Source organism: Lampetra planeri, chromosome 27, assembly GCF_965212315.1.
Source record: "Lampetra planeri chromosome 27, kcLamPlan1.2.h2, whole genome shotgun sequence".
Classification (NCBI taxonomy): domain Eukaryota; kingdom Metazoa; phylum Chordata; class Hyperoartia; order Petromyzontiformes; family Petromyzontidae; genus Lampetra; species Lampetra planeri.
The window spans coordinates 7,129,131-7,201,219 of NC_136133.1; the positions used below are offsets into that span (position 1 = coordinate 7,129,131).

Here is a 72,089-nt window from a genome sequence, read left to right on the forward strand (position 1 = left end):
ACTAGTGGTCCACTGCTCCGACGACTCGGGCGACGACGACATGCTGGCTGCTGCTGTTTCGCACGAGAGTCCGGGACGGCGGCTGCGCGACCAGCGTGGCAACTACATGGGCCGTCCGCGTGCAAGGGCCGGGTCGTCCGACCGCCGGCCGACGTCGGCGGCTTGCTTCAAGTGCGGCAGACGGGGCCATTTCGCCCGTGACTGCCGCTGTCGGCCTCTACTGTCGCCTCCTCCGACGAGGGGACCTCCATCTCCTCCACCTGCCGCGGAGCCGCAACAACCTCGGGCGAGTCGGCACACATCGGACACCCGGCAGGTCCTGTCACATCACCCATCCATTCGCACTCATTCTCACACTCCTCAGGAAAAATTTACTTCCCCCGCTACAGTTACGCGCTCTGCTACGCAGTGGAAAAAATTGGCTCGCAGGGTGGTAGCTGCGGCTTCGGGCTCGTCGACGGTACGGGGTACCATCGACGGCGTTGATGTGCGCATCTTGGTGGACACGGGCGCGTCGGCCACCATCATTTCTGATGTTATTTTCCATCTGTTGTCCATCCCTGCGTCGCAGATACGTAGGGTTAATGATGCGTGTGTCGCCGCGAATGGGGGAAGCATGGGTATCTGTGGCCAGGTGGATGTGAGCATCGCTATCGGAAATATTACCGCCGCAGGACCTGTGTTAATCTCTCGCTCGCTAGCTGTTCCATGCTTACTCGGTACTGATTTCCTGCGTCGGATGCCGCTGAAAATACGAGTCGACCAGGACTGTTTAGAAATGCCGGGGGGTCGTCGTATGGCGTTCCTGCCTTCCTTGTTGGACAGCGCGCCTACAGGTAACGCAGTCACTGCCGTTGTTGCTGCTACGGTAGAAGTACCGCCGGGAGCACAGATGTTGATACCGTTGCGTTACCGTAAACCCCTTCGAATGGGGAAGGGTGCAGAAGGCGTGCTGCTATCCCCATCTAATTCGGCATCTAAATCATTTTCTTTAGCGGCGGCGCAAACGATCGTGCAACCGGGTCAAGCACCTTTTATACAGGTGTTAAATGGGGGACCTGACCGCGTTATTGTTCCAGAGGGGTCGGTGTTGGCTCACGCCACTACCGACTTCGCCTCGACGATGAGTCGAAGGCAAAAACGGCATTCCGCACGCCGCAAGGTCTCTTTGAATTTAATCGGTTGCCTATGGGCTTGAATGCGGCACCGGCGACGTTTCAGCGGCTCATGGAATTGGTGCTGACTGGACTGCAGTGGGAAACGTGCCTCATATATCTTGACGATATAATTGTTTTCAGCCGCACGTTCGAAGAACACCTCCAACGTCTAGAGGCGGTTTTTCAAAGAATGCGTACGGCTGACCTTAAATTTAAACCTAAAAAATGCCACCTTCTGCAACACTCTGTCCGCTACTTGGGTCATATCGTCAGTTCGGACGGCGTATCCACTGACCCTCTGAAAACGAAATGTGTACGAGAGTGGCCCACACCCACTTCGGTGGGAGATGTTCGGCGGTTTATTGGCTTCGCTTCCTATTATTCCTATTATCGCCGCTAAAATTTTGCGACGTTGGCAAAGCCATTACATGTTCTGACTGGCAAAAATCAAAGGTTTCAATGGGGAGCGGAAGAGGAAAAATCTTTTATGGCACTTCGGAACCACCTCGCCACGGTGCCAACGCTGGATTACCCAGATTTCTCACAGCCGTTCATCCTCGATACGGACGCTAGTGATATCGGCATTGGGGCCGTTTTGTCGCAACGTAAGGACGGGGTAGAGCGAGTAGTGGCGTACGGCAGCCGGGTTTTGTCCCCTGCGGAAACACGCTATTGTGTGACAAGACGGGAACTTTTGGCAATTGTTCACTTTGTCCGTTTGTACCGGCCGTACCTGTATGGACGGAAATTCCTAGTTCGCTCAGATCATGCGGCTTTACAATACTCCTTGAAATTAGATCAACCGTCAGGCCAATTGGCCAGGTGGCTGGAATCGTTACAAGAATTTTCCTTTGATATTACATACAGAAAGGGGGCCCGTCATGCGAACGCTGACGCGCTCTCAAGGCTGCCGCTCCTTCCTCCGTGCGCTTGCCTGACGGGCACGCACCGCTGTGCGGCACCGGCCGCTTCGCCTTGTCCGGTTATGGGGGCGATAGCGGATGAGGATGCAGGGGCGGAAGCGAAGGAGGACGACCAGCAAGGGTCGGTGGACACGGATGATATCTTACGGTTACCGCACGCGGTTTGGCTACGTGAGCAGGAGGCTGATGCCTCGCTGTCTCCACTACGGAAATTGATAGGGAAACAAAAATCTCGATTGGCGGGTTGGAAATGGCAGATGTTCCGAGGCAAGTCGGGATTGTTAATGTGTACTGACGGCTTGTCTGATCGACCACGCTTGGTGGTGCCTACTTCACTTCGCTACGACCTGCTTCGTGCTTTGCACGCTGATAAATTGATGCACCTCGGCGTCCAAAAGACTTTGGCCGCACTGCAGAAGGATTTCTTTTGGGCCGGTATGACAACAGACGTCAATGACTTTATTCGCTCATGCCAGGACTGTGCAAAGAGGAAGCCGCCTCGGAACCCCTATGTACCACCGTTACGTTCCATTGAGGTGTCCCGCATTAACGAATTGGTCGCTCTCGATATTCTGGGCCCGTTTCCCCCGTCGGCGAGGGGCAATAAATACCTTCTCGTCGGGGTGGAATATTTTTCTCGATGGCCGATGGCCTGGCCCCTACCCGACCAGACGGCAGCATCCATTACCGACGCTTTCTTGAACGGGTATGTCATGGACAAGGGGGCACCTGAAAGGCTGCTCACAGATCAGGGGCGGAATTTCTCTTCCAAATTGCTTAAGGAAGTTTGTGACGCGTTGGGTACGAAGAAAATTCGCACTTCTCCTTACCACCCACAAACAGATGGTATGGTGGAACGATTTAACCGCACCCTCTCGGCTATGCTTTGTCACACGGTCAGTGAAAAGCAAACCGATTGGGACCTGCACATACCAGGCGTCTTAGCAGCTTACCGCATGGTTCCACACACATCCACGGGATACTCACCATTCTTTTTGATGTATGGCCGTGAAAATGTTCCACCCATCGACGTGCAATTGGGTGAGCCAAGCAAACGACCGTCCCGTTCCTTGCCTGACCACGTGCGTGACTCGCTTGAACGAGTGACGGAGGCGCGAGAGGCTGCCCGGTGTGCGACAGCCCGTGCTCAGGCAAGGAACGAACGTTATGCGCGTCGATCGCATACGCACATGTCTTGGTCAGTGGGGGACCGGGCATGGCTCCACTGCCCCCAGGTACCGGCGGGCACATCCCCCAAACTGCACAGGCCGTGGCGGGGGCCTGTAACACTAATAGATGTTCGGAACTTGCAGAGTATCCGTGTTCAGTATGAAAATCGGCGGTGGTATGTCCACTCCTCACGGCTTAAACCCTATGTTGACGCGCGTGTCGGCCCTTAATCCCCATTAGTTGACCTGCCAGGTTCCGTCGAGCCGACCACGCCGCTTGCCACACCCATTGATCCCAAGGGGGACTGTGTTGTGCCTCCTACAGATGAACAGGTTCTGAGGGCTGAGGTGGCCCCAGCCGCCCCCCCTCCAAGGAGACCTGACCTGGACGTGACCAAGCATCCACAACCTACTTCTTCTTCAAGCCTACCACCTCCTGTCCATCCGGAAGCAAGGGGATCAGGCGCTGGGAGCGGAGGGGGTCCCGCGTCACGTACGCGGTCGAAATCTCTCCCGTTTCGTTAACGTTTGATCGTTCGTTTAATTCCCTGTTGTTACTGCGCTGCAGGGGCGCCCTAATGTATGTCGTGATTTTGTTGTATGGGTGACTTTTTAAATGTTGTAGGCGCAGGGACGCCGGTTCACCCTCATATCGTTAAACGCACCTTGGTGCCCTAATAATATGTTTCGGAATTGGTTTATCACCCTTTCCCAGCCGAGACGGCTATTTTTTTCACCGGGGGGGGGGGTGATGTAATAACAGCTATCGTGGGTTCACGTGGGGGATTGGCTTGCCGGTCCTGCTTGTAGCCAATAAGGGTCGAGATAGGGAGTGTGGGGCCGGCGTGATCACGGCATGTCATCAGGAGTGATTGGCCCAGCCATTTGGGGCCCCAGCCAAGGGGGATCCGGGTAAGAGGCGTGGTCCCGGGATTGACAGGGAACCATCGAGAACGGTCGAGATTGCCCATGGAGGATTGGCTGGGAGGACCACGTGACGAAGGGATTAAGAGGGAGAGAGAGGAAGGATCGGGGGGGAGACTGGGAACTGAACGGGGGCGAGAGCCACGCGCGTACGGGGCTCCGGGTGCCACGTGCGCGGTGGGAGCTGGTGGGAGTCCGCTGCCACTACGTTGTCTGCCAGCAACGGAGCGTGTGGGAGCAAGTGTACCGTGAAGTGAAAATAAAGAGGACCGATTCCGAATCCGTCTCCGGAGAATTATTACATATTGATAAATTTGATACTAAGTGGGTGAGTGCCTATGGTTAATGGTTTCTGCGCAGTGAAGTACTCGCGTCTTTCACCATGGGGCTGTTTGACAAACTGACCCAGCTCACTCATCTGGCTCTGGCCACCAACCACCTGAAGAGCGTACTCTGGAGCACGTTTTACAAACGGTGCCAGTGTAATAAAGGACTCTCTCTCAGATGTCGATCTCCGTTGTCCTTTATTGGGTTCGTAGAATCTCGATACCACGGCGTCTCGCTCAGGCCTGCGTCCCGCTCGACGACCTCTCCACAGCCCTCGGCTGCTCCGATATGCAGTCTCCCTGCTGCTCCAATATCCAGTCTCCCTGCTGCTCCAATATGCAGTCTCCCTGCTGCTCCGTCAGGCCATCCTTGCAGCCACACCGCTGCTCCACTATCTAGCGTCACTGCTGCCCCGTACACAGCTAGCCTCTCACAGCCCCGGTTAGCTCTCTCCGTCTGACACCGATGGCTGACGGTGTCGACGTCTCCCACCGCGTGGCGACCGCGCCACTCTCTCCCTCTTGCCCAGCGTGGCCTCCTCGTGTTTCACTCCGTCTCAACTCCCCCTTCCCCTTTCGGTTCTCTCCCTAAATCCTCTCACCCACGTGACCCTAACTCCACCCACTCCCCACGTGACCCAGACTCCGCCCCCCCTCAATGCTTGCTCGCATTACACCAGCACTGCCAGGAACGGTCTCTGCTTTGTCGCCGCGCACCAGGTTAGAAACGACGCTCGGTACGAGTGGCGTTCAATTTGTAAAGCTACCGCGTTATTGACATTCACAGTCATCGTCTTCATCATCGTCATGGTGCCCTCTTGTGCTCCGAGTTAGCCTGCAGTGTCACTGAGCAGTGAGGTGAGCGTCTGCCTTCGTGCATCAGTGAATATTACATTGAGAGATTTGAGTGAATATTTATAAGTGACATTGAGCGTTTATAGAAGCTCACGCGTGCTATGCGGGCTTGGTTCGTGCAGCAGCAACAATAAAAGAACAACGCAACAAAATCAAAACAACATCCAAACAACGTAACACAGCAAAAAACAACTACCTGACAAAACAATCACACAACACCACAGCAGAACAAGAGCAACCACGCAAAACAACAACTACCCAAACAGCACCAACAACTCAAACGTTTACTCAAACAGGACTTGGCCACACATCCCATTGTAGTAGCATCCGACTGAAGACAGAATCTGGGGAATCCCATGGACAGGCGATTGCCGGAATTAATTCTACTGATCGAAACACCCCAGCGGGGAGAGCTGTGAGTTGATCGCAGATCAGCAGCCTCCGCCTCTTGCTGCAGAGCAGCCTCTACAAGAGAGCGTCACTCTTCACACGGCAATGGAGTTCAACACGGGTCCCTTGCTCGCGTTTGCGGCGTCGTGTTCACCTCACATCTCAGCACCTCGCTCCATGCCGTGCTCGCTGTCTGTGCGGTGCAGTACAACGACCCTCACGGTGTTCAGAGCTCGCCTCGCATTCCCTCTGGAACATTTTTACTCGATCAGTAGTGTAGCGATTAGCGCGCTGCCATACGAACCGGTTCTGGGCATCCCCTAGGTCGACTCAGCCTAAAATGAGTACCTGGTATGATGTGTAAATACCGTCGCTAGGGAGACAAAGGAGACCGGGCTTTGTGTTTGCCACCCACCCCCTCGTGTGCCGTGCCGGCCTTCATAGGTGCTCGCTAACAGCACTTGCCGCAACAGTCTGGTAAGGTTATACGGGAATCTTTGTCTTTGTTGTCAAGTGTGGTTGTTATTTTTGTGTTTGTTGCCGCACTAACAAAAACCCGCACGGCACATGCTAGTTTCTGTAAACGATCAATACCAGCTCTAATTATTTTCAACATTCACTCATTTAATCTTCACGAATGTTCAGTTACACTGCAGACTAACCTGAAGCACTAGAGGACACCATAACGACGGTGATAATGACGATGACCGTGGATTTCAATAACGCGGTAGCTTTATAAACTGAACGCTACTCGTGTCGAGCGTCATCTCTACCCCGATTCCCAGCGACAAAGCAGAGTCCGTGCCTGGCAGTGCTGGCTCTGTTTGTCAAATGCGTCCCTGGGAACGCCCTTCAGCTGGTTGCTGCGCAGCGAGTTCCTCACCGCGCAGCAACCTCAGACACTCGCTCTCTGCTGTTTAGGAAGACTCTAGCAGAGTGAATATTAAAACGACTCCAAAGAGCATTGTTTAAATTTATTTCACAACATCAAGCTTGTGAGAAGATTAGTGTTGTTCAAAAAAAAATTTCAAATTCATTATTCAACGTGCCATGTCTATCCACTGCTCGATGAATCGACCATGTTTCACCACTCTGGTGGGAGGGGGAGAGTGGGACCCCACACCAATTATAATTATTGAACAACTAAGAGTGGACTACTTTTCTCGCATTAGTTGAATAGACTAAGAAAATTATTCAATGAAATACTGTACACAGGGCTGGAAATCAAGTGAAAATCCACAAATAACGCGAGGCATTCGTTAAGCGCACTGCCTTAGAGGGAAAATAAAGCTATTAAACATAGCGGGCACGTGCATATACGAGACATGAAGAAGGGCCATCGCCTGAAATGTCACCCATTATATATTTCCCGTTAGGGCAGCGTGTGTGTGTGTGTTGAGTTTGTTTGTTATCTGTGCTTGTGGGCCACTGCTTGCCAAGGTGGGATCCACAAATAATTTGTAAAGTTACACTAGGCGTCGTCGCGTCGACTTAGGCTGACTTCAGGAACACAATCAGACCGAATGAATACAGCGCCTGACCTAGCTGGTGAGTCTACGGGAGCTTTTCCTCGGTGATAACAAATTTACGGAGTTGCCCGCAGGCGTAGGGAAGTTGCCGACACTGACTCACTTAGGTCTGGACCTAAACCAGTTGAAGAGCATTGCCTGGAGACTGGGTCGCTCTTCTCATCGTGTGCTGTTCACACGTGGCTAGAGACGAACTCGGGAAAAGCGCTCAGCGTGCTCAATGCCCCGGATCAGTTGACAATGTCACCATCGAGGAGTAACAGATTAAGGTGCAGCTCTCCCAGGTTCACGCCACTGATATCGGAAGGGCCTCCACTGGAGGGAGCTTTAGAGAGCTCCTCTGGAGGTTCTTTACGCGATTCTTCCACGATGGGCTGGTGCAGGTCAGCTGGTTAATTCTGTAAAGTTTTGGATGCGGGTTGGGACATTAACTCACTACCTGCCTCCCCAACTGCCTGAAAATGTGTGGTCACGTGGAGCGCGTGAAAGTGAAATAGCATGGACAGAGTCGAGCAACGCCGTGCACTTCCTAGTGGCACAGTTGGTTGGACAGTAGTTCAACATACATACATACATTGTAAACTAACATTGCACTTGCTGAGTCTCCAAGCCAAGTTGTTGAAGTTTCTCTGGGTCGTCTCCGCACGTGAATCATAGCGTTGTTCGCAAATGATGCTGGGTAATGTTGAGCTAAGAATTGTGAATCTAACACACTGTGGTGGGCGGGAGTGCTGGTGCAGTGGGTAGCGCATTCGATTATAAGTTGGGTGACATCATCCCAAACCCACCAGACGACACAAACCCACAGTTACCAACGTGGTGAAGTATAGCTAACAGAACCCCCATGTCGCTACCACATATGACCAGCACTTCGTGGGAAGGCTTTTATCTTGCAGTGGATTGACAAGTGGCTAAATTATCATTCATTATTATGAGCAGGAAAGCGCGGAACTTCTGCGGCAACAGCTTGGCGGATATGTACAGAGACTGACGATTTCACACACTAGGTGATTTCAAGCGGAAATATGTATTTTTCATACTCTTTGGCTCTTTCGGTAAGTCACATCGGTAGAAAATAATAAAATTAAACAAAAAATTTCATTTCATAATTTTTCTACCTACGTGACTTTACCGAAAGATCCAACGAGTATGGAATCCTGCAGTCACGAAATCTTCAAATCACGTATTTTTCATATATACAGTATGCTGAAAATAACTGAACACGTTCCTTCGGAGTGGGCAGGTAGGAACTTGGTTGGACAGCGCATTCGTGCACGACAGACAAATATGCACGACAGACAGACAAATATTCCCTGGTGGGCAGTGTGGAACTTGTTGTTCCTACCTGTATAAAAGATAACTTTACTTGAGGTCGCCAGGCAGCCAGCCAGGTAGCCAGCCCCCTTAACTATCGGCCCCTCCCCCTTGCTTAGGCCCCTCCCCTTACCCCCCCTCCCTTAGGCCCCTCCGCTGACCCCCCCTCCCTTAGGCCCCTCCCCTGACCACCCCCCCCCTCAGGCCCCTCTCCTGACTTCCCCCTTCCTTACGCCCCTCCCCTGACCCTCCTCCCTTAGGCACCTCCCCTCTCCGTACCCGGCAGTAGGTCTCCACCAATCAAAGAGCTGTTTATATTGTATATATATTTATGCACGACAGACAGACAAATAATCCCTGGTGGGCAGTGTGGAACATATTGTTCCTACCTGTATAATTGTAATAATCCTTCTTGAGACGGCTTCGGAATCAGTCCTTTTTATTTCCACTTCCACAATTACACTTTACTCACACACTCTCTATTGCTGGCAGACAACGGAGAGAGGGCAGACTTCACACCAAGTCCCCACCACGCACGTGGCACCCAGAGCCCCCGTACGCGCGTGACCCTGCTCTTGTCGTTCCCAAGTCTGCTCTCGATCGTTCTCTCTCTCTCTTAATCCCTTCGTCACGTGGTACCCCCCAGCCAATCCTCCATAGACAGCATTGACCGTTCCCGATGGTTCCCTGTCAATCCCGGGACCACGCCTCTGATCCGGCTCCCCATTAGCTGGGGCCCCGAATGGCCAGGCCAATCACCCCTGCTGACATGCCGAGATCACGCCGAGGCCATGCTCCCTGGCTCATCCCTTATTGGCTACAAAGCAGGACCGGCAAGCCAATCCCCACGTGAACCCTCTATGGCTGTTATTACATAATCATTAACGATTGTATCTCTATTACACTACATTTTGTCGATAGAAGTATAAACAAGAACAAAACAACATACCCAATTATTTTGCAGTAAATACTAGGAAAAAGAGTTAGAGAGACAAACACGCAACCAGGACTGATACAAGAGGATAAAACTAAACTCCAGGAAACACGCCGAGAAGGCTGCATGCTCTCCACACTGCGACTGTGCTGAATGGACGTGCGATCTTTCGTTTTGTTTGTCGGATAGAACAGGAGAAAGATCCGCTCCAGACTTGTTTACTTCTTTTTCTGTAAGTCCCGGTGCGTTACAGACAGACACACGAACAAGCGGATTGTTAGTAATATTATGGATACAGAACCATTGCCATTTGTTGAAATGTGGAAAACATTAACCGGTTTTGACTTCGTTGGGTCTCATCAGTAAGTTGCATGTCTGTACGCGAACAAGAGTGTTTGCTTGGATGAGAGAATGTATGACAGCCTGGGGAATCTCATGGAGCTTTCATTTCAAAATAACCAGCTGCAGGCTCTACCCGCTGGGCTGTTTGACCGCCTGGTGAATCTGAAGAAGCTGCGACTGGACTATAACCAACTGCAGGCGATACCGCCCACTCTGTTTGACCGATTGACTGAACTGACACATCTGGAGCTGGACACTAACCAACTGAAGTCCCTGCCGCCAGGGATCTTTGACAAACTGGGGAAGCTGACGTATCTGGAGCTGGAAAATAACCAGCTGACGACCGTTCCCGCTGGGGTGTTTGGCTGCCTAGTGAAATTGCAGAAGCGGTATTTGCAGGGGAACTAGCTGAGTGAGAACCGTTCCGGACAGATACGATTTTCAGGGAATAGACCAGCGAGAGTAATAAGTAGCATGATACTTCAGAGTCGCCAAGTCAATGTGAATAACACTAATTTAACTCATCCAGAAAAGTCTTACCCAGTCTCAGGACTGTGCTAAGGATGGTCCCACATTGGGGCGTGTGGTAACTCCATTGTGAATGCGTGTTTGACACGTTGGTGGAAACCCTGGAGAAAACCCACCGCGCATACCACGCAGGGAATGACACTCAGCAGTCCGTGCAATCAGGTTCACGAGCCCTCTGGTTGTACTGCTACCACGTGGCCATCTCCAATGTTGTTAACTTAGTTCTGACTGTATATCAGCTCATGGAGAGAGTCATTTCCTGAGACGGTAAGTGGATGGTGCGTGTTGTCACCGCACTATCCATGTCCATTATGCACTTCGTCGTGTCAACCAAAGAAAGGCAAAGAGAAGGATTCACGTGGCGCAGGTGGTGTTGCTGGCGAAAGTCGCTTCATGTTCATGTCAGGAAAGGCCCCTTTGTCCATTTGTATCCCACGTTCAGCCATGTCAGTCATCTGCCTATGGAGGCAGCTAGAATTCTTGGTTTCCTTCTTCACACCAAAGGATTATTTAACTCTGAACAACCATTCCTACTGCTATGCAAAGCACGCATTCGGCCGCCGTTGAACCGTGGTGTCAAATAAACAGTAGAGCACCCAGTGACTACCTCTCGATAGAATGCAACGTAAAGCAGTCAGGTTGACTGATAATATAATACAACACTCACTTATCCAATCACTCCCTAACCTGCAGCCAGTCACCTCCTTATCACTCTTCTGTCGCCACTACCATCATTACTGCACTTCTGCAGCAGTCTGGAATGCTCTTCCGAAATTTGAAAGCACATGGAGCTATGCACTTTGAAATATAAATTGAAAACTGGTTTCGTTAAACTGATTTTTGCGTTTAGCTTGTTGTCCTTCCCCCGCACCTCCGAGTCCCACAGTTAGTTACGTACGGTGCAAAAAAAAGTTCAGCATACATACTTTTTTTAAGAACTCCACTCATTCGTTCCTCCCCCATGTTCAGTACTTAGTCTGTTAGATGGACTATTACGTCGCATCCGTACGTTGTCGATCACACACAGAGCTACTTGTGCACAGCAGCGGGTATACGCAGATGACAACAATAACAAACATTATGACTTAAATAAACAACATAGGTGATGAAATCAACTGCGTCCATTTCGTTACCCCCCCCCACCCCCTTAGTGATTCTTTAACAATACAGTTTGTTGTACATTTGTTGTCACTCAAACATTCCAACTTAAAGTTGCGCTTTTTGATGTGACGTCACATTTCTCAAACCCCCCTCGTCACACATCGTCACAAATGTCTGACCCCCATCCCCCCCCCCCCCTCGGTGCATTTACGGACGGCCCCTAAGCGCTATATGTATAGCCCCGAGGTCCCCTACAGGGGCCCCTCTTACATTCTCAGCGTGGCCGGGCTCCGTCCCCAGCCACACAAACGATAACGTGACATTCTTTTTTTTAGGACATTGTTTTGAGGATTATTCGTGTCTTCAAAAGTATAGGTTTGACAATGATAATGGAGGTAATTTTACCTGACCGATGTTTATAATTGTAAACAGATTGTTTTACTTCAAAATAACAGACGTGCATAAACGTTTTTTCTTTGTATAAGATCTTTGTGAACCTGAATAAAGTTTGATTGAGTTTATACATCTCTGTGAAAGCGAATCGGGGTGAATGTAAAATGTCTCTATGAGAGGCATCAAAGCGAATCGATCACGTGGTAATTAATAACGCTGTTATCTTTGAAATTTAATTAAGTGGGTTTATCTGACATTTCTCTCTTTTGTAATAAAAGACTTGACCACGATCTCTGGCTCAGTGTCCTTTATTTGGTCCGTACTGCATTCCCACACGGCTGTCTCTCTTATTCTCTCAGTGCTGGTTCCGATGTCACTCCAGTCACCATCAGCAGCCCCGCTGCTGTTCTTTGTCGCTCTTGCAGCCCCACAGCAGCTCCGCTGCTGTTACTCACTCTCAGCCCCCTTGGCTGTAATCGCTGCTGCTCTTCTCGCTCTTGCTTACTCCGCAGCGCTCTGACAGACTCGTGCTGTCTCTCTCTCTCTTCGTCGCTCCTGCGACTCTCTGCAGCCACACCGCTGCCTCTAACACACAGCCTTCCTGGCTGTACTCTTCTCTCTCTTCGTCGCTCCTGCGACTCTCTGCAGCCACACCGCTGCCTCTAACACACAGCCTTCCTGGCTGTACTCTGGGGTCGGCTCCCGCTCGCCGGCGGTGCCCCCCTCCTCTCATTCGCCCTCGTGGCCTCACCCTTTTCCATTCACAACCGGACTGCCTTCTCTTTCCGGTTTACCCACTTAAGGACCCCAACCTTTCACCCACGTCACCTGGCTCCGCCTCCTTGTGACGTCACATCCGGAAGGTCGCTTTCGCCCGCATTACACCACCCTCCCCCATAGAAAAAACCCAGCCGACCTCGGCTGAACAATACCAAAGCGTAATGCGGTGAACCGACCTTCCCCCTTAAAGGACACTAAGCATGTAATATAACAACAAGAACAACAACAGCACAAAGCACAACAACGCACATCCGCATGTCGTACACGACAGCCACCCGGCCCCAGGGTAGTGGAGATGATGTAATTCCGGGCCGCTTAAGAAAACCCCAATAATTACCCAAATAACCGCGATGGACGCCCCAGTATTTACATTTTAACAACAATATTATTTACACGTGAAAACAACAACAACAAAAACATTTCTGCTCTTATCCAGCAGCAGTCCTCCCTTGAGGACCAGCACAGACCTCAGATGTACACAGCATGTACCCACAGTCACTCTCAACAACCCAACAACCCCTAATCGCACACCCTCGCGTGGAGAGAGCCACGCTCCCCAGCGGTAACGTTTAATTTGCCGTAACCCTCACCGTGGTCGTCAACCCACGGCAACATCCATTTACCATACTCTCAGCTAGTGCCATTTCGGGGATGAGCAGCACTCGGCCATGCTCCTCCCTTACTATCCCATCAGCGATGGACACACACCAGCCTTGCCAAAAATAATGACGTTGCAACGTCAACAAAGTCTTCAGCACCCCTAAATGCAATAGTGTGTCATAATGGAGAGTTCTCATCAACTCGAATCGCGAGGACGTTGGTAGCACCACACGGCAGCTTTCCTGGAACCCTTCTCGCCACATAAGCAGACCATCTCAGAGAGCGGTTCGCGGCCCCACAGCCGTACTCGGACTCCCATTGTCCCTCATAGACCGCTTCCGCATGGACAACCACAACTCATCCATCATTTGTTCCCGAATCCAGACAGACCGCGGCAGATTCAAAACCCCGTCAGTCGGTCCCGGTTCCATCGGAGTATCCGACTTCTCGACGGCCAACGTAAGCGGCTGAGGGGGGTTTAGAATCGGCGAACACCTATGCGTCCCCGACGCACATTTACAAGGGGCGCGCCCTGGTAATCCGGAAAGTGCGTCAGCGTTCGCATGGCGCGCTCCCTTCCGATGTTGAATTTGGAAGGAAAATGCCTGTAGCGTGTCCAACCAACGTGCCCACTGTCCCGATGGCTGGTCCATTTTAAGTGCATATTGCAAGGCCGCATGATCCGTACGCACAATAAAAGAACGACCGTAAAGGTACGGTCGAAATTGCCGTAGGAAAAACCAACCGCCAAAAGTTGTCTACGAGTGACACAGTAGCGTGTTTCCGCAGGCGACAAGACTCGGCTACCATACGCCACGACGCGCTCTACGCCCCCTTTAGACTGTGATAATACCGCCCCATTACCTGTGTCACTCGCGTCCGTATCAAGAATGAAAGGGCGATCAAAATCGGGATAATCCAATGTCGGAGCCGTAGCCAATAGATCACGCAGACTCCGAAAGGCCGCCTCTTCCGGCTGTCCCCAACAAATTTCCGTCCTTTACCCGTAAGGAGATGCAAGGGCCTCGCAATCGTCGCAAAACCCGGCACAAATCTTCGGTAATACGAGGCAAATCCCAAAACCCGCCGAACATCCCCCACGGTGGCCGGAGTCGGCCAATCCCGGACGCACGCCGTCTTTTCCGGATCCGTGGACGCCCCCTCAGCACTCACAATGTGCCCCAGATAACGGACGGACCGTTGCAGTAGGTGGCATTTCTTTGGTTTAAATTTTAAATTCGCAGAGCGCATCCTCGTGAACACTGTCTCCAGCCGTGTTAAATGTTCCTCAAATGTGCGGCTGAAGACAATGATATCGTCCAAATATATAAGACACGTCTGCCACTGCAACCCCGTCAAACGAGCTCCATCAATCTTTGAAATGCGCTTCATAGCCAAGGGAAGATCAATCCCTCGGCAAGGCCAGATATCAACGACCCCCCCACGGGGTAATGTTCTCTTATAGAGACAATAACGCCCTAACCCAAAACCCGTGAGCCCCCGGCACACCAGGTTCAGTCTGCCACCGCACAACTGAACCATGACTCCCCGAGCCATATGAGCACACGGCCCATTAGTTTAAGACATACCACGGAGGTTTCGCCTCCGGGCTGTCAGGTCAGCCATCAGCCATAGGCCGACGTGACCACCCCTCATGCATCACCCAATCAACAATGGCAGGCATAACAGATGGAATATTTGCCCCACCGAGGTTTTTCCCGCGCGCTCAAAATGGCGGCCCCCTTCGCCCAGCGCGTTCGCGCAATATCTCGCGCGCACTCAAAATGGCGGCCCTTTCCGCAAAGCGCATCGACGCCATACCCCGCGTGTGCGCAAAATGGCGGCCCAACGTGCGAACACGTGGCCAGTTTTCTCCATTCGTGCACCCCAGCTTCCCTTTGCTGGGGGTCACAAATTGCTTCCCCCGTCTTATTGTAACAATCCCAACAACGATAGACGCACAGCCCCAGCTTGCTGCGCGCAGCAGTCATATCGGGGAATTTTTAACCAATATTTTACCAACCACATTGGTTACACAACCCAACTCGCAAAGCAACTCGTGGCTGCATGCGACCAACCGAATACGCGCCGCAACTTGGCGCCAATTTACGGTCCCATTAGCATTAACCCTTGAGACACCCACAACGGCGTCATCACGCACCCTCAAAGCGCGCTCTCTCTCTCACAAAGTGCCGTTACCCATAATATACACAAAATCGCGTGTACATAACATCCATACGACCAAATAATAGGGTCCCCCTCGAATTTGTTACCAATTTCCAAACAGGTACGCACAACTAATAACATCCCAACCCCAATAGTCAATCAATGCATCGCACCCCATAACCGTACAGAACGGTGTAACAGCACATACAGTCAGCATATCGCGATCACACGCGCACATTTAAGCACAATAGCAAGCCGATCTGCAGGTAACCAACACACCATTAATCCAGTCGTAACATTGCAGCAACAACACAAATATTCTCTCTCTTGCAACAACCACATCGCACATAGCACCTCGCAGCACAATACACCAAAAAAATATATATATATTTTCCAATTAAGCCCATCGCACAAGGTAACCCACGAGATGATACAGCGCAAGATACCCGACGCTCCCGAGTTAATAATTAACTTCGCCATCAATATAACAACTCCACACCGCAGCGCACACACACAATTTAACATTCAGCAAGCACAGCATACTCTCCGTCCATTCTCAACACACGTACACACTTTAATTGACACCGAGCAACAAGCAGATAGCGCGTTCATCGTTATTACACAGACATACCCACAGTCCGAACCGCGCTCCGCACAATCGAGTCATGAGATAAACAAAATCGGCCCCACCCGGCCCTCGAAAGATGGGTGAGGTGTGTGTAAAGGCCGGGTGCGTATCGTTACGACCCGCCTGGGGCTGCAGCAAGAAGAGGACGGCAGGGCGGCAACTTGAGTCGTCTCGCAGAACTCGTTCGGCGACTTGACTGCTCCGTTGTCACGCACCCGAGCCAGGACGGGAGAGCTCCCGCCCCAGCAGCTGTAGCGTCGTCGTCCTCTCCTCGCAGCTCCCCCTCGCAAAACAGCAGCTCACAGCAGGCTGCTCTCCCCGCGGCACCTCCAGATGGCAGCGCAAGGCTGCCTCTCCGCCGCGATGTTGAAGATGGCGGCGTCTCCCCGCCGCGGTGAAGACAAAATGGCGGCTTCCCGCCGTTTCTCCCCTGCCACGCCCAAGATGGCGTCTTCGTGCCGCGTGGCAGATGGCGCTGGCAGCGCAGGCAAGGCGTCGGCCTGCAGACCACCATCGGCTCTCCCCACTGCCGTCGTCGGCGTGGTGAGCTCACACGGTTTCGCCAGCACGATTTTCCAGGTCTCCAGCTGCGCCATCTGTCTCAATCGTAAGTCGGATGATGTAGCAGATGATGGCACAGGAATATTCTTTCTTCCGAGCCGTCTTGACAAGCCGTTTCACTTCTGACACCAGTGTAATAAAAGATTGACCACGATCTCTGGCTCAGTGTCCTTTATTTGGTCCGTACTGCATTCCCACACGGCTGTCTCTCTTATTCTCTCAGTGCTGGTTCCGATGTCACTCCAGTCACCATCAGCAGCCCCGCTGCTGTTTTTTGTCGCTCTTGCAGCCCCACAGCAGCTCCGCTGCTGTTACTCACTCTCAGCCCCCTTGGCTGTAATCGCTGCTGCTCTTCTCGCTCTTGCTTACTCCGCAGCGCTCTGACAGACTCGTGCTGTCTCTCTCTCTCTTCGTCGCTCCTGCGACTCTCTGCAGCCACACCGCTGCCTCTAACACACAGCCTTCCTGGCTGTACTCTTCTCTCTCTTCGTCGCTCCTGCGACTCTCTGCAGCCACACCGCTGCCTCTAACACACAGCCTTCCTGGCTGTACTCTGGGGTCGGCTCCCGCTCGCCGGCGGTGCCCCCCTCCTCTCATTCGCCCTCGTGGCCTCACCCTTTTCCATTCACAACCGGACTGCCTTCTCTTTCCGGTTTACCCACTTAAGGACCCCAACCTTTCACCCACGTCACCTGGCTCCGCCTCCTTGTGACGTCACATCCGGAAGGTCGCTTTCGCCCGCATTACACTTTGATAGTAATTGAGGTATCTTAAAATCATAGATGTCTTTGCATGTAAATGAAATAATTTTAACTGGCAGATCTCGACGGAATTTAACTGGAATCATGTGAACTGTTAATTTTCATATGAAGTAAGTCTAAGTTGTTTAGATCAGAAGTCTTTATGATAGAGAATGCAGGTTATGTCATTCCCCATGTCTGCATGAGAGAGAATGGCTCTAGTTTAAAACTTTACGTAAATGGATTTCGCTTTTATTAACAACATATTTCCATGAGAGTGGTGAGAGATCGCTTTGGGCAAATAGCATGGAGGTCACTACTAAACTGAAGTCTCTAGAAGTGTTCTTTGTTTTTTTTCGGTAAAGTCACGTATAAAGATAAAATAATAAATTAAATAATAGCATACGACGTTTCGATTGCAACACAAGCAATCGTCATCAGGTATAGTGAAATAGCGACATAAAATCTAACCAGAAAACTATAGACAGACATATAAGCAGACAGATATCACCAAGATACATAGATCGAGCAACACAGGTACAGAGAGGGGTGATCGTCTCTGTGGGGTGGCCTTAAATGGACAGAGGGGGGCGGAGGCAGAGAGAGGGAGGGGGTTAGAGAAAAAAATTACATGTCAATGAGTACGAAGGCTTAGAGGGAGAAAGAACACACTAAATTAAATAACCTAGCAAAGTATCGAAATGTTATGTAAAACGACACAGAGAGTCGATCAACACACAATTAACGCATAGCCTGGTCGATTACGTATTTCAAAGATTGCTAAGTTAGATCTTAAGTGTGAAAATTCCAAAGAAAGACAAAAAAATAAAAACAAGAGGAACGGAGACACACAGACAGAGCAGAACCTAAGAACGACAAAAAACGAGTGTAGACAGAAAAAAATTACACTAAATATACAAGCATAGAGAGAACAAAAAACCCAGAGAGAGAGAAAAAGGTAAACTTGGAACTTCCCCGTAGAAGTGGTTCAATCTTAATTTTGGAGCTTTCGTGACTGCAGGAATTATTCTTTGTTTTTTTCGGTAAAGTCACGTATAAAGATAAAATAATGAATTAAATAATAGCATACGACGTTTCGATTGCAACACAAGCAATCATCATCAGGTATAGTGAAATAGCGACATAAAATCTAACCAGAAAACTATAGACAGACATATAAGCAGACAGATATCACCAAGATACATAGATCGAGCAACACAGATACAGAGAGGGGTGATCGTCTCTGTGGGGTCGCCTTAAATAGACAGAGGGGGGCGGAGGCAGAGAGAGGGAGGGGGTTAGAGAAAAAAATTACATGTCAATGAGTACGAAGGCTTAGAGGGAGAAAGAACACACTAAATTAAATAACCTAGCAAAGTATCGAAATGTTATGTAAAACGACACAGAGAGTCGGTCAACTCACAATTAACGCATAGCCTGGTCGATTACGTATTTCAAAGATTGCTAAGTTAGATCTTAAGTGTGAAAATTCCAAAGAAAGACAAAAAATAAAAACAAGAGGAACGGAGACACACAGACAGAGCAGAACCTAAGAATGACAAAAAACGAGTGTAGACAGAAAAAATTACACTAAATATACAGGCATAGAGAGAACAAAAAACCCAGAGAGAGAGAAAAAGGTAAACTTGGAACTTCCCCGTAGAAGTGGTTCAATCTTAATTTTGGAGCTTTCGTGACTGCAGGAATAATTCTTTGTTTTTTTCGGTAAAGTCACGTATAAAGATAAAATAATAAATTAAATAATAGCATACGACATTTCGATTGCAACACAAGCAATCATTATCAGGTATAGTGAAATAGCGACATAAAATCTAACCAGAAAACTATAGACAGACATATAAGCAGACAGATATCACCAAGATACATAGAGAGAGCAACCCAGGTACAGAGAGGGGTGATCGTCTCTCTAGAAGTGAAGAGGCCACTTTGAACTGACAGGTCACTCGCATTATCATAATCCATGAGTACCCGTTTGGGTCTTCTTGGTTCTTTCGGTAAAGTCACGTAGAAGGGAAAATAATAAAATAATAAAAATTAAACATGATAAAATAATTCTCACGACGCTTTCAGACGCTGTCTTCGCGACAGACCTGTTCTTCACCTGAGGATGGCTGCTTCCGTTGTGGCCGAAACGTCGTGAGAATTATTGTATTATGTGTTTATTTTTATTATTTTATTATGTCCCTTCTACGTGACATTACCGAAAGAACCAAGAAGTTGAATCCCTGCAGTCACGAAAGTTTAAATCGAAATTTACCCGTTTGGGTGTTTGACAGTCTAATATAAATAAATACATGTGAATCAACGTCAATTTAACGAACACATCTGTATTCAAGTCGAGGCACTTATATTAACGTCAAATGCGGATGAAAATTAAAGGAAGTTGCTTTAAGCTAATATATCTATGGAAGTGAAATGGAAGTCGCTATGATTGTGGAGGGAGATTAGTACAACATAAAGATGACTATGACAGTAAATAGAGATCGCTGAAACTAAAACGTCGTCTATGAAAGTGATTGAAGGTCGCATTAAATAATCTCGTTTTAAATTATGTCGCTTTCATTAACATATCTGTATATCTACATTAGTACCCGCTGGGGTGTTTGACAGTCTGACCCAAGTAACTATTCTGGCTCTGAGTGGCAACCGACTGCACACCCTTCCGGAGGGACTGTTTAACGGTCTGGTGAATCTGCATAGCTTGTATCTGAATCAGAACCAACTGAAGAGCATTTCCAGGAGCGCAACTGGCGGTGGAGTTGGAGCCACATGGGCGAGAATCAGGCGACGGATATGGAGAGCATCAACCATCGTCTCCATGAAATAACCAGAGACCCAATGGGCCGGATAGACAGAAGGCATCATCAGCCGCAGTCGAGTTTTAATGAATCACTCGCATGCTCAGGGCATCATCTGCAACCCCAACACGCAGAGCCTGTATTTGTAGAGCAATTGCATTTCAGAGCTCAAGCTCGGGGTGATTGACATTCGGATAGGGGAGACGCGAGTCTCTGGGGCTCCGTTAAATCCACTGGAATATTGTCACAAGAGTCCTCCACCGAAGCGCAGATCAATGATTCCAGCTCGCTCCACGACATCGCATCCCACACCCCCTTTTTAACATCGCAACACCACAATCTACGCACGGTTTCTTGAGCCATAGCCTGGATGGTGAACTGTTCATCTTACAAGTTTCAACGTAAAATATTACCAGTTAGTAACATGACGTGAACAACATAGCTAAAGCACAATTATACAGGTAGGAACAATGTTCCACACTGCCCACCAGGGATTTATTGTCTGTCTGTCTGACTGTCTGTCTGTCGTGCATAAATAAATATATAACATAAACAGTTCTTTGATTGGTGGAGACCTTAGAGCTTTCGTGACTGCAGGGATTCATCTTCTTGGTTCTGTTTAGTAGCTGCAGCTACATACTATTAACATTCCTTTCCTTTGTTAATGCTACCCCCCTCCCCCCCCCCTTTGATGCTGCTAATCCTGCATAATGCACGGGCATAGTATTGATTTGGAACCCCCCCCACCGCCCACCTCCTACGCATTTTCCATATGCTGAATTCCTCTTGATATGCAAATTATTTTGTCTAGGCGCTCTTCTTCCCACCTCCCCACCTCTAACCCAGCTTAAATATACGCTCCAAGCTTGGAGGTGCTTCATTCTTCGCCTGAGGACGGCTGCTTGCGTTGTGGCCGAAACGTCGTGAGAATTCTTTTATTATGTTTTATTTTTATTATTTTATTACTTCCCTTCTACGTGACTTTACCGAAATAACCAAGTAGATGGTGGAGACCTACTGCCGGGTACGGAGAGGGGAGGTGCCTAAGGGAGGAGGGTCAGGGGAGGGGCCTAAGGAAGGCGGGAGTCAGGAGAGGGGCCTGAGGGGGGGGGGGGGTCAGCGGAGCGGCCTGAGGGAGGGGGGGTCAGGAGAGGGGCCTAAGGGGGGGGGTCAGGGGAGGGGCCTAAGGATATGGGGGGGGGGGTGCTCAGGAGAGGGGCCTAAGGGAAGGGGGGTCAGGGGAGGGGCCTACGGATATGGAGGGGGTGGTCAGGGGAGGGGCCTAAGGTAAGGGGGGTCAGGGGAGGGGCCTAAGGGAGGGGGGGGGGGTAAGGGGAGGGGCCGATAGTTAAGGGGGCTGGCTACCTGGCTGGCTGCCAGCGTGGTGGAGATGTAGCTCAGTGGGAGAGCGCACGCTTTGCATGTGTGAGGCCCTGGGTTCAATCCCCGGCATCTCCATGTCGGAAGCTTTTATTTAAATATTTTTTCTAACAAAGTTTGAATTCCAAAATCAATTGGCTGTGTCAATGTCCCTGTAATAGGGGTGCACATGAACTCTCGTAAATATTACCCTATATGAACGATACCTTCGGAAGAATTTGTGTTGATTTCAGGAACTTGCTATTTCTATTTACTGGCGATGCACACAGTGATCAAATGGTTTACTTAAACATTTGTAGATGAAAGCAAGTGCTTAAAAGTATCCAGAACACTTTTATTTCCGAATTAAAGATTTCCAAGAATAAATGAATTAGGACAGCATTATAGTATCCATCCACATGTATTCTTGTTATTTCTTTTGTTTCAAAGAAATACATTTTGCTTGGACTCTGTGCAGACTCGATGTGTCCAGGGCCCAGGGCCAACAGGAGAGTGAGTGGGGTGACGAGGGAGAGGAAGAAGCTGATGACGAAGTTTCACCCCGTACCGAGGTGGAACTGCGCCCAGGTAGAACCAGAATGGAGATGTAGCTTAGTGGTCGAGTGCACGCTTCGCATGTGTGAGGCCCTGGGGTCAATCCCCGGCATCTCCATGTTGGATCTGGAATCCATGTTGGAAGTTTTTTATTTATTTATATTTCCAGCAAAGGTTGATTTTCAAAATCAATTGGCTGTGTCCATGTCCCTGTAATCGGGGTGCACATGAACTCTCGTAAACACATTCCTGCGGAGGGAGCTGGTAGGAACGTTGGGTTGCTCGGTCAATGGCCAGGGTCAACGGCGGCGTGGTGTATTCCGCAAATATGTCCGACTGTGAGGGCGGGCACAAGCCGGCGTGAGTAGGTTAAACGTTGAGTTTTATAAGGGCACCACGGGGTGACCAGCCCTTCCCCACCCTCCCCCACCCTCCCCCACCCAGCCCCTCCCCACCCTCCCCTCTCCACCCAGCCACACCCCTCCCATTTTTTGATTCGCGACGGACGGACGGACACAATAATCCCCTGTGGGCTGGTGGAACCAGGTGCTTCCTACCAGTATAACCCTATATGAACGTTACCTGAGGGTGAATTTGTGTTGATTTCAGGAACTTGTTATTTTTCGATTTAAAGCTTTCGTGACTGCAGGGATTCATCTTCTTGGTTCTTTCGGTAAAGTCATGTAGAATGGAAATAATAAAATGAAACAATAAAATAATTCTCACGACGTTTCGGCCACAACGCAAACAGCCGTCCTCAGGTGAAGACCAGGTCTGTCGGGGAGACAGCGTCAGACTTCCAAATTTGAGCAGTGCGTGGAGGAAGCCGAGAGAAAAGTGTTGTGACCTTCCGAGTGGTGGTCGAACGGAGTGGGTGAGAAGAAAATCAGTCTGGAGTCCTCATCGCTGAACGATAACTCAACGAGTGGAATTATACAAGTAGGAACAACAGTTTCACACTGCCCACCAGCGATTATTTGTCTGTCGTGCATCGCCCCTTCCGAACATGTACGTTCAGGGATTGGTTGAAGTGCATCACGTGACCGCGAGCTTTCTGTCGTGCACGAATGTGCTGTCCAACCAAGTTCCTACCTGCCCACTCCGAAGGAACGTGTTTAATGATCCAATAGATTTACTAGTAAGGGAACTATAGACGCAAATACGACATTAACTAAAATACAAATAGAAATTGATTAGTATTAGCGGCGTATATAAAGTGCGTTTCAAAGAAGTACTTTCATAAGTAATGGGGTAACATATTTTGAGGGAAATCTTTAGTAAGAGGTAACTCGCATAAATGTTGGACCACACGCGATGTGGCTCGCGTGCAAGGGAAGGCCGTTGTGAGCCGCCTCTTAACCGTCGCCCGTCCCTCGCAGTGTTCGTGCCCAGGGGCAGAAGTTAACTGTTGGAACAAAGGCCTCGCGTATGTGCCTGTGGGAATCCCCACCACCACGCGAGATCTGTATTTGAACGACAATCAGATCACGAAGCTCGAGCCCGGGGTGTTTGACAGTCTGACGGCACTGGTGGAGACACGAGACACTAGAGGCTCCTGCTCTTGCCACTGTGATGGTGAATCATCGCGTACAATCACACAGACATTTTTTGTATTTACACAAAAGATAACTTAATATTATTTTTCAGACATCGTTTACGTGGATATTAGTGCCTTGATAAAAGTAAAACTCTGACTATTTAAATGGAGATTATTTTACCTTAAACATGTTTATGATTGAAAACAGATTTCGCTTCAAATAACAAGAAAGTGTTTTCTTTGGATACTAGATCTTTGTGAAGAGGAAAGGAGTTTGCTTGAGTTGATACATCTCTGTGAAAGCGAATCGAGGTGAATGTAACAACAACAACCACCGTTCACCACGAAGTGGCGGTGACATCACCACTACGCTTGTGCCAGGCTATGTGCACCTTGAGGCCACGTGAAGTGTCGAACGCCCGCTGGCAGGTCACGGGGTAGACCCAGATGCCACAGGTCTACTGACTGAGACGACTGGCTGATGCACCACCTGTGCCCCCTACCGTGCCAACTTGCTGTGCTTTAGCCACCAGGTGCTCCGCTCGTTGTTGTAAGCGTCACTCTTCCGCCCTCCGTTGTTGTTGGAGGGCGACTGCCTCTAACTGCCCAGTAGCGTCCTTCATGAGCCTCCTCCACAGAGGCCGATCTTGACACCGCTGTTACCAGTCATTGGTAAGTCCACTCAGCTCCACATCCTCCTGTACCACATCACTCCAGCTCTTCTCTAGCCCGTGCCGTTCCCATTTAGCCCCCTCGATCCGGCCGAACAAAAGCTGTTTAGGCGTGCGGTGGCTGGGCATGCGGGCTACATGACCCAGCCAACGCAGGCTTGCCTGCCGTAGGAGCTCACAGATGAGACTTTGTCCACATCTTTCAAGGATCTGTGAGCTCCTCACACAATCCAGCCTGGTTAAACCCATGATGGATCGTAGGCAGGCCAGCGTAAATGTTTCTAACCAGCGAAGAAGTTCCATTAGGGTGGTCCACGTATCGCAAGCATAGAGAAGGGAGGTAATAACTGTGGCCAAGAAGACCTGAAGCTTCGTGCGGAACAATAGACCAGGTAGCTTCCACACAGCATTACGCAACTGATCAAAATATAATGCCGCTCGACTGATTCGGAGTGAGACCCATGCTGTTAAACCAGAGCCGGTCATGAGCACACTGCCATGGTATGGGAAACTCTCCACTCTCTCCACAACTGCCCTTTCACGAATTGGCAGTTGTGGGGGTGGAGTGTCCGATGGTACAAAATACCCAGGCATGTGCTTAGTTTTGGTGGGGTTGATGGTAAGGCCCCACCTCTTGGTGGCAAGCTCCAGGTTCTGCAGCAGCACCTCCAACTCCTCCTCTGATTGAGCAGCAATTACCAGATCATCGCAATACATAACCAACGAGTATGGATCCCTGCAGTCACGAAACTTAAAATCTAGATTGATACATAGCATGGTTGAGCAATAGGGAGCCATCCCTTGACCGCTCTCTCTCCCACTTCAGCAAAAAACAAAATCTCGCTGTGGTTTTCTCACTTGATGATGATTGCTTGTGTTGCAATCGAAACCTGGTGATTTATTTTATTTTATAACCACGTGACTTGACCGAAAGAACCAAAGAATATCGATTCCTGCAGTCACGAAAGCTTGAAAACCTACAATGATTCCCGCTTTAACTTTAACTGATTATGTTTTAGTGTGTTTATGTCAGGTCTCAAAATTAATATCTCACCGCAAGTATACAGTTCTTATAATTAAGATTATTACGCATGAACATAGGAAGGTACCACTCAGACTCTTCTGTGTTTAGCAACTTTAACATTTTAAAAACATAACACTCTAATATGCGAACTGTTATGCTAGGAATGTCAACACAGTGCTCCTGGAGATGTCGTCCTCATTGATCCGTACATTTAACCCTCAATGGTTAAGTTTGTTAAACTAGGCTAATTCCTCAGAGTAAGGCAAGCATACATGGCGATAGAAAATTCCTTAAAAATTAAAGTGTAATACAGAAACATGTGCCTAAGGTAAAAGTAGACCTCAATTAATGCATTGGTAAGATTGTGCAATTAACAAAATGTCTTGGAACAGTGGTGTGCCTGCTTGTCTAACAAATGCTTATCAATTGGCTAAGGGCTTCAATAACTTTGCGGGCAAGATTCTGTGATAAAAAAAAAGATGTTAACACAATCGTATCCCTGTGAGTGTGTAGATTCATAACCTATCTATATATATAAAATCGTGAATCTGTCTGTCTGTGTGTGTGTGTGTCGCCGGACCATACGCACTTTCATTGGACGGCGGTTGCCCCTGGCAACGGGTAGCGACGCCTTCGCCGCTTTCATTGGACGGCGGTTGCCCCTGCCAACGGGTAGCGACGCCTTCGCCGCGGGCTGCAGTTTCATTGGACGGCGGTTGCCCCTGGCAACGGGTAGCCACGCCTTCGCCGCTTTCATTGGACGGCGGTTGCCCCTGGCAATGGGTAGCGACGCCTTCGGCGCGGGGTGGACGCCATTTTTAATTCCACTTAAAATAGGCGCACGCATTAACACGCGACTCTGACGTTAATTCATCAAAGTTTCACGACCGGGTGGCCTATTTAGGCGAGGCCGGAGGCTCTGCACGGTACTACGCCTCGACACCCAGCACGCGACTGTCAGGTAAATGCATAAAAGTTTCACGTCCTCTTCACTCCCCCCCCCCCCACCACAATGTGTGAAATTACTATTATAGGGTCAGTCGATTATTAAATTATAGCGATTAGACTGTATTATTGTAGCGCGGGGGGGGGGGGACCGCACCCGTACCCAGCCTCAACCGGGTGGGAAAATCAGGCAAGGCCGGAGGCTCTGCACGGTACCGGGTGGGAAAATCAGGCAAGGCCGGAGGCTCTGCACGGTGCTAGGCCTCGACACCCGCCACGCGACTCTCAGGTAAATTCATCAAAGTTACACGTCCTCTTCACTCCACCGCCACCCCAATGTGTGCAATTACTATTATAGGCTCGGTAAATCATACAATTATAGCGATTACACAGTATTATTGTATCGCGGGGATCGGCGCGCCTCACTAAAACCCTACAACGGATCGGCGCGCCTCACTAAAACCCTACAACAGATCGGCACGCCTCACACAAACCCTACAACGGATCGGCGCGCCTCACTAAAACCCTACAGCGGATCGGCGCGCCTCACACAAATCCTACAACGGAAGCGTAACGCATTGTAGTGTCGTGGTTAGCGCGCCACGCTACGAACCCGGCGACCCCAGTTCCATTCCCGCTCACGGCCACCACCGGTGACGATTATTTGAACCGGTCCTGGGCCTCCCCTAGGTCCACTCAGCCTCAAAACGAGTAACTGCTGTGGCGTATGAACATCGCCACTGGGGAGACAAAGGCGGCCTGGCGTCGTGGATCCAAGACCCGGGCGAAGCCGGGTAGTACAGCTAGTCTATATATATAAAATCGCTAATCTGTCTGTGTGTGTGTGTGTCGCCGGACCATACGCACTTTCATTGGACGGCGGTTGCCCCTGGCAACGGCTAGCGACGCCTTCGCCGCTTTCATTTGACGCCGGTTGCCCCTGGCAACGGGTAGCGACGCCTTCGCTGCGGGCTGCAGTTTAATTGGACGGCGGTTGCCCCTGGCAACGGGTAGCCACGCCTTCGCCGCTTTCATTGGACGGCGGTTGCCCCTGCCAACGGGTAGCGACGCCTTCGGCGCGGGGTGGACGCCATTTTAAATTCCCCTTAAAAATAGGCGCACGCATTAACACGCGACTCTGACGTAAATTCATCACAGTTTCACGTCCTCTTCACTCCCCTCCCACCCCAATGTGTTCAATTACTATTATAGGCTCCGTAGATAATAAAATAATAGCGATTAGACAGTATTATTGTAGCGCGGGGGGGGGGGGAACGGCACCCATACCCTGCCTCTGCCGGGTGGGCAATTTTGGCGAGGCCGGAGGCTCTGCACGCTACTAGGCCTCGACACCCACCACGCGACTCTGAGGTAAATTCATCAAAGTTTCACGTACTCTTCACTCCCCCCCCAACACAATGTGTGCAATTAATATTACTTTTAAACACTACGCGCCAACAATCTATTCTTTAAATGTTGACTGTACAAATAGTCATTAAGCTGGGTGAGCGTACTGACAGTCTATAATGTAGACTGTAGCCTGCTTATTAAGCTCGGTGAGCGTACTGCCACTCTATCATGTACACTCTAGCCTGCTTATGAAGCTGAGTGGGTGTACTGGCAGTCTATAATGTAGACTGTAGCCTGCTTATTATAATCCATTCTTTCAATGTTCTTTGTACAAATAGTCATTAAGCTGGTTGAGCCTACTGGCCGTCTATAATGTTGACTCTAGCCTGCTTATTCAGCTGCGTGGGTGTACTGCCAGTCTATTATGTAGACTGTAGCCTGGTTATTAAGTAAAGTTAGTCCATTTGTAACACGTACGCTTTCGCAAACATTATTCATAAACAACGTTATTGGGTTTAGATCGCCTTATTTATTAATGTGTTGTAACCCTTATCCACCACCCGACACGCCCAATCTGCAAAAAATTGTCACGTTCATAAAAGACTAAGACTTCACTGCTTTAGCCCACCCGTGTGTTCAAGCGTAAAACCACTACAATTACCATTTCTCATGAAAAAACAACTGTATAATTATGTTTAAACCCCACGCGCCAATTATGCATTCTTTCAATGTTCATTCTACAAATAGTCATTAAGCTGGCTGAGCGTACTGCCAGTCTATAATGTAGACTGTAGCCTGCTTATTCAGCTGGGTGGGTGTACTGGCAGTCTAGCATGTACACTGTAGCCTGCTTATTAAGTAAAGTTTGTCAATTTGTAACACGTGGCCTTTCGCGAGCATTAATCATAAACAACGTTATTGGCTTTAGATCGCCTTATTTATTAATGTGTTGTAACCCTCCACCACCCAACACGGCCATTCAGTAAAAAAGTGTCACGTTCAGCGGTGAGGGAGGGAGAGCGGTGAGGGAGGGAGAGCGGTGAGGGAGGGAGAGCGGTGAGGGAGAGCGGTGAGGGAGAGCGGTGAGGGAGAGCAGTGAGGGAGAGCGGTGAGGGAGGGAGAGCGGTGAGGGGGGGGAGAGCGGTGAGGGGGGGGAGAGCGGTGAGGGAGGGAGAGCGGTGTTGGAGGGAGAGCGGTGAGGGAGGGAGAGCGGTGAGGGAGGGAGAGCGGTGAGGGAGGGAGAGCGGTGAGGGAGGGAGAGCGGTGAGGGAGGGAGAGCGGTGAGGGAGGGAGAGCGGTGAGGGAGGGAGAGCGGTGAGGGAGGGAGAGCGGTGAGGGAGGGAGAGCGGTGAGGGAGGGACTCAGCCTCAAAACGAGTAACTGGTGTGGCGTATTAACATCGCCACTGGGGAGACAAAGGCGGCCGGGCGTGGTGGATACAAGTCCCGGGCGAAGCCGGGTAGTACAGCTAGTATGTTTATAAATGTGTAATAAACGACTGGACCACGATGTCTGGCTCAGTGTCCTTTATTCGGTTCGTGCTGTACTCCCACACGGCTGTCCCTACTCTGTAGCTTCTCCACGGTGCTTACTCCGATGTCGGCCCGATCCACAACAGCAGCCCCGCTGCTGTTTCTCTCACACAGCCCCCCTTGGCTGTACTCGCTGCAACTCCTCTCTCTCTCCGCAGCTCTGACAGCCTCGTGCTGTCTCCCCTCTCCCTCCGCAGCTCTGACAGCCTCGTGCTGTCTCTCTCTCTCTCTCCGCAGCTCCACCTGGCAGCCCCACCGCTGCCTCTAACACGCAGCCCTTCTGGCTGTCTCCTCTGCAGCTGCACACCACTCCGCAGCTTCCTCCTGTCTTCGGGGTTGGCTCCCGATGGCCGTCGGTGCCCCCCCTCTTCTCACTCGCCCGCGTGGCCTCACTCTTTTCCGCTCACACCCCGACTGACTTCCCCTTCCGGTTTACCCGCTTAAGGACCCGAACCTTCCACCCACGTCACATGACTCCACCCCCCGTGACGTCACATCCGGAAGGTCGCTTACGCCCGCATTACACCACCCTCCCCCGTAGAAAAATCCCAGCCAACCTCGGCTGACCAATAGCAAATCGTAATGCGGCGAACCGAGCTTCCCCCCCTAAAGGACACTAAGCATACAATGTAACAGCAAGAACAACAACAACACGCAATTAACATCAACGGACGTACAAAAAGCATGCAATAAATACAACTGTAAGAAAAAAAAAATAACAACACAGCAACAATCAACGAAACGTAAGCGATTTGGAACGTGTGCGGGTCGCCGGCCCGTCCCGGACGGTCGGCGGCCCACTCGCAGAACGGGAATGCGATGAAAGTCGAGGAATGACAGGGGGTAATCCCCCTGTCGCAGCTGGAAGTCCACCAACGTCCCGTGTCCCTAAAGAGTTAGTCTTGGGCTTGTCCTGTGACCGTGCCCGCAGCTGGGTCGGAAGGGCTGCAGGGCTCGAAGGTCCCGCAGACCTGGCAGGCATCCTCCGAGCAGGGCCCCTCGTCCCCCGCAATGTCACGGCCGGCCTGTCTGGAACAGGTACAACAGGCGCTCTAGCAAGATCAATGGACGCAGGCAGGGGAGAGTCAGCAGCAACAGACCCCGGCAAGGCAACATTGGGGGATGACGCATCATGTAAGGGAGCAACATATGGTTTCAAGCGCGACGTATGCACAACCCAGCGACGAGACCCAATTTGGACGCGTGCTGACTGTGGGTTGGGAACCGCAATGAGGTGTACGGGACCATGCCAGGGTTTGTGCAATTTCGGAGAGGTTCCCGGACGTACCTGTGGACAATGAAGCCAGGCTAGGGCCCCAACCTTCAAGGGGCACTCCCCCTCGGACCGTCGCGCATATCGCTCGTTCCGGGCCTGGGCTTTGGCCGTAGCCACGCGGGCATTCTCCCGCGCCTCCGTGACTCGGCGAACCGTGTCCTGAATGTATTCAGGAAGTGGTTTACGAGGTCCCTTCACCCCAGTTCCCAATTGCACATCCACCGGCGGCACGTTTTCCCGACCATACATAAGGTAAAACGGCGAATACCCTGTAGCCGCATGAGGCGTCATCCTGTACGCCGAAAGCACTCCGGGGATGTGCAGATCCCAATCTGATTGTTGTTCGCTCACGGTATGGCAAAGCATGGCAGACAATGTCCTGTTCAGCCATTCAACCATACCATCCATCTGCGGATGGTATGGGGATGTCCGTACTTTCTTAGTCCCAAGGCCCGCGCACACTTCCGCCAATAATTTAGAAGAGAAATTCCTGCCCTGGTCCGTGAGGAGTCTCTCAGGCGCCCCCTTATCCATAATATACCCAAACAAAAAGGCGTCGGTAATGGCCGCGGCCAACTGATCGGGCAACGGCCAGGCCATCGGCCAACGGGAGAGGTACTCAACCCCTACCAGCAAATATTTATTACCCCTCGCCGATGGTGGAAAAGGTCCCAATATGTCCAGTGCCACCAATTCATTGACTCGAGACACCTGAATCGACTGAAGAGGCGGCACGTAAGGATGTTTCGGCGGCTTACGTCGTGCACACGCAGGGCACGCGCGCACGTGCCCTACGACATCTGTCGCCATGCCGTGCCAAAAATAATGACGTTGCAACGTCAACAAGGTCTTCTGCACCCCTAAATGTAAGAGAGTGTCACAATGGAGGGTTCTAATCAACTCGAATCGCAAGGACGTTGGTACCACCAGGCGCCAACGTTCCTGGAACCCCTCCCGCCACATAAGCAGACCATCTCGGAGAGCGGTTTGCGGCCCCATAGCCGTACTCGGACTCCCATTGTCCCTAGCAGACCGCTTCCGCAAGGACACCAACGACTCATCCATCATCTGTTCTGTTCCCGGATCCAGACAGACCGCGGCAGATTCAAAACCCCGTCAGCCGGTCCCGGTTCCATCGGAGTGTCCGACTTCTCGACGGCCAACGTAAGCGGCTGAGGGGGGTTTGGAATCGGCGAACACCTATGCGTCCCCGACTCACATTTACAAGGGGTGCGCCGCGGTAATCTGGAAAGTGCGTCAGCGTTCGCATGGCGCACTCCCTTCCGATGTTGAATTTGGAAGGAAAATTCCTGTAGCGTGTCCAACCAACGTGCCAACTGTCCGGATGGCTGGTCAATTTTAAGGGCATATTGCAAGGCCGCATGATCCGTACGCACAATAAAAGAACGACCGTAGAGGTATGGTCGAAATTGCCGTAGGAAAAAAACAACCGCCAATAGTTCTCTGCGAGTGACACAGTAGCGGGTTTCCGCAGGAGACAAGACTCGGCTACCATACGCCACGACACGCTCTACACCCCCTTTAGACTGTGATAATACCGCCCCAATACCCGTGTCACTCGCGTCCGTATCAAGAATGAATGGGTGATCGAAATCGGGATAATCCAATGTTGGGGCCGTGGCCAATAGATCACGCAGACTCCGAAAGGCCGCCTCCTCCGGCTGTCCTTAAACAAACTTCCGTCCTTTACCCGTAAGGAGATGCAAGGGCCTCGCAATCGTAGCAAAACCCGGCACAAATCTTCGGTAATACGAGGCAAATCCCAAAAACCGCCGAACATCCCCCACGGTGGCCGGAGTCGGCCAATCCCGGATGCACGCCGTCTTTTCCGGATCCGTGGACACCCCCTCAGCACTCACAATGTGCCCCAAATAGCGGACGGACCGTTGCAGTAGGTGACATTTCTTTGGTTTGAATTTCAATTTGGCAGAACGCATCCTCGTGAACACTGTCTCCAGCCGCGTCAAATGTTCATCAAATGTGCGGCTGAAGACAATAATATCATCCAAATATATAAGACACGTCTCCCACTGCAACCCCGACAAAACGAGCTCCATCAATCTTTGAAATGTAGCAGGGGCCGCATTCAATCCCATCGGGAGACAGTTGAATTGAAATAACCCCTGTGGCGTACGGAATGCGGTTTTCTCCCGTGAGGACTCATCAAGGGGAAGCTGCCAAAAACCCGAAGAGAGGTCCAGTGTGGAAAAGAACTTAGCCCCCGACAATGCGTCGAGGGAGTCATCCATACGCGGCAGGGGGTACGCATCTGCCACCGATATCTTATTCAATTTGCGGAAATCAACACAAAATCGCAATTTGCCATCCTTCTTCTTAACCAAGACGACCGGAGCGCCCCATGGGCTGTTAGATGGCGATATAATGTCCGCAGCCAACATGTCTTCCACTGCCCCCCGTACGTGTTCTCGCTCCGCAGGACTCATCCGATGCGAATTTAATCGAATAGGGGCAGCATCGCCCGTCTCAATGTGATGGTAAAGCAACGATGTGCGGCCCAAATCCAAATCATCGGAGCTGAACAAATCGGAATATGTCAACAACAATTTACGCAGCGCACCACGTTGCTCCATGGACAGGGAAGAATTTCCGTCACATAAATCAGCAACCCAACGATCATCCGAACTCCTTGGCTCGGAAACCCCAGCAACAACTCCCCGGCTATGCGGACAATCATGGGTCGCAAACGCCGTAGTGGCATGTGCCACAACCGTACCGGCCGGGACACGAACGTTTTCCCTCCCCGCATTAAACACCTGTAAAAACGGTAATTGATCCGGCCGGACGATGGTCTGTGCCCCCACTAACGCCAACCCGGTTGTTATCGTGGCGGACGGTGACAACAAGACCCCTACTGCTCCTAGCCGATCAGGCAGGGGCTTCCGATACCGCAAGGGTATAAGCATCTGTGTACCAGGTGGGATGTCCACAGATGCGACGGACAGCGCCTGCACTTGTACGGCCGAAGCAGGTCGCCCCCAGGGCGACGGCAGAAACGAGATTTGACGGCCCCCCGGCAGTTCAATACAATTCTCATTGATTTTGATCAAAATGGGCATCTTAGCCAAAAAATCGGTGCCTAACAAACAAGGAACCGCCAAAGATCTCGATATCAACACAACACCCGAGGCCGACACATCCCCAATAGATATCTTAGCATCCACCTGACCCACGATACCCATGCTACCCCCGTTCGCAGCGACGCACGACCCATAAACCGGACGCACAGCCCCCGGCGGGATGCCCAACAGATGGAAAATGACATCCGAAATAATAGTCGCAGACGCGCCGGAGTCGACCAAAATGCGTACGTCCACCCCTTGTATAGACCCCGGTACAGTGGACGAGCCCGTAGCGGCCGCGACGACTCTCCGTGCCAACTTGCGCCACTGCGTGACCGAGCGACAAGGCCCCGTCGAAGGGCATGCTTTAACCACAACGTTAGGATGGCGCAACGACGGTGATGGGTGAGGTGTAAAGCCTTGCCGAGTGTCTGGTGCGTGCCGACATGCCTGTTTCGGAGGATCTTTAGCCGACTTGTCCGGTGCCGAGGCCTCCTGCTGCGGCGGAGCCGGGAAGCGGGCCCAGCAGTCTCTGGCGTAGTGGCCCCTACGCCCGCAGCGGAAACATTCGGCCTCGTTGCGCCGAAGCGCAGGCCTTGCCCCCTGACGACCCCGTTCTGGTAGCGCCGCGCGCGGTCTCGGCCCGCCGCGTCCCGTCCATGGAGCGGAGGCGGCCGTCAGCTGTTGAGGGCCCCGGTCATCCGGAACATAGACAGCCTGCGCAGGGTTCCACCCCAGCGCATCCCCTTCTTTGACGGGCCCCCCCGTCCACGCCGTCACTTGTTTCCAGCGACGGAGGTTGAATTGCGCATCGAGACACTTAGCAGCCGTCCGGGAAGTTAGCTTCTCATGCCCACACACAGGCATGGGGATCCCTAGATCCCGAGACAGCTCCAACATTTTCCCTAATATGAGAGGCTCGAGCAGGTCCTGTGGCATCTCAGGATAAGCTGCCATGGCCAGCTCCAGCACCGCACCCCTGAACGCCACGGGCGACTCCTCTGGTGCTCGTTGTCGTTGAGCGAATCGCCGATGCGCATCATCTGGTGGCTCATAAGCATCGGCCATTTCTTGAAAAACACCACGTAAAGTTGCCTTCTTATCGGTCGTTATGGAACGGAAGAATCGGACAGATTCGTCGTCCAGGAGAGTCGGCAACACCTCCAAAGCCTCCGCATCGGTCCATCTTGCTGTGCGTACCGCCGCCAAGAAGCGGCAGGCGAACGCGCTCCAGTCCCCACCGACGGAAAATTCTTTAACCGTGGTAAGGTGGCGACTCCGACTCCTCTTCCCGCCGTCTTCCAATGGTGGTGGTTGTGGTGGCAAATTCAAAATGGCGTCGGCCCGCGGCGTGGCCAAGATGGCGGTTTGGCGCCGCGGAGCGCGCAAAATGGCGGCCTCTTGCCGCGTGGGCAATGGCGGCGGCAGGACAGGCAACGTGGCGGCCCGCGGAGCACCAACTGCGTCCTCCATCGTCCCTGGCGCGACGAGATGGCATAGATGCGCCAGGACGTCCTTAAGTGCCTCCAGTTGTACCGCCATCGCTTGCCATCGTTGATCCGCGTCTGATGATGTCGACGGACCCGCCACCGCGCCAACATCCTCCACTCCCGTTCCCGTGGTCGCCTCAGCCGGGCTCTCCTCCACCACCCCAACAGGATCCGTGGTTGGAGGGAGTTCGTCGTCGTCGGACGAAGAAGCCGATGCAGGCGCCGGATTAACTTTCTTCCTCACTTGTTTCGACATGCCGTTGCACTTCCGACACCAGTGTAATAAACGACTGGACCACGATGTCTGGCTCAGTGTCCTTTATTCGGTTTGTGCTGTACTCCCACACGGCTGTCCCTACTCTGTAGCTTCTCCACGGTGCTGAATCCGATGTCGGCCCGATCCACAACAGCAGCCCCGCTGCTGTTTCTCTCACACAGCCCCCCTTGGCTGTACTCGCTGCAACTCCTCTCTCTCTCCGCAGCTCTGACAGCCTCGTGCTGTCTCCCCTCTCCCTCCGCAGCTCTGACAGCCTCGTGCTGTCTCTCTCTCTCTCTCCGCAGCTCCACCTGGCAGCCACACCGCTGCCTCTAACACGCAGCCCTTCTGGCTGTCTCCTCTGCAGCTGCACACCACTCCGCAGCTTCCTCCTGTCTTCGGGGTTGGCTCCCGATGGCCGTCGGTGCCCCCCCTCTTCTCACTCGCCCGCGTGGCCTCACTCTTTTCCGCTCACACCCCGACTGACTTCCCCTTCCGGTTTACCCGCTTAAGGACCCGAACCTTCCACCCACGTCACATGACTCCACCCCCCGTGACGTCACATCCGGAAGGTCGCTTACGCCCGCATTACAAATGTTTAGTTTCATCAATGAATTCATTGGTACAGTTATACAATTGTAATAAACGACTGGACCACGATGTCTGGCTCAGTGTCCTTTATTCGGTTCGTGCTGTACACCCACACGGCTGTCTTTACTCTGTAGCTTCTCCACGGTGCTGACTCCAATGTCGGCCCGATCCACAACAGCAGCTCCGCTGCTGTTTCTCTCACACAGCCCCCCTTGGCTGTACTCGCTGCAACTCCTCTCCCTCCGCAGCTCTGACAGCCTCTTGCTGTCTCTCTCTCTCTCCGCAGCTCCTCCTGGCAGCCACACCGCTGCCTCTAACACGCAGCCCTCTCTCTCTCTCTCTCCGCAGCTCCTCCTGGCAGCCACACCGCTGCCTCTAACACGCAGCCCTTCTGGCTGTCTCCTCTGCAGCTGCACACCACTCCGCAGCTTCCTCTTATCTTCGGGGTTGGCTCCCGATGGCCGTCGGCGCCCCCCCCTCTCCACACTCGCCCGCGTGGCCTCACTCTTTTCCGCTCACACCCCGACTGCCTTCCCCTTCCGGTTTACCCGCTTAAGGACCCGAACCTTCCCCCCACGTCACATGACTCCACCCCCCGTGACGTCACATCCGGAAGGTCGCTTACGCCCGCATTACACCACCCTCCCCCGTAGAAAAATCCCAGCCGACCTCGGCTGACCAATAGCAAATCGTAATGCGGCGAACCGAGCTTCCCCCCCTAAAGGACACTAAGCATACAATGTAACAGCAAGAACAACAACAACAACGCAATTAACATCAACAAACGTACAAAAAGCATGCAATAAATACAACTGTAAGAAAAAAATAACAAGACAACAACAATCAACGAAACGTAAGCGATTTGGAACGTGTGCGGGTCGCCGGCCCGTCCCGGACGGTCGGCGGCCCACTCGCAGAACGGGAACGCGATGAAAGTCGAGGAATGACAGGGGGTAATCCCCCTGTCGCAGCTGGAAGTCCACCGCCGTCCCGTGTCTCTAAAGAGTTAGTCTTGGGCTTGTCCTGTGACCGTGCCCGCAGCTGGGTCGGAAGGGCTGCAGGGCTCGAAGGTCCCGCAGACCTGGCAGGCGTCCTCCGAGCAGGGCCCCTCGTCCCCCGCAATGTCACGGCCGGCCTGTCTGGAACAGGTACGACAGGCGCTCTAGCAAGATCAATGGACGCAGGCAGGGGAGAGTCAGCAGCAACAGACCCCGGCAAGGCAACATTGGGGGATGACGCATCATGTAAGGGAGCAACATATGGTTTCAAGCGCGACGTATGCACAACCCAGCGACGAGACCCAATCTGGACGCGTGCTGACTGTGGGTTGGGAACCGCAATGAGGCGTACGGGACCATGCCAGGGTTTGTGCAATTTCGGCGAGGTCCCCGGACGTACCTGTGGACAATGAAGCCAGGCTAGGTCCCCAACCTTCCAAGGGCACTCCCCCTCAGACCGTCGCGCATATCGCTCGTTCCGGGCCTGGGCTTTGGCCGTAGCCACGCGGGCATTCTCCCGCGCCTCCGTGACTCGGCGAACCGTGTCCTGAATGTATTCAGGAAGTGGTTTACGAGGTCCCTTCACCCCAGTTCCCAATTGCACATCCACCGGCGGCACGTTTTCCCGACCATACATAAGGTAAAACGGCGAATATCCTGTAGCCGCATGCGGCGTCATCCTGTACGCCGAAAGCACCCCGGGGATGTGCAGATCCCAATCTGATTGTTGTTCACTCACGGTATGGCAAAGCATGGCAGACAATGTCCTGTTCAGCCGTTCAACCATACCATCCGTCTGCGGATGGTATGGGGATGTCCGTACTTTCTTAGTCCCAAGGCCCGCGCACACTTCCGCCAATAATTTAGAAGAGAAATTCCTGCCCTGGTCCGTGAGGAGTCTCTCAGGCGCCCCCTTATCCATAATATACCCAAACAAAAAGGCGTCGGTAATGGCCGCGGCCGACTGATCGGGCAACGGCCAGGCCATCGGCCAACGGGAGAGGTACTCAACCCCTACCAGCAAATATTTATTACCCCTCGCCGATGGTGGAAAAGGTCCCAATATGTCCAGTGCCACCAATTCATTGACTCGAGACACCTGAATCGACTGGAGAGGCGGCACGTAAGGATGTTTCGGCGGCTTACGTCGTGCACACGCAGGGCACGCGCGCACGTGCCCTACGACATCTGTCGCCATGCCGTGCCAAAAATAATGACGTTGCAACGTCAACAAGGTCTTCTGCACCCCTAAATGTAAGAGAGTGTCACAATGGAGGGTTCTAATCAACTCGAATCGCAAGGACGTTGGTACCACCAGGCGCCAACGTTCCTGGAACCCCTCCCGCCACATAAGCAGACCATCTCGGAGAGCGGTTTGCGGCCCCACAGCCGTACTCGGACTCCCATTGTCCTTAGCAGACCGCTTCCGCAAGGACACCAATGACTCATCCATCATCTGTTCCCGGATCCAGACAGACCGCGGCAGATTCAAAACCCCGTCAGCCGGTCCCGGTTCCATCGGAGTGTCCGACTTCTCGACGGCCAACGTAAGCGGCTGAGGGGGGTTTGGAATCGGCGAACACCTATGCGTCCCCGACTCACATTTACAAGGGGCGCGCCGCGGTAATCTGGAAAGTGCGTCAGCGTTCGCATGGCGCACTCCCTTCCGATGTTGAATTTGGAAGGAAAATTCCTGTAGCGTGTCCAACCAACGTGCCAACTGTCCGGATGGCTGGTCAATTTTAAGGGCATATTGCAAGGCCGCATGATCCGTACGCACAATAAAAGAACGACCGTAGAGGTATGGTCGAAATTGCCGTAGGAAAAAAACAACCGCCAATAGTTCTCTGCGAGTGACACAGTAGCGGGTTTCCGCAGGAGACAAGACTCGGCTACCATACGCCACGACACGCTCTACACCCCCTTTAGACTGTGATAACACCGCCCCAATACCTGTGTCACTCGCGTCCGTATCAAGAATGAATGGGTGATCGAAATCGGGATAATCCAATGTTGGGGCCGTGGCCAATAGATCACGCAGACTCCGAAAGGCCGCCTCCTCCGGCTGTCCCCAAACAAACTTCCGTCCTTTACCCGTAAGGAGATGCAAGGGCCTCGCAATCGTCGCAAAACCCGGCACAAATCTTCGGTAATACGAGGCAAATCCCAAAAACCGCCGAACATCCCCCACGGTGGCCGGAGTCGGCCAATCCCGGACGCACGCCGTCTTTTCCGGATCCGTGGACACTCCCTCAGCACTCACAATGTGCCCCAAATAGCGGACGGACCGTTGCAGTAGGTGACATTTCTTTGGTTTGAATTTCAATTTGGCAGAACGCATCCTCGTGAACACTGTCTCCAGCCGCGTCAAATGTTCATCAAATGTGCGGCTGAAGACAATGATATCGTCCAAATATATAAGACATGTCTCCCACTGCAACCCCGTCAAAACGAGCTCCATCAATCTTTGAAATGTAGCAGGGGCCGCATTCAATCCCATCGGGAGACAGTTGAATTGAAATAACCCCTGCGGCGTACGGAATGCGGTTTTCTCCCGTGAGGACTCGTCAAGGGGAAGCTGCCAAAATCCCGAAGAGAGGTCCAGTGTGGAAAAGAACTTAGCCCCCGACAATGCGTCGAGGGAGTCATCCATACGCGGCAGGGGGTACGCATCTGCCACCGATATCTTATTCAATTTGCGGAAATCAACACAAAATCGCAATTTGCCATCCTTCTTCTTAACCAAGACGACTGGAGCGCCCCATGGGCTGTTAGATGGCGATATAATGTCCGCAGCCAACATGTCTTCCACTGCCCCCCGTACGTGTTCTCGCTCCGCAGGACTCATCCGATGCGAATTTAATCGAATAGGGGCAGCATCGCCCGTCTCAATGTGATGGTAAAGCAACGAAGTGCGGCCCAAATCCAAATCATCGGAGCTGAACACATCGGAATATGTCAACAACAATTTACGCAGCGCACCACGTTGCTCCATGGACAGGGAAGAATTTTCGTCACATAAATGAGCAACCCAACGATCATCCGAACTCCTTGGCTCGGAAACCCCAGCAACAACTCCCCGGCTATGTGGACAATCATGGGTCGCAAACGCCGTAGTGGCATGTGCCACAACCGTACCGGCCGGGACACGGACGTTTTCTCCCCCCGCATTAAGCACCTGTAAAAACGGTAATTGATCCGGCCGGACGATGGTCTGTGCCCCCACTAACGCCAACCCGGTTGTTATCGCGGCGGACGGTGACAACAAGACCCCTACTGCTCCTAGCCGATCAGGCAGGGGCTTCCGATACCGCAAGGGTATAAGCATCTGTGTACCAGGTGGGATGTCCACAGATGCGACGGACAGCGCCTGCACTTGTACGGCCGAAGCAGGTCGCCCCCAGGGCGACGGCAGAAACGGGATTTGATGGCCCCCCGGCAGTTCAATACAATTCTCATTGATTTTGATCAAAATGGGCATCTTAGCCAAAAAATCGGTGCCTAACAAACAAGGAACCGCCAAAGATCTCGATATCAACACAACACCCGAGGCCGACACATCCCCAATAGATATCTTAGCATCCACCTGACCCACGATACCCATGCTACCCCCGTTCGCGGCGACGCACGACCCATAAACCGGACGCACAGCCCCCGGCGGGATGCCCAACAGATGAAAAATGACATCCGAAATAATAGTCGCAGACGCGCCGGAGTCGACCAAAATGCGTACGTCCACCCCTTGTATAGACCCCGGTACAGTGGACGAGCCCGTAGCGGCCGCGACGACTCTCCGTGCCAACTTGCGCCATTGCGTGACCGAGCGACAAGGCCCCGTCGAAGGGCATGCTTTAACCACAACGTTAGGATGGCGCAACGACGGTGATGGGTGAGGTGTAAAGCCTTGCCGAGTGTCTGGTGCGTGCCGACATGCCTGTTTCGGAGGATCTTTAGCCGACTTGACCGGTGCCGAGGCCTCCTGCTGCGGCGGAGCCGGGAAGCGGGCCCAGCAGTCTCTGGCGTAGTGGCCCCTACGCCCGCAGCGGAACATTCGGCCTCGTTGCGCCGAAGCGCAGGCCTCGCCTCCTGACGGCCCCGTTCTGGTAGCGCCGCGCGCGGTCTCGGCCCGCCGCGTCCCGTCCATGGAGCGGAGGCGGCCGTCAGTTGTTGAGGGCCCCGGTCATCCGGAACATAGACAGCCTGCGCAGGGTTCCACCCCAGCGCATCCCCTTCTTTGACGGGCCCCCCCGTCCACGCCGTCACTTGTTTCCAGCGACGGAGGTTGAATTGCGCATCGAGACACTTAGCAGCCGTCCGGGAAGTTAGCTTCTCATGCCCACACACAGGCATGGGGATCCCTAGATCCCGAGACAGCTCCAACATTTTCCTTAATATGAGAGGCTCGAGCAGGTCCTGTGGCGTCTCAGGATAAGCTGCCATGGCCAGCTCCAGCACCGCACCCCTGAACGCCACGGGCGACTCCTCTGGTGCTCGTTGTCGTTGAGCGAATCGCCGATGCGCATCATCTGGTGGCTCATAAGCATCGGCCATTTCTTGAAAAACACCACATAAAGTTGCCTTCTTATCGGTCGTTATGGAACGGAAGAATCGGACAGATTCGTCGTCCAGGAGAGTCGGCAACACCTCCAAAGCCTCCGCATCGGTCCATCTTGCTGTGCGTACCGCCGCCAAGAAGTGGCAGGCGAACGCGCTCCAGTCCCCACCGACGGAAAATTCTTTAACCGTTGTAAGGTGGCGACTCCGACTCCTCTTCCCGCCGTCTTCCAATGGTGGTGGTTGTGATGGCAAATTCAAAATGGCGTCGGCCCGCGGCGTGGCCAAGATGGCGGTTTGGCGCCACGGAGCGCGCAAAATGGCGGCCTCTTGCCGCGTGGGCAATGGCGGCGGCAGGACAGGCAACGTGGCGGCCCGCGGAGCACCAATTGCATCATCCATCGTCCCTGGCGCGACGAGATGGCATAGATGCGCCAGGACGTCCTTAAGTGCCTCCAGTTGTACCGCCATCGCTTGCCATCGTTGATCCGCGTCTGATGATGTCGACGGACCCGCCACCGCGCCAACATCCTCCACTCCCGTTCCCGTGGTCGCCTCAGCCGGGCTCTCCTCCACCACCCCAACAGGATCCGAGGTTGGAGGGAGTTTGTCGTCGTCGGACGAAGAAGCCGATGCAGGCGCCGGATTAACTTTCTTCCTCACTTGTTTCGACATGCCGTTGCACTTCCGACACCAGTGTAATAAACGACTGGACCACGATGTCTGGCTCAGTGTCCTTTATTCGGTTCGTGCTGTACACCCACACGGCTGTCTTTACTCTGTAGCTTCTCCACGGTGCTGACTCCAATGTCGGCCCGATCCACAACAGCAGCTCCGCTGCTGTTTCTCTCACACAGCCCCCCTTGGCTGTACTCGCTGCAACTCCTCTCCCTCCGCAGCTCTGACAGCCTCTTGCTGTCTCTCTCTCTCTCCGCAGCTCCTCCTGGCAGCCACACCGCTGCCTCTAACACGCAGCCCTCTCTCTCTCTCTCTCCGCAGCTCCTCCTGGCAGCCACACCGCTGCCTCTAACACGCAGCCCTTCTGGCTGTCTCCTCTGCAGCTGCACACCACTCCGCAGCTTCCTCTTATCTTCGGGGTTGGCTCCCGATGGCCGTCGGCGCCCCCCCCTCTCCACACTCGCCCGCGTGGCCTCACTCTTTTCCGCTCACACCCCGACTGCCTTCCCCTTCCGGTTTACCCGCTTAAGGACCCGAACCTTCCCCCCACGTCACATGACTCCACCCCCCGTGACGTCACATCCGGAAGGTCGCTTACGCCCGCATTACACAATTAACAAAAACGAATGACTAAAATATTCCTAAACGACTGTATCCACGTAGATCAATAGGCAGCAATGCTTTTCACGATCAGCTATTATTTAACGCACCCACTTTAGATGACCACCCTTTTTGAAACACAAAGATAACTTTCAGAGCAATCTTATTAGTCCCAATATGTGCGTTGTGTGTGTGGGTGTATTGTTTCCGTGCTCCACTTTTTGAGTTAAGTGGTTCTCTGCCAGGCGGTGAGTCGTGTGTGTCTGGGCGTGTCATACACACGGCACTGTGGCACCCCCCACCCCCCCCCCCTCTTTCTGCTTCCCGGAGTTGTGCTTCTCCTGCGCACAGCCCCCTGGCTACAGGAACGTCCCCCTGAAGAGTGCCCTGAACACAGCGCTCTACACGTGCTGTGTCACACTGCATTCCCGGGACCTGGCCGACCTACCGGACACAAAATGGAGAGACCATTTCTCTCCCCTCATTGCGGCCACCCCTCAGTGGAAACAAATGTAAAAGTCTCCTGTAGCAAAATGCTGCGGTGACATCTGGTGGAGATTGGCACACTGCACATTGCCATCGGCCGTGTGGCTCAGCCGAATCTCGCCAGGGGCAACATACTTGTGCATTTCCTGCGGTGCCAGGGAGGATCTGCCCCACCAGTACTTATGCTGCCAGCGGCTCAAACCAATGTTCCGCCTTTTGGGGGACATCTTCAGGAACCTGGGGGTGCCTTTCTACAACAGCAGCTTCGTATATGGGGTGCCTTACCTGGCTAACAAGCGCCATGACCTCGCCAACTTTGCCTGTGCTCAGGCGAAGATGGTGGTGTACAAAACGAGGAAAAAGATCCTGGAAGGTGACACTGACGGCTGCTCTGTGCTTCCAGTGTTCAGGTGCCTGCTTAAGGTGCGGCTCCGGCTGGAGCACGCATACCACAGACATGTCGGTGATGTGCACGTCTTCTTCGAACGCTGGGGAGCCGGAAAAGCCCTCTGTACCAGCGTGGACGGCACCCTCATGTTCACCTTTTGAAGCGCTCGTTCGTCACCGTGGCGTGTGCGATGACCACCACCACCACGTGACTTTTTCTTTCGTGTTGTGCACACTCCTTTGCAGGAGTGTGCTCGGCTTCCGAGTCCGCACGCTCGTGGGTAGTTGTTAGCCGCTACTGCTGCTGGTCCTGCGCGATGCTCGCTTGGTCGATGCTTGGCGCTTTTTGCCCTTTCTCCAGGTTGATTGCTTGTCGTTGCTCATCCCGCAATACTCTATCGGTCAGCACCGAACTCAGCACCTAGCAACACATTGCTCCTCTCCTCTGCAAGACTCGATATCCATGGTTGATTTCGAGGACCATCTCCGGAGCTTGCCATTGCAAGACTAAGTTGCATGATCTGTGTCATTGCTGTAAGGTGAAATTCTCCCCCCCTCTCCGCATCTCTTGCAAAAAAAACTGAATCTCTTTGACTCGATCTCCTCCTGTGGTCGCAGCCGCTTGGTTGCCCCCCCCCCCCCCCCATTTTGACCTTTGACCGGCTGTTTTTCCATCACCATGTTTATGTTTTGGTTTGCGTCCCCCCCCCTTCTGCCTTCGTGGTGTTTGCTATCTCAAGGGGAGGCGCCCTCCCTTCATACGTAATTTATTGCTACCATGTATTGTCAATTTTTTGGAAGACAAAGGCGGTTGGGAGGCTCTGAACCTATGGAATACATATTATCTTGGTCGTGTGTGATTGACCTATTTCGTATCTCTTTTGAATTACCCTAGGTCTAATACTTCATAATTATTATTTGGTTTATATACTCTTTGGTTCTTTTAGTAAATTCTCGTCGGTATAAAATAAAATAAATAACGACGTTTCCATTGCAACACAAGCCGTCGTCCTCAGGCGGGAAAAATATAATCCCGCTTGTATTGCGATCGAAACGTTGTGATTTTTTTTATACGTACGTGACCTTACCGAAAGAACCAAAGAGTATGGATTCCTGCAGTCACATTGACCACCTGGTGAATCTGCAGAAGCTCTGGTTGAACAACAACCGGCTGACGAGTGTTTCCCAAGAGCGCGTTTAACAAATACACCCAGCATTGGCTAAACGTATACATATGTATATGTTGATGACTGTGTATCTAGAGTATACCATATATACCAGTTGTCGGCAACCTTTATAAGAAGAAGAACAAACAGGGCCATTTTTCGTTTTTGTCTTTGACCAAAATAGTTCGAGAGCCGCATCACACATCAGAGCTAATTGTACACAAACACAGCAGCGGGTATACGCAGATGACAAAACAGCACACATTCTGACTTAAATAAACAACATAGATGATGGAATCAACTGCGTTCATTTCGTTTTCCCCCCACCCTTTGTTATTCTTAAACAATACTGTTTGGTCTTAATTTAGGAGCTTTCGTGACTGCAGGAATTATTCTTTGGTTCGTTTCGGTTAAGTCACGTCTAAAAATAAAATAATAAATTAAAATAAAATAACATATTACGACGTTTCGATTGCAACACAAGCAATCATCATCAGGCATAAAAGAAATAGCAACAAAAATCTAACTAGAAAAAACTATAGACAGACATACAAGCAGACAGACATCACAACGAGAGGAGCAAGCACAGCTTGCTCCTCTCTCTGTGTGCCGTTGTGATGTCTGTCTGCTTGTATGTCTGTCTATAGTTTTTTCTAGTTAGATTTTTGTTGCTATTTCTTTTATGCCTGATGATGATTGCTTGTGTTGCAATCGAAACGTCGTAATATGTTATTTTATTTTAATTTATTATTTTATTTTTAGACGTGACTTAACCGAAAAGAACCAAAGAATAATACTGTTTGGCTCTTGTACAGTTTGTTACAGGAGATTCAGTGAATATACGAACGTGTTCGTAAACGATATTGAGTAGCATTAAAATAATGAATTCTATTCGGGCGCGTTATTAGCGGTGTTAGACGACGATCTGTATCGGTCACCTGTTCCCACTCGACTACAAACTGCATGGCGGCCTAAGTCACCACATGGTAAAATGTTCCCACTTGTCTCAGCGAAGAGGTAAAGGTGCAGCCCTGCAGTTGCTTTCTTATTCACGCCACTGCTGGCAGTGAAGCGTTTGGGAGGGCGACATCTCGGGCGCGGTGCCTCCCTTGGTGGCTACTCCGCCGCTATTCTCACTGCTGGTGCACGACTCTGTCTTTAGTCTGTCTCCACCCAGAGACATGTTCAGAGATGTTTTACCGTGTCGTCTCACGTCTACCGTATCAGGAAACCTTTGTCTCAATGTGCTGTGACCCCGAATGTTCATTAACATTCGTAAACGTGACCATTAATTGTCAGCTATTTGCTAATTCATTGAGTCTGCAGCCTCATCACCAGTTGTGCTTGGGAACGCTCATCAGCTGGTTGGTGCTCAGAGCCAGGTAAGTGAGCTGGGTGAGTTTTCAAACACCCCAGCGGAAAGAGAGGTCAGCTGGTTGCTGTTCGACCACAGCTGCTGCACATTCACCAGGTGGTCAAACACCCCCTCGGGAAGAGGCTGCAGCTGGTTGCCACTCAGATCTATAACGGTCAGCTGGGTCAGACTGAATAACCGCAGAGGGTAGTCATGGCTTATGGTGATATCAGAGATCGCTTCATCAAAGTGAACTTTGTTCATTACAATGAGCTCAGTTAGTTAAAGTGGCCTGAGTTCAATTCCATAGAGATTTAGGAGAGCTCAAAGCAAACGCCAATCACGTGCATGGAGTTAAGTTAGTGAACTGGATCTCTATTCGCATTACAGTGAAAACCGACTTCAGTCCCTTTCATAGAGATCTGATTCGTTTACTCAAATCCATTCGCTTTAATATCCATGAACTAAATAGCACTTCTGCCACTTTCATACAGATCTGTTAGTTAACTCGAACTCCACTCAATGTCATAAAAATCTTAAGTTACACGAATTCCATTCACTTTCCGAACTATTTTTTAAATAAGGCTAGGTGCGTTCACATTAATTTAGAACTTAGCTGAAGTGACGTTGATGCACAATCATATAGATATTTTAACTAAAGCGACCTCTATTCTATCTTAAGAAAATTTTACTTCATAAAGCCACCACTCTTTCCTTAAATGAAGCCCGTTAGAACATTGTTATTGTATCTTGTTTGACATTATGCCGGTGTATGTGAGGAATTCAAAATCATGATTCACTATCACAGTGACAATAGAAGGAGGCTCAAAGTCTCGTGTCTCCACCAGTGCCGCCAGACTGTCAAACACCCCAGGCTCGAGCTTCGTGATCTTATTGACTTGCAAATGCAGAATCTGCGCATTGGTAGGGATTCCCGCAGGCACAGACGCGAGGCTTCTCCTGTCACATTGAACATCTGTCCCTGAGCACGAACACTGCGAGGGACGGGCGACGGTTTAGAGGCGGCTCACAACGGCCTCCCCTTGCACGCCAGTGGCATCGCGTGTGGTCCAACATTTTACACGAGTTGCCTCTTCCTGAAGCTTTCCCTGAAATGTTTCTTCTGAAATAGTTTTATAGTGCCTAGTGTGTATGTGTTACTTAGTTTTGTGCATTTACAAAAAATTATGTCGAATTGTGGTTGTGACGTGTTTTTATATTTTTATTTTCGTTAATTGTAAATAATTTTGTTTTGCAAGCTCTCCACTGAAAATAGCGGATTTCAAAAGAATCTCGGCCTAGTTAATTGTAGATATGGCGTATATTTCTCGATATTTAGATATGATCCCACACAACCCAGACAGCTGAGCCCTTTGGCACCACCAACGGAGGGCTGCGGGGGATCTCGGATCCCAACCAACTGCCAGGAACGGTCTCTGCTTTGTCGCTGCGCACCGGGATAGAGACGACGCTCGGCACGAGAGGCGTTCAGTTTGTAAAGCTACCGCGTTATTGACATTCACAGTCATCGTCATCATCATCGTCATGGTGCCCTCTTGTGCTACGAGTTAGCCTGCAGTGTCACTGAGCAGTGAGGTGAGCGTCTGCGTTAGTGCATCAGTGAATATTGCATGGAGTGAATTATTAGAGCTGATATTTAGCGTTTATATAAACTAACGCGTGATGTGATGGCTTGGTGCAGCAACAGCATAACAAAATCACCACAACATCCACACAACGCAACGCGACAAAAAACAACGACATAACAAAACAACCAACCACACAACACCACCACAAAGCACAACAAGAGAAACCACGCGAAACAACAACTACACCAACAGCAGCAAGAACAAAAAACTCTCCTCAAACAGGAATTGGCTGCACATTCCATTGTCGTAGCATCCTCCTGAATACAGTCTCGGAAGTCAGTCAACCTCCCGTGGACAGGCGAATGCCGGAATTAATAACACTCATCGAAACACCCCAGCGGGGAGACCTGTGAGTTGATCGCTGAGCACGACTCGCAGATCAGCAGCCTCCGCCTCTTGCTGTAGAGCAGCCTCTACACGAGAGCGTCGCTCTTCACACGGCAGTGGAGTTCAACGCGGGTCCCTAGGTCGCGTTAGCGGCGTCGTGTTCACCTCACATCTCGGCACCTCGCTCCATTCCGTGCCCGCTGTCTGTGCGGTGCAGTACAACGACCCTCATGGTGTTCAGAGCTCGCCTCGCATTCCCTCTGGAACATTTTTACTCGATCAGTAGTGTAGCGATTAGCGCGCTGCCCTACGAACCTGGCGAACCGGGTTCGATCCCCGATCATGGCCAACACCAGTGACGATTATCTTAATCGGTCCTGGGCCTCCCCTAGGTCGACTCAACCTCAAATGAGTACCTGGTATGATGTGTAAATATCGTCGTTAGGGAGACAAAGGAGGCCGGGCTTTGTGTTTGCCACCCACCCCTTCGTGTGCCGTGCCGGCCTTCATAGGTGCTCGCTAAGAGCACTTGCCGTAACAGTCTATTAAGGTTATACGGGAATCTTTGTCTTTAATTCTAGATTTGAAGCTTTCGTGACTGCAACGATTCATATTCTTAGGTTTTTTCGGTAAAGTCACGTAGGTAAAACATCAAAATTAATAAAAATAAAATAAAATAAAGATCACGACGTTTCGGAGGCAACACAAGTCTCCGTCATCAGGTGGGACCGTCACAGCCAGATTAGCTGCATCAAGTGAGGCAATGATTCAAGATGTAATCCCTTAAAAGCGAGTTGAGGGGGGAGGAGAGGGGGGGGAGATCATCAGAATGTGGTAGCCAATGAATGGAACGTATCGGGAGGGAGGGGGGGCCAAAAGGGTGGGCGTCGGCGTGGAAGCGATTGTGCGCAAGCGACAAACTGCTGCACACGTCAAACGTTTTGGGTAAAGAGGGGGGAGGGGGAGGCCTGATACACATGATAGAAAAGAACGAAAATTCCCATGTTTATGTAATGCGGGCGTAAGCGACCTTCCGGAGGTGACGTCACGGGGGGTGGAGTCATGTGACGTGGGGGGAAGGTTCGGGGCTTTAAGCGGGTAAACCGGAAGGGGAAGGCAGTCCGGTGGTGAATGGAAAAGGGTGAGGCCACGAGGGCGAACGAGAGGAGGGAGGCACCGCCGGCGAGCGGGGGCCGACCCCAGAGTACAGCCAGGAAGGCTGTGTGTTAGAGACAGCGGTGTGGCTGCAGAGAGTCGCAGGAGCGACGAAGAGAGAGGAGAGTACAGCCAGGAAGGCTGTGTGTTAGAGGCAGCGGTGTGGCTGCCAGGAGGAGCTGCGAAGAGAGAGAGAGCAAGAAGCTGTGAGAGCTGCGGAGGGAGAAGAGCAGCAGAGAGTACAGCCAAGGGGGGCTGTGTGAGAGAAACAGCAGCGGAGCTGCTGTTGTGGATCGGGCCGACATTGGAGTCAGCACCGTGGAGAAGCTACCGAGTAAAGACAGCCGTGTGGGTGTACAGCACGAACCGAAGAATAAAGGACACTGAGCCAGTCATCGTGGTCCAGAGTCGTTTATTACACTGGTGTCAGAAGTGAAACGGCTTGTCAAGACGGCTCGGAAGAAAGAATATTCCTGTGCCATCATCTGCTACATCATCCGACTTACGATTGAGACAGATGGCACAGCTGGAGACCTGGAAAATCGTGCTGGCGAAACCGTGTGAGCTCACCACGCCGACGACGGCAGAGGGGAAAGCCGATGGTGGTCTGCAGGCCGACGCCTTGCCTGCGCTGCCAGCGCCATCTGCCACGTGGCACGAAGACGCCATCTTGGGCGTGGCAGGGGAGAAACGGCGGGAAGCCGCCATCTTGTCTTCACCGCGGCGGGGAGACGCCGCCATCTTCAACATCGCGGCGGAGAGGCAGCCTTGCGCTGCCATCTGGAGGTGCCGCGGGGAGAGCAGCCTGCTGTGAGCTGCTGTTTTGCGAGGGGGAGCTGCGAGGAGAGGACGACGACGCTACAGCTGCTGGGGCGGGAGCTCTCCCGTCCTGGCTCGGGTGCGTGACAACGGAGCAGTCAAGTCGCCGAACGAGTTCTGCGAGACGACTCAAGTTGCCGCCCTGCCATCCTCTTCTTGCTGCAGCCCCGGGCGGGTCGTAACGATACGCAACCGGCCTTTACACACACCTCACCCATCTTTCGAGGGCCGGGTGGGGGCGATTTTGTTCTCTCATGACTCGATTGTGCGGAGCGCGGTTCGGAAAGTGTGTACGTGTGTTGAGAATGGACGGAGAGTATGCTGTGCTTGCTGAGTGTTAAGTTGTGTGTGTGCGCTGCGGTGTGGAGTTGTTATATTGATGTCGAAGTTAATTATTAACTCGGGAGCGTCGGGTATCTTGCGCTGTATCATCTCGTGGGTTACCTTGTGCGATGGGCTTAATTGGAAAATATATATATTTTTTTTTGGTGTATTGTGCTGCGAGGTGCTAGGTGCGATGTGGTTGTTGCAAGAGAGAGAATATTTGTGTTGTTGCTGCAATGTTACGACTGGATTAATGGGGTGTTGGTTACCTGCAGATCGGTTTGCTATTGTGCTTAAATGTGCGCGTGTGATCGCGATATGTTGACTGTATGTGCTGTTACACCGTTCTGTACGGTTATGGGGTGCGATGCATTGATTGACTATTGGGATTGGGATGTTATTAATTGTGCGTACCTGTTTGGAAATTGGTAACAAATTCGAGGGGGACCCTATTATTTGGTCGTATGGATGTTATGTACACGCGATTTTGTGTATATTATGGGTAACGGCGCTTTGTGAGAGAGAGAGCGCGCTTTGAGGGTGCGTGATGACGCCGTTGTGGGTGTCTCAAAGGTTAATGCTAATGGGACCGTAAATTGGCGCCAAGTTGCGTCGCGTATTCGGTTGATCGCATGCAGCCACGAGTTGCTTTGCGAGTTGGGTTGTGTAACCAATGTGGTTGGTAAAATATTGGTTAAAAATTCCCCGATATGACTGCTGCGCGCAGCAAGCTGGGGCTGTGCGTCTATCGTTGTTGGGATTGTTACAATAAGACGGGGGAAGCAATTTGTGACACCCAGCAAAGGGAAGCTGGGGTGCACGAATGGAGAAAACTGGCCACGTGTTCGCACGTTGGGCCGCCATTTTGCGCACACGCGGGGTATGGCGACGATGCGCTTTGCGGAAAGGGCCGCCATTTTGAGTGCGCGCGAGATATTGCGCGAACGCGCTGGGCGAAGGGGGCCGCCATTTTGAGCGCGCGGGAAAAACCTCGGTGGGGCAAATATTCCATCTGTTATGCCTGCCATTGTTGATTGGGTGATGCACGAGTGGTGGTCACGTCGGCCTATGGCTGATGGCTGACCTGACAGCCGGGAGGCGAAACCTCCGTGGTATGTCTTAAACTAATGGGCCGTGTGCTCATATGGCTCGGGGAGTCATGGTTCAGTTGTGCGGTGGCAGACTGAACCTGGTGTGCCGGGGGCTCACGGGATTTGGGTTAGGGCGTTATTGTCTCTATAAGAGAACATTACCCCATGGGGGGGGTCGTTGATATCTGGCCTTGCCGAGGGATTGATCTTCCCTTGGCTATAAAGCGTCAGACTATAAGAGGCTGGTGTGTGTCCATCGCTGATGGGATAGTAAGGGAGGAGCATGGCCGAGTGCTGCTCATCCCCGAAATGGCACTAGCCGAGAGTATGGTAAATGGATGTTGCTGTGGGTTGACGACCACGGTGAGGGTTACGGCGAGTTTAACGTTACCACTGGGGAGCGTGGCTCTCCACGCGAGGGTGTGCGGTTAGGGGTTTTGTTGGTTTGTTGAGAGTGACTGTGGGTACATGCTGTGTACGTCTGAGGTCTTTGCTGGTCCTCAAGGGAGGACTGCTGGTGGGTAAGAGCAGAATTTTTTTTTTGTTGTTGTTGTTTTCACGTGTAAATAATATTGCTGTTCAAATGTAAATACTGGGGCGTCCATCGCGGTTATTTGGGTAATTATTGGGGTTTTCTTAAGCGGCCCGGAATTACATCATCTCTATCCTGGGGCCGGGGGGCTGTCGTGTACGACATGCGGATGTGCGTTGTTGTGCTTTGTGCTGTTGTTGTTCTTGTTGTTACATAATATGCTTGGTGTCCTTTAGGGGGGGAAGCTCGGTTCGCCGCATTACGATTTGCTATTGGTCAGCCGAGGTCGGCTGGGATTTTTCTACGGGGGAGGGTGGTGTAATGCGGGCGTAAGCGACCTTCCGGAGGTGACGTCACGGGGGGTGGAGTCATGTGACGTGGGGGGAAGGTTCGGGGCTTTAAGCGGGTAAACCGGAAGGGGAAGGCAGTCCGGTGGTGAATGGAAAAGGGTGAGGCCACGAGGGCGAACGAGAGGAGGGAGGCACCGCCGGCGAGCGGGGGCCGACCCCAGAGTACAGCCAGGAAGGCTGTGTGTTAGAGACAGCGGTGTGGCTGCAGAGAGTCGCAGGAGCGACGAAGAGAGAGGAGAGTACAGCCAGGAAGGCTGTGTGTTAGAGGCAGCGGTGTGGCTGCCAGGAGGAGCTGCGAAGAGAGAGAGAGCAAGAAGCTGTGAGAGCTGCGGAGGGAGAAGAGCAGCAGAGAGTACAGCCAAGGGGGGCTGTGTGAGAGAAACAGCAGCGGAGCTGCTGTTGTGGATCGGGCCGACATTGGAGTCAGCACCGTGGAGAAGCTACCGAGTAAAGACAGCCGTGTGGGTGTACAGCACGAACCGAAGAATAAAGGACACTGAGCCAGACATCGTGGTCCAGAGTCGTTTATTACATTTATACCAATGCTGGCTGAACAATGAAGAGATTACTGTTAAAACTGGGGATGTTAACACTCGGTAAAGTAAAGTAAAATAGTGCCTGTCAGATAAGATTGTCCTAAAAAAGTGTAATTAAGTCTTTTTTGCGTGGTTAATAACATCTTTCCAATGATTACTAAGTTTACCCATCATCACGGTTGAAATTATGTCTGTGTTTGTATATTTGTATGGCTTCGTGTACAAATCTTTGATGGAAAAAACCTAAGAATATGAATCTTTGTCTTTGTTGTTGTGTGGTTGTTATTTTTGTGTTTGTTGCCGCACTAACATAAACCCGCACAGCACATGCTGGTTTCTGTAAAGGATCAATACCAGCTCTAATTATTTTCAACATTCACTCATTTAATCTTCACGAATGTTCAGTTACACTGCAGACTAACCTGAAGCACTAGAGGACACCAACATCAAGCTTATGAGCGGACTGGTGTTGTTCAAAACAATATCAAATTAATTATTCGAAGTAAATTTGTCTATCCACTTCTCGATGAAGCGACCATATTTCCTTACGCTGGTGGGGGGGGGGAGTGGGACCCCACACCAATTTTAATTATTGAACAACTAAGAGTGGGCTACTTTTCTCGCTTTAGTTGAATAGACAAAGAAAATTAGTCAATGAAATACTGTACACAGGGCTGGAAATGAACTGAAAATCTACAAATAACGCGAGACATTCGTCAAGCGCACTGCCTTAAAGGGAAAATACATCGATGAAACGTTGCAGCCACGTGCATATACGAGACATGAAGAAGGGCCATCGCCTGAAATGTCACCCATTATATATGTTCCGTTATGGCAGCGTGTGTGTGTGTTGAGTTTGTTTTGTTATCTGTGCTTGTGTACCACTGCTTGCAACGGCGGTATCCACAAATAATTTGTAAAGTTCCACGAGGCGTCGTCAAGTCGACTTAGGCTGATTTCAGGAACACAATCAGATCGAATGAATACAGCGCCTGACCTAGCTGGTGAGTCTACGGGAGCTTTACCTCGGTGATAACAAATTTACGGAGTTGCCCGCAGGCGTAGGGAAGTTGCCGACACTGACTCACTTAGGTCTGGACCTAAACCAGTTGAAGAGCATTGCCTGGAGACTGGGTCGCTCTTCCCATCGTGTGCTGTTCACACGTGGCTAGAGACGAACTCGGGAAAAACGCTCAGCGTGCTCAATGCCCCGGGTCACCATCGAGGAGTAACAGATTAAGGTGCAGCCCTGCCTGGCTCACGCCATTGATGTCAGAAGGGCCTCCACTGGAGGGAGCTCTAGAGAGCTCCTCTGAAGGACGTCTTGGATGAGATGGGAGTACCCTCACTTTGCTCCACTAAACGCAATGCACCGATCGACTGTCGTGAACTCGTTTGTATCTATGGGTGCACAGAAGCAGGAGGATACAAATTAAAACGTCATCATCGTTTCATCAGCTGCGACAAGAGACCAGGCCGGCGACCAATGGTTTAAACATCCACTCTGCTAAGATATACTCCGCAGGAGCAGACTTTGGACTCAATCATCACTAATACCATGATCTACAATAAGCATAAACAGCTACACCCTTGTCATATTCATCATCATCATCCATAGTAAAATTCATGGCTATTAATAATGATCAACGTACGTAATTATAGCAAAAAACATTAGTGTGTTCTTCAATCTGCTGTTGAAACACAGAATGTTGATTGCAACGAATCAATGTTGCTGGAATTAAGCGCTTTAAGAAGGCCGTGTCGCCGCTGGATTAGGCAAAAACAACTTGAATTAGATAGGTTGAGTGAAAGACAAATTTGAAAGAGATTCATTGTGTGCTCATATTTTTTGTTACAAAAGAAAAAGTTGATACATTTCAGACGATGGATCGACTTCATATAATAACTCCATCTCGCGTATGTGTGTGAGTCACGTGTGGCTGTACGGAGCAGCAGTGCAGTGAGTGCAGGGCTGGCGCCTCGGCATCCCTGCGACGCATCAGGGCCAGTCCCAGGGGTCACTGTGCAGCCAAATGTATTGCAGCTTCGTGAGGCTGTCGAAGGCGCCCTTGGGAACGGTCGTCAGCTGGTGACATTGGTCGGGTGTCTCCTCGTCCATCGATCCACATTACAAACAGACACAGTGTACGTAGATGGCATATGCACATGCATGCAGGAACAAGCGAATCATGTAATCAATGTAGTCCACACTTAAGTAAGTGTACATTACACACATTTAAACGTACATACATACACAAACACACATACCTACATGCACACTTCTATACTCAATGTAGTGTTCTTGACGAACGTGAGTTGTTTTGATTACATCAAGTATAAACTCACGATTATTATATTGTATTATAACAAACGCGTAATGTTTCATCACAATGATTCCATTTAGAAGAGCCGCAGCTCCTTCAGACTCACGAGCTGATGGAACGCGCCAGCACCAATGGGTGTAAACTGATTCGGGTCCAGACCTCAGTGAGCCAGTGTTGGCTACAATCAGTGGTGCATAAGCACACGTAACAAAACAAACTCAACACAACACAGTTTCAGTTTAATTTATTTGGTATCGCCATGTGAGCCATTCGGCTCTTGAACCGGATGCAACGGCAACAAACAAAAAATAAAAACATGAACAAAAAACATCTTAAAGTGACTGTGCGCAAACAGAAAAATCCAGAAAAAAACAGCAAAGTCTTCCAGAAAAAGCACCGTACACCAACGCTGTGTGCAAAAATCCCAGTGGGATGCAAGTCAAACAACAACAACCACAAGACAAATTAGATTAAAGCCATCAGTTTAACTCCGTACTACAACAAACAAACATGGCGAAACCAAAAATCTTTCGAAATCACCAAAATAAAGCCATAAAAGCAATGCAACAGTGATCATATGAACTGTGACCGAAATTTCACAATAAACTACATAAACAACATGCACCACCAAACCCTGTAGCCATAGCTGGCAGCATGAGTCACTCCATAACAGCAGGAGTATCAGTAGGAGTATCAACATTTTCCATTGCACCTCTAAAGATCAGCACACTATAATCAAAACTAAAGATCATACTTTGCAGCGGTCATCCGGAGCGATACATTTGATTTCAGGCCACTGAATACTAGTGGCAGCTAGGGTGTACAACTCCTCAAGAGCAGTTGTGAGTGAATATCTCACAGGTAGTGATCCAATTTGAAGTTTATTGGCGATAGCATTCCAGACCTTGGGGCATCAATAGCAAAGGCCCTTCCTCCAGTATTTGTACGGCAATAAGGAATGTGAAGCTGGTTGTGACCTTTGGTCACATTTGTTTTCGAAACAGTGAGGACATCTAGCAGGTAGTCTGCTGATGTTTTTGTAAGTACATCGTGATTAAATAAGATCCGATGCACAAGCCGTCGATCATTAAGAGATGTTAAGTTGGACCCAATGTAGAGATCGCAGTTGTGGGTCATATATAGGAAGTTCAATGCAAATATTAAGGCCGAGTGATAAATTGAGTGAAACTTTTTGAGTATAGTACTGGGGGATGATTTATATACGATGTCACAGTAATAAAGCAGAGGCAGTATGCTAGCTTTTATCAATTCCAAACGGAACATAGGGGGAAGCAGTGCTTGTGTCGATACAGAAAACCAATTTTCTATTTTGTCTTTTTACCAATATAATCAATGTGATCTTGAAAATTCAGTTTTGAATCAAGGATGACCCCAAGATAGCTACAGATCTTGACTTGCTCTATTTGATAATTATTTAAGGAATGTAATTGGGGAAAAATTACTTCATACTTTAGTCCTGGTGAGAAGCATAGCACCTTGGGTTTGGAGGTATTTAGGACTAGTTTAAGAGCAACTAGCTGATGTTGTATTTTGTTGAAATCACCCTGGAGCTTAGCAATCACGATTTAAAGCTTTCGTGACTGCAGGGATTCATCTTCTTGGTTCTTTCGGTAAAGTCACGTAGAAGGGAAGTAATAAAATAATAAAAATAAAACATAATAAAACAATTTTCACGACGTTTCGGCCAGAACGCAAGCAGCCGTCCTCAGGCGAAGAATGAAGCACCTCCAAGCTTGGAGCGTATATTTAAGCTTAGAGTCGCGGCATCTCTTCAGAAAGGTGAGAGACTCGATTAGCTGAGCCTTCTTATCCCGGAGCTTGTTGAAGGATCTCAAAGTTATGTGGAAGCCCTCCCCGTAGAGGCGGTTAAATTTCGATTTAAAGCTTTCGTGACTGCAGGGATTCATCTTCTTGGTTCTTTCGGTAAAGTCACGTAGAAGGGAAGTAATAAAATAATAAAAATAAAACATAATAAAACAATTCTCACGACGTTTCGGCCACAACGCAAGCAGCCGTCCTCAGGCGAAGAATGAAGCACCTCCAAGCTTGGAGCGTATATTTAAGCTTAGAGTCGCGGCATCTCTTCAGAAAGGTGAGAGACTCGATTAGCTGAGCCTTCTTATCCCGGAGCTTGTTGAAGGATCTCAAAGTTATGTGGAAGCCCTCCCCGTAGAGGCGGTTAAATTTCGATTTAAAGCTTTCGTGACTGCAGGGATTCATCTTCTTGGTTCTTTCGGTAAAGTCACGTAGAAGGGAAGTAATAAAGTAATAAAAATAAAACATAATAAAACAATTCTCACGACGTTTCGGCCACAACGCAAGCAGCCGTCCTCAGGCGAAGAATGAAGCACCTCCAAGCTTGGAGCGTATATTTAAGTTTAGAGTCGCGGCATCTCTTCAGAAAGGTGAGAGACTCGATTAGCTGAGCCTTCTTATCCCGGAGCTTGTTGAAGGATCTCAAAGTTATGTGGAAGCCCTCCCCGTAGAGGCGGTTAAATTTCGATTTAAAGCTTTCGTGACTGCAGGGATTCATCTTCTTGGTTCTTTCGGTAAAGTCACGTAGAAGGGAAGTAATAAAATAATAAAAATAAAACATAATAAAACAATTCCCACGACGTTTCGGCCACAACGCAAGCTTGGAGGTGCTTCATTCTTCGCCTGAGGACGGCTGCTTGCGTTGTGGCCGAAACGTCGTGAGAATTGTTTTATTATGTTTTATTTTTATTATTTTATTACTTCCCTTCTACGTGACTTTACCGAAAGAACCAAGAAGACTTAGCAATCACGTCATCCGGAGAGCGGTCAGCAGTAATCAGTTTCGTGTCATCTGCAAACAGATTTACCCTGGAATGATCCCGGTCAGTGCCCAAGTCATTGACATAAAGAGAGAACAAGAAGGGGGCGTTGATGGAACCCTGTAGAACCCATTTTGTTATCTTAACACTGTTTGACCTCCAACCATCTATGAATATAGTATGAGTGCGAGAAGAGAGGTCATTTTTTAACCATTCCACTGCGTGTTTGGAGAAACGGAGGAAACTGAGTTTACTAAGCTTGGTGTTGTGGTCGACAGTATCAAAGGCTTTGGACAAGTCAAGAAAAAGACTGGCACAGTACAGCTTATTATCAAGGCGACTGTGGTGCTGTCTTTTTTTCGGAACCCAGATTGGTTTCGATGTAAGAGATTGTTCTTCTTGGTTCTTTCGGTAAAGTCACGTAGAAGGGAAGTAATACAATAATAAAAATAAAACATAATAAAATAATTCTCACGACGTTTCGGCCACAACGCAAGTAGCCGTCTTCAGGTGAAGAATGAAACACTGCCAAGCTTGGAGCGTATATATAAGCTGGGTTGGAGGTGGAAGAAGAGCACCTTGAGAAAAGAATTTGCATATCAAGAGCAATTTAGCATATTTATGGGAATGCGTAGGAGGTGGGCGGGGGGGTTTTCAAAGTCATATTATGCCCATGCATTATGCAGGATTAGCAGCATCAGCGGGAGGGGGTAGCATTAACAAAGGGAGGGAATGTTAATAGTATGTAGAAGCCAAGAAACATGTCAATGGGAGAGCGATGGATGGAGGCCCGCAGCGGAGCAAATAATGCATTCCCTGTGGAGAACACAAGATACACAGTCATAAGCGTGAACAACAATCAGTTTCCAGTAAGCCTGCCTTACAGCCTATATCAGTGTAATGCGGGCGTAAGCGACCTTCCGGATGTGACGTCACGGGGGGTGGAGTCATGTGACGTGGGGGGAAGGTTCGGGTCCTTAAGCGGGTAAACCGGAAGGGGAAGGCAGTCGGGGTGTGAGCGGAAAAGAGTGAGGCCACGCGGGCGAGTGTGGAGAGGGGGGGGCGCCGACGGCCATCGGGAGCCAACCCCGAAGATAAGAGGAAGCTGCGGAGTGGTGTGCAGCTGCAGAGGAGACAGCCAGAAGGGCTGCGTGTTAGAGGGAGGGCTGCGTGTTAGAGGCAGCGGTGTGGCTGCCAGGAGGAGCTGCGGAGAGAGAGAGAGACAGCAAGAGGCTGTCAGAGCTGCGGAGGGAGAGGAGTTGCAGCGAGTACAGCCAAGGGGGGCTGTGTGAGAGAAACAGCAGCGGAGCTGCTGTTGTGGATCGGGCCGACATTGGAGTCAGCACCGTGGAGAAGCTACAGAGTAAAGACAGCCGTGTGGGTGTACAGCACGAACCGAATAAAGGACACTGAGCCAGACATCGTGGTCCAGTCGTTTATTACATCAGTAAGACAGCTTTATGGTTTCTACCAGTAACCCTGCTGTATAGCTTCTACCAGTCAGCCTACCTGATAGTCTCTGCCAGTAAGTCTGCCTTATTGTTTCGACTAATAAGCCTGGCCCATAGTTTATTTCAGTAAGCGTCTTACAATATATCTGCAAGCCTTCTCCATTTTCTTTGAGTAATCCAAAACCTTATGAAGTCTCCAAACGAAATTATAATCTAACAGTAAACCGGTCAACTGTGTATATGGCCTGGATAATCAGCCGTTGTCTTTCGTCATCATTCGCCAGTGTCTATTCACCACTAGATGTAAATAATGTAACATCTTTAAAGTTCCTCAAATGTAAGTTATAATCGTGGAACTGCTCCTGTACTGCTAGTGACGCTAGAATTAGATCCACGTTCGTCTTCTCTCCCCTGAGCTTTCTGCCCAAAGCAACTCCCGGGCACAAACCCTCCCCACCGGGGTGTTTGACCGCTTGGGGAATCTGCAAGAGTTATTTCTGGGGTGGAACCAGCTGTCAGCTCTGCCTGTTGGGGTGTTTGACAAACTGACCCAGCTCACTCATCTGGCTCTGGACGTTAATCAACTGAAGAGCGTTCCCAGGGGTGCGAATCACAGACACAGATGCCTCTGCTCCTACACTCTAAGCAGGTCATGGCCTTGAACATCAATGCTGATGTACGTGCACTATGCCTATGAAGTCACTGCACTCTCAACATGTTTTAATTGCTTCAGCATATCCTTGTCTAACAATATGGAACCAATTCACACTGTTTTTTTTTAATAATGCAATGAAGATTGACTGCCATGGCAAAACAAGGTCTATTATCTTGTCTGGTAAACCATAGGTGTTGAGAATAAACTCCTCGTGCACACAGTCGAAAGCCTTTTTGCCGAAAGTATTTAAATGAAACAAACGCTTCAAGTATGCACAGAGGACACGCATGGGAATTGACACCAGTATATATACAATGCAAAGTACAATGATTGTTACCAACGTTTTGTATTTTGAACCACCTGTCTATGCCATGTGTTTCAATAAACTCTACATCCCTGGTGTCTCTTTCCTTAACTCGAATACCCCTCTAGGGAATGTACAGGGGTGGGGAGTGAATACAATGGAGGGGGTGGGGGGAGCTCTTTTACAAACAGAAGTATTTAACCAATATTCGTGTTTCTTGCACAGTAACTTTTTATGATCAGATGAAGTCAATCAATCTTCTTTGTCACTTCATATATATTGTTGATACTTCATGGTGAGCAGTATCCATGGATTGACATTTATAATCGTGGGAAAGATGGAACGCTGAGATTAAGAGTCCGAATATTTTCAAACGCACTTTAAATTAATAGACCTCATCTGTACATGTTATCATTTGGATCACGATTTGATATTAAGAATAGCCCTAAAGTATGATATTTGATGCGTTTTCAAGTTGCGTCCCTCCAACATTTGTATTGTAGTTAGTCCAACTGAGTCGCAGACGTTGTTCCTTTTAGAGGCAACACATTTATTTGCAACACCGTAACAGAAAGGGGTAACTGCCCCTTAACCAGATACAACCTAGGGTGGTGACCACCCAGCTAACCACAGAATACAGAGTTACTGCTACGAAGGGTTGGACCCTCACTTGGGTCTCCGACCAGGTGGTTCCTCGTAGGGTGAAGACTTCCAGCTTGAGACGCAGAGCTTCCTGCTTGTAGAATGAAGAGACCCCGTCCCTCTCAGGACCCACCTTATATTCCCCAACGGTCGGGGCTGCTCCGCCCTCGGCCCCGCCTGCCTTCTCGAGCATTTTCGTTCCCTCTCGATCCCTCTCCAGAGCTCTCCCCGGACACGTGATCACCCACTAGCCCCCCCAACAGGGGCCCCCTGTGTGGACACTCCGGATCATGTGTCTGTGGGATCAACCAGAGTACCATAGCCCAGGGAAACCCTGCCCCTGGGCTGACACTCACCCACTCCCCCTCGTGGGAGCCCCCACCACATGCTGTGCGTGGTGCCCGCACTATCCCAGTGCTCATTAAGTCCCGCTAGAGCTGGTATTATACACAGCCACCCACACGGTGTTGTCCACGATGTCAGAACATCGAACTGCGCGGCCCTTCTGGAACGGCACCATACAGTGACATCATCGACGTCACTACATGATAATCACACCTATTGTATAGTACGTTGGTGTTTAGTTTAGCCAATGTTTGCATATATGTAACTACAGCTTGATTATGAATAATCTAATAACCTACAATGATGCGGTTTACAATTACATTCTTCAGGCTATGCATTGTATACTTTAATTTGTAACAAGGTGTTATTAATATTCTTGGTTCTTTCGGTAAAGTCACGTAGAAGGGAAATAATAATAAAAACATATATAAAACAAAAATTATCACGACGTTTCGACTGCAACACAAGCAATCGTCATCAGGTGTGAAATCCACAGCAAGAAATTTTGAAAAAAAGTGGCGGTTTTTTCCTAACGTCAGTACCACGAACAGCAATTTGGCAGTTCGGAAAAGAGGAGGGGGAGAATAAAATTGAATGCGGTCTGAAAGTCACCGTAAGCGTGAACACAATAAATTAAGACCCGAAATGGTGTTATTTGCCCGATAGTTGTTTCCGTATTCAAAGTTTTCGCAACAGCAATAAGAAGACGAAAGCAATGCAAGTAAAACGCTCAAATGAAAGCAGGTTTGAGTGCTTTTGTAAAATGAACTGCACAATGAAACGCAACATTTCCATGTGCCCACAACTAGAGATGTTGATCCGTGTGACCCACCTCTTATCGTAAATGGTGCAGAAGCACCACTGTGAAGTGTGCACAGAAGCAATGCGAGTTGCATTTTGGGAATTACAATGAGAAGCAGAGGAACATGTGGATCAGAGACTAAAATTGCTTTAAATGACATCAAACCAATAATAAAAGTAAGTTGGCTTGTCCAAGACATTGCGCAAGAAGGGATGCTGGAATAATCCACGATGGCCGATGCACATTGACCACGGTCGATAAAAGCAAGGGAGAGAACGCACCCGAAACAACGTTCACCATGGAGATGGAGTAACGACAGCAGCTCGTGGGTAGGCGCAAAGTGGATTCATACATCGCATGGTCGTGACCGGCTTGCAATAGATTTGTAATGCGGGCGTAAGCGACCTTCCGGAGGTGACGTCACGGGGGGTGGAGTCATGTGACGTGGGGGTAAGGTTCGGGGCTTTAAGCGGGTAAACCGGAAGGGGAAGGTAGTCGGGGGGTGAGCGGAAAAGAGTGAGGCCACGCGGGCAAGTGTGGAGAGGGGGGGCGCCGACGGCGATCGGGAGCCAACCCCGAAGATAAGAGGAAGCTGCGGAGTGGTGTGCAGCTGGGGGAGGAGACAGCCAGGAGGGCTGCGTGTTAGAGGCAGCGGTGTGGCTGCCAGGAGGAGCTGCGGAGAGAGAGAGAGAGGGGGCTGCTTGTTAGAGGCAGCGGTGTGGCTGCCAGGAGGAGCTGCGGAGAGAGAGAGAGCAAGAAGCTGTGAGAGCTGCGGAGGGAGAAGAGCAGCAGAGAGTACAGCCAAGGGGGGCTGTGTGGGAGAAACAGCAGCGGAGCTGCTGTTGTGGATCGGGCCGACATTGGAGTCAGCACTGTGGAGAAGCTACAGAGTAAAGACAGCCGTGTGGGTGTACAGCACGAACCGAATAATAAAGGACACTGAGCCAGACATCGTGGTCCAGTCGTTTATTACACTGGTGTCGGAAGTGCAACGGCATGTCGAAACAAGTGAGGAAGAAAGTTACTCCGGCGCCTGCATCGGCTTCTTCGTCCGACGACGACGAACTCCCTCCAACCACGGATCCTGTTGGGGTGGTGGAGGAGAGCCCGGCTGAGGCGACCACGGGAACAGGAGTGGAGGATGTTGGCGCGGTGGCGGGTCCGTCCACATCATCAGACGCGGATCAACGATGGCAAGCGATGGCGGTACAACTGGAGGCACTTAAGGACGTCCTGGCGCATCTATGCCATCTCGTCGCGCCAGGGACGATGGATGATGCAAGTGGTGCTCCGCGGGCCGCCACGTTGCCTGTCCTGCCGCCGCCATTGCCCACGCGGCAAGAGGCCGCCATTTTGCGCGCTCCGTGGCGCCAAACCGCCATCTTGGCCACGCCGCGGGCCGACGCCATTTTGAATTTGCCATCACAACCACCACCATTGGAAGACGGCGGGAAGAGGAGTCGGAGTCGCCACCTTACAACAGTTAAAGAATTTTCCGTCGGTGGGGACTGGAGCGCGTTCGCCTGCCGCTTCTTGGCGGCGGTACGCACAGCAAGATGGACCGATGCGGAGGCTTTGGAGGTGTTGCCGACTCTCCTGGACGACGAATCTGTCCGATTCTTCCGTTCCATAGCGACCGATAAGAAGGCAACTTTACGTGGTGTTTTTCAAGAAATGGCCGATGCTTATGAGCCACCAGATGATGCGCATCGGCGATTCGCTCAACGACAACGAGCACCAGAGGAGTCGCCCGTGGCGTTCAGGGGTGCGGTGCTGGAGCTGGCCATGGCAGCTTATCCTGAGACGCCACAGGACCTGCTTGAGCCTCTCATATTAGGGAAAATGTTGGAGCTGTCTCGGGATCTAGGGATCCCCATGCCTGTGTGTGGGCATGAGAAGCTAACTTCCCGGATGGCTGCTAAGTGTCTCGATGCGCAATTCAACCTCCGTCGCTGGAAACAAGTGACGGCGTGGACGGGGGGGCCCGTCAAAGAAGGGGATGCGCTGGGGTGGAACCCTGCGCAGGCCGTCTATGTTCCGGATGACCGGGGCCCTCAACAACTGACGGCCGCCTCCGCTCCATGGACGGGACGCGGCGGGCCGAGACCGCGCGCGGTGCTACCAGAACGGGGCCGTCAGGAGGCGAGGCCTGCGCTTCGGCGCAACGAGGCCGAATGTTTCCACTGCGGGCGTAGGGGCCACTACGCCAGAGACTGCTGGGCCCGTTTCCCGGCTCCGCCGCAGCAGGAGGCCTCGGCACCGGTCAAGTCGGCTAAAGATCCTCCGAAACAGGCATGTCGGCACGCACCAGACACTCGGCAAGGCTTTCCACCTCACCCACCACCTGTGTTGCGCGATCCTATTGTTGTTGTTAAAGAAAGGCCATCGACGGGGCCTTGTCATTCAGTTACGCAGTGGCGCAAATTGGCACGGAGAGTTGTTGCGGCCGCTACGGGTTCGTCCACTGTACCGGGGTCCATACAAGGTGTGGACGTGCGCATTTTGGTCGACTCGGGCGCGTCTGCGACTATTATATCGGATGTCATTTTCCATCTGTTGGGCATTCCGTCGCGGGCTGTGCGTCCGGTTTATGGGTCGTGCGTCGCTGCGAACGGGGGTAGCATGGGTATCGTGGGTCAGGTGGATGCTAAGATATCTATTGGGGATGTGTCGGCCTCGGGTGTTGTGTTGATATCGAGATCTTTGGCGGTTCCTTGTTTGTTAGGCACCGATTTTTTGGCTAAGATGCCCATTTTGATCAAAATCAATGAGAATTGTATTGAACTGCCGGGGGGCCGTCAAATCTCGTTTCTGCCGTCGCCCTGGGGGCGACCTGCTTCGGCCGTACAAGTGCAGGCGCTGTCCGTCGCATCTGTGGACATCCCACCTGGTACACAGATGCTTATACCCTTGCGGTATCGGAAGCCCCTGCCTGATCGGCTAGGAGCAGTAGGGGTCTTGTTGTCACCGTCCGCCACGATAACAACCGGGTTGGCGTTAGTGGGGGCACAGACCATCGTCCGGCCGGATCAATTACCGTTTTTACAGGTGCTTAATGCGGGGGGAGAAAACGTCCGTGTCCCGGCCGGTACGGTTGTGGCACATGCCACTACGGCGTTTGCGACCCATGATTGTCCACATAGCCGGGGAGTTGTTGCTGGGGTTTCCGAGCCAAGGAGTTCGGATGATCGTTGGGTTGCTCAATTATGTGACGAAAATTCTTCCCTGTCCATGGAGCAACGTGGTGCGCTGCGTAAATTGTTGTTGACATATTCCGACGTGTTCAGCTCCGATGATTTGGATTTGGGCCGCACTTCCTTGCTTTACCATCACATTGAGACGGGCGATGCTGCCCCTATTCGATTAAATTCGCATCGGATGAGTCCTGCGGAGCGAGAACACGTACGGGGGGCAGTGGAAGACATGTTGGCTGCGGACATTATATCGCCATCTAACAGCCCATGGGGCGCTCCAGTCGTCTTGGTTAAGAAGAAGGATGGCAAATTGCGATTTTGTGTTGATTTCCGCAAATTGAATAAGATATCGGTGGCAGATGCGTACCCCTTGCCGCGTATGGATGACTCCCTCGACGCATTGTCGGGGGCTAAGTTCTTTTCCACACTGGACCTCTCTTCGGGATTTTGGCAGCTTCCCCTTGACGAGTCCTCACGGGAGAAAACCGCATTCCGTACGCCGCAGGGGTTATTTCAATTCAACTGTCTCCCGATGGGATTGAATGCGGCCCCTGCTACATTTCAAAGATTGATGGAGCTCGTTTTGACGGGGTTGCAGTGGGAGACATGTCTTATATATTTGGACGATATCATTGTCTTCAGCCGCACATTTGATGAGCATTTGACGCGGCTGGAGACAGTGTTCACGAGGATGCGTTCTGCCAAATTGAAATTCAAACCAATAAAATGTCACCTACTGCAACGGTCCGTCCGCTATTTGGGGCACATTGTGAGCGCTGAGGGAGTGTCCACGGATCCGGAAAAGACAGCGTGCGTCCGGGATTGGCCGACTCCGGCCACCGTGGGGGATGTTCGGCGGTTTTTGGGATTTGCCTCGTATTACCGAAGATTCGTGCCGGGTTTTGCGACGATTGCGAGGCCTTTGCATCTCCTTACGGGTAAAGGACGGAAGTTTGTTTGGGGACAGCCGGAGGAGGCGGCCTTTTGGAGTCTGCGTGATCTATTGGCCACGGCCCCAACATTGGATTATCCCGATTTCGATCACCCATTCATTCTTGATACGGACGCGAGTGACACAGGTATTGGGGCGGTGTTATCACAGTCTAAAGGGGGTGTAGAGCGTGTCGTGGCGTATGGTAGCCGAGTCTTGTCTCCTGCGGAAACCCGCTACTGTGTCACTCGCAGAGAACTATTGGCGGTTGTTTTTTTCCTACGGCAATTTCGACCATACCTTTATGGTCGTTCTTTTATTGTGCGTACGGATCATGCGGCCTTGCAATATGCCCTTAAAATTGACCAGCCATCCGGACAGTTGGCACGATGGTTGGACACGCTACAGGAATTTTCCTTCCAAATTCAACATCGGAAGGGAGTGCGCCACGCGAACGCTGACGCACTTTCCAGATTACCGCGGCGCGCCCCTTGTAAATGTGAGTCGGGGACGCATAGGTGTTCGCCGATTACAAATCCCCCTCAGCCGCTCACGTTGGCCGTCGAGAAGTCGGACGCTCCGATGGAACCGGGACCGGCTGACGGGGTTTTGAATCTGCCGCGGTCTGTCTGGATCCGGGAACAGATGATGGATGAGTCATTGGTGTCCTTGCGGAAGCGGTCTGCTAGGGACAATGGGAGTCCGAGTACGGCTGTGGGGCCGCAAACCGCTCTCCGAGATGGTCTGCTTATGTGGCGGGAGGGGTTCCAGGAACGTTGGCGCCTGGTGGTACCAACGTCCTTGCGGTTCGAGTTGATTAGAACCCTCCATTGTGACACTCTCTTACATTTAGGGGTGCAGAAGACCTTGTTGACGTTGCAACGTCATTATTTTTGGCACGGCATGGCGACAGATGTCGTAGGGCACGTGCGCGCGTGCCCTGCGTGTGCACAACGTAAGCCGCCGAAACATCCTTACGTGCCGCCTCTCCAGTCGATTCAGGTGTCTCGAGTCAATGAATTGGTGGCACTGGACATATTGGGACCTTTTCCACCATCGGCGAGGGGTAATAAATATTTGCTGGTAGGGGTTGAGTACCTCTCCCGTTGGCCGATGGCCTGGCCGTTGCCCGATCAGTCGGCCGCGGCCATTACCGACGCCTTTTTGTTTGGGTATATTATGGATAAGGGGGCGCCTGAGAGACTCCTCACGGACCAGGGCAGGAATTTCTCTTCTAAATTATTGGCGGAAGTGTGCGCGGGCCTTGGGACTAAGAAAGTACGGACATCCCCATACCATCCGCAGACGGATGGTATGGTTGAACGGCTGAACAGGACATTGTCTGCCATGCTTTGCCATACCGTGAGTGAACAACAATCAGATTGGGATCTGCACATCCCCGGGGTGCTTTCGGCGTACAGGATGACGCCTCATGCGGCTACAGGATATTCGCCGTTTTACCTTATGTATGGTCGGGAAAACGTGCCGCCGGTGGATGTGCAATTGGGAACTGGGGTGAAGGGACCTCGTAAACCACTTCCTGAATACATTCAGGACACGGTTCGCCGAGTCACGGAGGCGCGGGAGAATGCCCGCGTGGCTACGGCCAAAGCCCAGGCCCGGAACGAGCGATATGCGCGACGGTCTGAGGGGGAGTGCCCTTGGAAGGTTGGGGACCTAGCCTGGCTTCATTGTCCACAGGTACGTCCGGGGACCTCGCCGAAATTGCACAAACCCTGGCATGGTCCCGTACGCCTCATTGCGGTTCCCAACCCACAGTCAGCACGCGTCCAGATTGGGTCTCGTCGCTGGGTTGTGCATACGTCGCGCTTGAAACCATATGTTGCTCCCTTACATGATGCGTCATCCCCCAATGTTGCCTTGCCGGGGTCTGTTGCTGCTGACTCTCCCCTGCCTGCGTCCATTGATCTCGCTGGAGCGCCTGTCGTACCTGTTCCAGACAGGCCGGCCGTGACATTGCGGGGGACGAGGGGCCCTGCTCGGAGGACGCCTGCCAGGTCTGCGGGACCTTCGAGCCCTGCAGCCCTTCCGACCCAGCTGCGGGCACGGTCACAGGACAAGCCCAAGACTAACTCTTTAGGGACACGGGACGTCGGTGGACTTCCAGCTGCGACAGGGGGATTACCCCCTGTCATTCCTCGACTTTCATCGCGTTCCCGTTCTGCGAGTGGGCCGCCGACCGTCCGGGACGGGCCGGCGACCCGCACACGTTCCAAATCGCTTACGTTTCGTTGATTGTTGCTGTCTTGTTATTTTTTTTTCTTACAGTTGTATTTATTGCATGCTTTTGTACGATCGTTGATGTTGATTGCGTTGTTGTTGTTCTTGCTGTTACATTATATGCTTAGTGTCCTTTAGGGGGGGAAGCTCGGTTCGCCGCATTACGATTTGCTATTGGTCAGCCGAGGTCGGCTGGGATTTTTCTACGGGGGAGGGTGGTGTAATGCGGGCGTAAGCGACCTTCCGGAGGTGACGTCACGGGGGGTGGAGTCATGTGACGTGGGGGTAAGGTTCGGGGCTTTAAGCGGGTAAACCGGAAGGGGAAGGTAGTCGGGGGGTGAGCGGAAAAGAGTGAGGCCACGCGGGCAAGTGTGGAGAGGGGGGGCGCCGACGGCGATCGGGAGCCAACCCCGAAGATAAGAGGAAGCTGCGGAGTGGTGTGCTGCTGGGGGAGGAGACAGCCAGGAGGGCTGCGTGTTAGAGGCAGCGGTGTGGCTGCCAGGAGGAGCTGCGGAGAGAGAGAGAGAGGGGGCTGCTTGTTAGAGGCAGCGGTGTGGCTGCCAGGAGGAGCTGCGGAGAGAGAGAGAGAGAGCAAGAAGCTGTGAGAGCTGCGGAGGGAGAAGAGCAGCAGAGAGTACAGCCAAGGGGGGCTGTGTGGGAGAAACAGCAGCGGAGCTGCTGTTGTGGATCGGGCCGACATTGGAGTCAGCACTGTGGAGAAGCTACAGAGTAAAGACAGCCGTGTGGGTGTACAGCACGAACCGAATAATAAAGGACACTGAGCCAGACATCGTGGTCCAGTCGTTTATTACAGATTGATCAGTATTAGCGGGGTATATATGAGGGAAATCTTCAGGAAGAGGCAACTCGTGTAAATGTTGGACCACACGTGACGCCGCTCGCGTGCAAGGGGAGGCCATTGTGACCCGCCTCTAAACCGTCACCCGACCCTCGCAGTGTTCGTGCTCAGGGACAGAAGTGAACTGTGATAGCAGAAGCCACGCGTCAGTGCCTGCGGGAATCCCCACTACCACGCGAGTGCTGTATTTGGGCGGTAATCAGATCACGAAGCTCGAGCCCGGGGTGTTTGACAGCCTGACGGCACTGGTGGAGACAGGAGACCCTGCGGCTCCTGCTCTTACCACTGCGATAGTGAATCACTGCGTATCATCACAAATGCATCTTTTATATTTACACAAAAGATAACGTAACATTGTTTTTCGGACATCGTTGCCATGGATATTAGTGCCTTGAAAAAGCAATGCTCGGACTTTCAATGGAGATAGTTTTATCTGAAACATGTTAATGATTGTAAATAGATATCGCTTCAAATAACAAGAAAGTGTTTTCTTTGGATAACATATCTTTGTGAATAGCAATGGAGTTTGCTTGAGTTGATACATCTCTGTGAAAGCGATTCGAGGTGAATGTAAGAGGTCTCTGTGAGAAGCATCAATGTGAATGGATCACGTAGTAATTCATAACGCGGTAATCTATGACATTACATTTAGTTTATTTACGTGACACGTCTCTCCATGAAAGTGATCTTTAACTCACAGATCTCTTTGCAATTCTATTGATTATAACGAGCAGGTCCCGATCGAAGAAACCTGAATCACTTCAACTGTCAGGTTTCATGTGAAGCGAGTCGACGTTGTTTTAAACAAGACGTGTCTATGATAGCGAATGGAGGTTTTGTCAACTCCCGTGTCTGCATGAAAGTGAATGGAAGTGGGTCTGGTTAATAACTTCATGTGAATGGATTTCGCTCTCTCTTACAAAAATCCATGAGAGTGGTGAGAGGTCGCTTTAAGTCAATAGCATTGAGGTCTCTAGACATGAATAGAGGCCACTTTGAACTTACAGGTCACTAGCATCAGCACAAGTCATTAATACCCGCTGGGGTGTTTAACAGTTTGACCCCGTTCAAGTGGTTAAGTGGTTAGGAGCGGTGGCCACCACCCTATGTATTTAACCCTTAATGTACATCGTTTACCCGTAATGTATATAGTTAACCTCAGAGCGTTGCACAGTTATCTGTTATGTTAGCGGGTACGAGTTGTGATGGCTGCAGGACCCTCGGAGGGGGACCTTCTCCCAGCATTCGAGTGGCCCCACCATCTGCTATAGATGCGGCCTACCGGACCACATCTCCAAGGGCTGCCGCGCCGAATGGGAAGGACCACACAAGGCATCATCATCCTCCTCTGGGTTGTCCTCCACTCCATCGGGCCCGCAGATGAGTCGCGATGCACCACACACCCAGTCCTTGCATCCACTTCACCCATTCGCGCGCCGCATCCACTTTGCGGGTCGAACAGTCCGATCGAGTCACGGAGTGTGTTAAACAGGTTGTGGGGGACGACGGGTGGCCACGGCGAAACAGCCAGTGCTCGGGCACTAGTCCACCACGTGGTCGCCGCAGCAGCTTCATCGGCCATCATTGGCACCGTTCAAGGCATGGAGGTACGGATATTGATTGACACTGGTGCGTCCATCACCATGATTTCGAAGATTTTTAACATCCTTCCACCCTCTTCATGTTCGCTGCGTTTCGTTGCGGTTCCGTGTTTCGCGGCAGATGGGGGGTCCCTGGGCATTGTCTGTCAGGTTTCAGTGGACATGTATATTAGTGACATGTGGATGACAGGGCCTGTACTCGTCTATAGATCTCTCGCTGTGCCCTGTCTACTGGGCACTGATATTTGAGATAAAATGCCCTTGAAAATCCTCGTTGATCAGGGCTCTATTGAATTACCATCGGACAGGCGGCTGGCGTTCCTGTCTTCCCTTACTCTGCTTTTCACCATTAATGCCACAGTCCAAGCCCTGGCAACGAATACTGTTCAAATTCCCCCTGGAGCCCAAATGTTAGTTCCCCTGCAACTGCGCGAGCAGCAACCGCTGAGGGAACAAGGTGGCCCCAGGGTTGACTTTGGTGGGGGCGCAGACTTTGGTCGCGAGGGACCGAGAACCCTTTATTCAGGTCTCAATGCAAGTCTAGAGACTTCCGTCATCCAGGCAGGCACGGTTCTAGCACACGTTTCACCTGCCAGTTGCGGGGGTAGGGATGTGGCTATGGGCCGGGTCGCGGTAGCTGTGAAACAGGGAGAGGGGCGCGATGACTCATGGGTGGATGCGTTTTGTTCCGAGAGCCCCGATTTGTCTGATGCCCAATGAGTCAGGCCATGCTCACTTCTCTTAGAATTGTAATAAAACCACTGCGACGACGATCTGTAAATTGTGTCTTCTTTATTATGTATTTATTCCTTGACAGCTGGACAGCTCCGCGCTCTTCACTCTGACACGGCTGCACTCCCGTTCCGTGCGGTTAGATGTTGTCGCTTGTGCCGGAAGGCGGCTCGCAAGGAGGAAGCCTTCGGCCCGCCGCGTGACCGCTGGTGTCCCGGAGGCACGAGACGTGGTCTTGCTCCCTGGCTCCACACACTTACCCTGAGCCCCTTCCGGCTTCCCCTTATATCCCCTGACCTACGTCACCAAGCCCCGCCTAC

At 51.3% G+C, this 72,089-nt stretch overlaps 1 protein-coding gene and 1 non-coding gene across 2 annotated transcripts; both read left to right on the forward strand.

Moving 5' to 3' along the window:
* Positions 1-2,142: 2,142 nt before the first annotated feature.
* Positions 2,143-20,208, forward strand: LOC144727907 (uncharacterized). The gene is made up of 4 exons (XM_078607045.1): positions 2,143-2,241; positions 9,912-10,252; positions 11,242-11,276; positions 19,970-20,208. The coding sequence occupies exons 1-4, from the start codon at positions 2,143-2,145 to the stop codon at positions 20,206-20,208; spliced, it is 714 nt and encodes a 237-aa protein (XP_078463171.1).
* A 1,357-nt stretch (positions 20,209-21,565) lies between these two features.
* On the forward strand, positions 21,566-21,637 carry TRNAA-UGC (transfer RNA alanine (anticodon UGC)). Its single transcript has one exon. It is a non-coding gene; the product is annotated as a tRNA-Ala (tRNA).
* Positions 21,638-72,089: the final 50,452 nt, after the last annotated feature.

Excerpts from the sequence above, each read along its gene's own strand:
- LOC144727907 (XM_078607045.1), top strand. The coding sequence starts at position 2,143 with ATGGGGGCGATAGCGGATGAGGATGCAGGGGCGGAAGCGAAGGAGGAC. Across the intron at positions 2,242-9,911 it reads TCTTACGGTTACCGCACGCG|AGTGTTTGCTTGGATGAGAG; the intron begins GTTTGGCTACGT and ends TACGCGAACAAG. Across the intron at positions 11,277-19,969 it reads CCGCACCTCCGAGTCCCACA|TACCCGCTGGGGTGTTTGAC; the intron begins GTTAGTTACGTA and ends TATCTACATTAG.